The sequence below is a fragment of the Esox lucius genome, chromosome 17, assembly GCF_011004845.1.
Source record: "Esox lucius isolate fEsoLuc1 chromosome 17, fEsoLuc1.pri, whole genome shotgun sequence".
NCBI lineage: Eukaryota > Metazoa > Chordata > Actinopteri > Esociformes > Esocidae > Esox > Esox lucius.
This window is the reverse complement of record NC_047585.1, coordinates 26,992,305-27,063,320: the sequence shown is the minus strand read 5'-3', so window position 1 is coordinate 27,063,320 and position 71,016 is coordinate 26,992,305. Positions and strand designations below refer to the sequence as shown.

Genomic DNA, 71,016 nt, shown 5'->3' with positions numbered 1-71,016 from the left:
GAAGACAAGTAGATTAAGGACATGGATTACTGGAACCATGTCCTGTGGTCTGATGAGACCAAGATAATGAGTGCATGAATGCCGCCGGCACTGGGGAGCAACAGTTCATTGAGGAAACCATGAATGCCAACATGTACTGTGACATACTGAAGCAGAGCATGATCCCCTCCCTTCGGAGACTGGTCCGCAGGGCAGTATTCCAACATGATAACGACCCCAAAGACACCTCCAAGACGACCACAGCCTTGCTAAAGAAGCTGAGGGTAAAGATGATGGACTGAGGAGGAGTGCAAGGTCTCTAACATCCACCAGCTCCGTGATGTCATCATGGAGGAGTGGAAGAGGACATCAATGGCAACCTGTGAAACTCTGGTGAACTCCATGCCCAAGAAGGTTAAGGCAGTGCTGGAAAATGATGGTGGCAACACAAAATATTTACACTTTTTGCCCAATTTGGACATTTTCACATAGGAGTGTACTCACTTTTGTTGCCAGCGGTTTAGACATTAATGGCTGTATCTTGTGTTATTTTGAGGGGACAGCAAATTTACACTGTTATACAAGCTGTATACAATTATAAACGCAACACTTTCATTTTGACCCCCATTTATCATGAGCTGAACTCAAAGATCTAAGACTTTCTCTATGTACATAAAAGGCCTATTTCTCTCAAATATTGTTCACAAATCTGTCTAAATCTGTGTTAGTGAGCACTTTTCCTTTGCCGAGATAATCCATCCACCTCACAGGTGTGGCATATCAAGATGCTGATTAGACAGCATGATTATTGCACAGGTGTGCCTTAGGCAGACCACAATAAAAGGCCACTCTAAAATATGCAGTTCCATCACACAGCACAATGCCACAGATGTCGCAAGCCTAGAATCATATCCCAGCTGCATGTTTGGATATGAAAAAAACACATAATAATAATAAATTGGAGATGTACCTAACCTATCCCCCTCAATCACACAATAATCATCCAGAAATGTTGAAGGTTAATGCACCAGTTGATACCTTTCTTTAAGAAAAACTATGTAAAATGTAAAGTTAAACACTGAAATAATTTGTTTTATTACTAAAGACTTGGCTTTCTGAGATTTAACCCATGTTCAAATACAATATGTTGTCTTTTAATTTAAAAAACGTTTTTTCCAAACCCCTAAACCTGACCAGTAAACCTAACATGAACTTTTATTCCTAAACCAACCCTAACCCCTAAACCAATAAGCCTACAGTTACTTGTAACTGTTGACAACAAGTAACTTGGAACAGTTGACATGAAAATAAGACACACAACTGCGCGTATCTGACTTGCCTGTTAATACATTTACAGGCACTGCCGAAACTGAGCAATTTAATTTAAGTGAAGATCTGGCAATGGCGCCTCGTGCGGTGGAAACCTTTCCTACTGTACATTGGGAAAATAACCCTCGGCAGTTTCTGGGTGTGGCTGCATAAGGTAAAACGTAGATTAGATCAGTAGCATAAATATAAAACACACCTTTTAATTAGCCTATTAAAGGAGATATGTCTGCACTCTAAACTGCTTAATTAGGCTACTTATAAATGTATATTGAAAACAACATATTAGCATATGAGCCTAGACGGCAATTATACATGGTGATTTCACAGATCATACGGCCACAACATTCTGACATAAATACTGTGACGCTTTTGGTCACCTTGGTCACGAGAACGCTCCACCGAAAGTCTGGCTTATTCCCCCCCCCCCCCCCCCCCCCCACCAGCTGGAAAGGTGTGCCAGAACGAAACGTGTCACGTCACAGCTGTACCTGAGTTTCGGGAAGAGAGAGGACTCCGGGAGGCCTACACTGTTCGCAGTGTTGTGGACAACATTACCGGAATTGTTGTCCCATGATAAGAATTATCCGTATAGGTTACATTTACCGGACATACTTGTTTTGGAGAATACTATATACCTGAGGATTCGGATTCTACTTTCTCCGGGATAGAAATTAGGCTACTTCCTGGTCAGTAGTCACATTCATTTACAGGTAAGTTTCGCTGCGGTAAACTACATTAGATTAGGTTGGTTTGCAAAATTGACAAAGTCTAAAGTTCGTACATAGGTTTTTGTTTGTAAGAAATCCTCACTAAGGATTTGTTTCTAAGGATTTCTCTAACGAACATTTTAGTATTGTATGTTGCTTACATTTATTTATGTGAGCATGGGGTTTCCTTGGCAAAAAAACCCGAAAATGTTTCTTTGAATTAGTATGTAGCGTATACCATTGGATTTATTAATAGAAAGAAGAATACTTAAAATGTAGAACCATATTACGTTATTTATGTTAATGTTTAACATACCTGTAAGAACGTCCTGCATATGTTTCAGAGAAATTGCTTGTTATTCTGGGTTGATGATGTCTGTAATCTTTTGTGACAAATGCTAATGTTAAAAATTCAGACTGGAGACACACTACATTGCAAAATGTGCCTCTTAAAGTGGTCTAATGAAGTATTTAGACAATTATGTATTTGGAATCTTGATAGCTGTATAATGTTGGTCATAGTGTTCTGACCTCAGTCAAAATGTGTCAGATCTAGATCATGCCTATAGAGCACACTGTTTTCCTAGTAAACTAGTTTGATTATATTGGTGTTTGGTGATGTGTGGATCAGGACATACATTAAATGTGTGTTGTGGACGTCTAACCCTTCTGTGGTTTCCCGTCTTCCCAGACAGACATGGCAGTAACCCCACGGCGTGTCCGACTCAAGCCCTGGCTAGTGGCCCAGGTGGACAGTGGGCTCTACCCAGGCCTGGTGTGGATCGACCGGGAGAACAAGCGCTTCAGGATACCTTGGAAACACGCTACACGCCACACTCCCCAGCACGAGGAAGAGAACACCATTTTTAAGGTGAGCAAAAGCGCATATCTGTAACAATATACGCAGGCCTTTGTGTTGGCTGGTGAGCTCACTGTGACAGTATCAACAGTGGCAACGTTGAGTTAAACTAGGGGGAGGTTCACTTTTTTTCTTCTCTGAATGTATTGTTTATCTCCCCCTGTACCAGGCCTGGGCCGTGGAGACGGGGAAGTTCCAGGAAGGGATTGATGAGCCTGACCCTGCCAAGTGGAAAGCCCAGCTCCGCTGTGCTCTTAACAAGAGCCGGGAGTTCAACCTAATCTATGATGGCACCAAGGAAGTCCCCATGAACCCCTTGAAGATCTACGACGTCTGTGATATCCCACAGCCCCTCAGTAATCCTGGTAACTGGCAATTTACGGAAAGATATAGTAATTATCAGGAAAAAACGAAATTGTCTGTATATCGCCACTTGCGTTTAGTTTCAGCTTTACTCTCCGTTTGTCTTCCCTCTCTCAGGATCCTCAGACCCTGGGTCTTGGACACCAAATGATGGGGATGAAGATGAACCAGAAACCCCAGAGCCCCTCCCTCCCTATCCGCCATCCAATGGTAACTCGTTTCAAATAGCTGTTATTTATTTAAGTCCCTTTAATATGGTTCTCTGTAGATTTGATCACATATCGTAGTCCATGAAACTATTCAAATGTAGCCTCTAGACCAGCATTTCTCCAACTTTTTAGTGCCAGAGATTAGCAGACCATGTCCTTCTTAATTGGTGGACCACTTCAATCTTAGTTTTATTTTAATTTAAACATATTTTCCTATGCATTTTTTTCTGATGATATCCTCAAGCTAACACACAATTGTTGTAAGATAGTTGAAACTGAATTTAATTATTTGATTAAGGATGTTGTGAACCCTGATGATGATGCCTTCTATGTTGGCCAAAAGTCAATGAACACACCTAATGTCAATAAACACTCCTTAATTACAAGGCATCAGAATGGTGCAAGGAAATGTATAGAACGTCCCGGTCGAATCATCACGTAATAATAGTTACTCATGTAGATGTGATCTATGCACTGGATCTATGATCTAAGACCATTCCATTGCAATCGATAGGACTTTTTCATGACCGGCAGGTATTTTTTCCATAGAGCTGGGTTTAAGAGAGGCTGCTCTAGATCCCGATTGGCTTCCCCTTTGTTTTGATTCACATGTACCAGTTTGGTTTTTGGTAGGTCCGCTAACAGTGCTTTGTGTTTATGCAACCAATCAGGTACCAGCCCTGCTCTCATGTGGTCACCTCCAGGCTCAGTGTCGCCCCTCCACCCTCCCAGCTGCCCTCCATCAGTCGAAGTGTGGCCCAAAGACGAGGTTAAACTGTGGCCCAAAGACGAGGTTAAACTGTGGCCCAAAGACGAGGTTAAACTGTGGCCCAAAGAGGAGCCTTTGGATGTGGAGATGCAACCTTCCGCCCTGGAGATGGCACCCCCCCCTCCCCTGGACTTGCCTCCCTCTCACATGTCTGACATGATATTCGCCTCCCCGGAGATGTGGATTAGCTCCTTGCCCAGTGAGTACACTAAAAAGCAACCCCTTCAGAACGCCCGAGTGGCTCTCCATGTCTTCATGTGTCTCTCCCTCACACAGTGACCGACCTGGAGGTGCAGTTCCAGTACAGGGGTAAGGAGGTGTGTCCGGCCATGACGGTCAGTAACCCCCAGGGCTGCAGGCTGTTCTATGGCGACCTGGGGCCCATGGTCAACCAGGAGGAGCTGTTTGGCCCTGTCACCCTGGAGCAGCTGAGGTTCCCTTCCACCGAGCACATCGCCAATGACAAGCAGAGAGTCTTCACCAACCGCCTGCTGGATGTCATGGACCGAGGCCTCATCCTGGAGGTCAGCGGCCACGACATCTACGCCGTCCGCCTATGCCAATGCAAGGTGTACTGGTCAGGCCCCTGTGCCCCCAACCCCAACGCACCCAACCTCATAGAGAGGCAGAGAAAGATCAAGCTCTTCTGTCTGGAGTCCTTTCTCAGTGGTAAGTCATGATGGTGGCCATTCATCATTTTTCAGGTTACGTATTAATCCCGGAAGTGCCATGCATTGCCAGCTGAGCAACACGGGACCTCAAGTGAGACATTCTGGCCTTGAAACAGCTTTCTTGCTGATTTGTGATTGGCTTCTCGTATGTCGGCAGGTGTGATAGCCCATCAGCGGGGCCAGTCGGCCAGTCCTCCTCAGTTTGATATCAACCTGTGCTTCGGAGAAGAGTGGCCCGATGGTAGACCCAGGGAACGGAAGCTCATCATGGTCCAGGTACTAGACTGAATCAGTATGTTCCATACGGTGATAATAGAAAAGCCACAGTGTGGTGTGTCCTGCTGTAGAGTCTCAGCTGTGACCAGGCCATGTTCCTCCCTCTGCCCCCACCCAGATCATCCCCGTGGTGGCGCGGATGATCACCGAGATGTTCTCTGGCGACTGCATGCGCTCCTTCGACAGCGGCAGCGTGCGCCTGCAGATTTCCATCCCGGACATCAAGGACAACATCGTGACTCACCTGAAACAGCTGTACCGTCTCCTGCAGAACCACCAGGGCCAGGAGGGCTGGCCTCAGGCTGTGGCCCCGGGGTCCGGCATGCACCTGCCTCAGGCTCTACAAGCCCAGTGACGCAGCCCGGCCCTCCACAGCCCTGCCAGACTCCTCTACCGCTCTGTCTGGACACGGCCATTTGAGAGCTGCCTCTACTGCTGGGCCGTGAGTGCACCTGTAGGCAGCAAGTAGTTCTTATGTCTATAGAGTCATGTACCTCTGAATAGGAAACTGGGGAGGGATTACAGATGCTTAGCCCTTTTTCTATAGTGTTTGATGAGAGGGGCCGTTTGCCCACGGGTTTGTATTGTGGTAAATGCTGCTAGCAGGCATTGTACTGCTTTATTTTCTGCAGTGGTCCACAGTAAAGCATGAGGGGTTGGTGTCTGGCTGCAGCTGCACAGCACCAAGGCCTTGTGTTCTATATGGACAGAACTAGTGCTGAATGGGATGGCGTTATGGGTCAAAGTACTGTCAACGTAGTCAATGAGTTACAGACCGCTAGTTACACAGTAGAATCAGTGACTACTGAATGATCATTAAGCTTTGTCCTGGTCCTTGTGGTTCATAAAACACCATGTTGGCTACTGTTTTTAACCCATGAAGTATATCACAGAGATTTGATTGAGTGCTAAAGCATTTTAGTACCGTAGATAGTGGTTAACCTATTATGCAAACTTTTTTTATGATTTCTCAAGTGAGTCACACATGTTAACTAACTTTTCCTTTCTATTTATCTGATGACTGCTGAGGTCCATTTCTTGATGTGATTTGAACTGCTTCTGCTACATATGTACAGTACACTATACCCATTTGTTCTTATGGTGAACCTGCAGTAATCACTTGAGATTGTGATTCTGATAACTGCACGTTGCGTCAAAACTAATGCCACCTGTTGTAAAACAGTGGGTAGTACTGGTGTAGAAGATGGGTAAAAGAAGATTATTTGGTAAACCAACTGGATAGTTTTTCTTATTATTTTGAGAACCTTTCCCATGTACACTTTTTACACAATTTATTTTTGTCCATGAAATTAGTATAAAGGGTGTCACTGCACTTTTAAGAGAAAGTAGTCTCATAGTTAAGTATATAAAACACTTTTGATTTGTATTTTTTCCATTTTTGAAATAAAAACATCCAACATTAAGCAGGCGGTCAGTCATTTAAAATGTCAGTTTTACTGTCACGTTCTGTTGCAAATGTATCAAACTTATTACATGTTTTTATTATGAGAGGGCGAACATAAGCAGGAACATGAAGCATTAACCATAAATACATGGTGAGCATTAAACCGTAAGGCAAAAAGGGTGTGCTATATGGCTAATCTATCAGCTGAGAGCTGTTCTAAGGGAAGATGCATCACAACGCTTGGATAAAGCGCTTAGTCGTGCTATGTTGGCATTGTGTCCCGCAGCGTTGGGATTCCGTAGCGCTCTTCAAACACTGTAATCAATGCAAACAGTGGAAGTGTGCAATGTCAGACCTATTGTATACAGTCTCATACCACAGCTTTCAGCCAATCAGCATCTACGATTTTGGCCCCCAAACAAATTGACTCACAGGACTATTTTACTGTCCTTCACAATGTCAAAATATGATAAAAAAAAGAAATTTCCCCAAACCAGTTTGTCCAGTTCCCAGGTCTTGTCACATAGGCCTATAGCAATGCTGTGCTAATTTCATGTCATCAAGGTACTTCTCTGTTCTGTCCTGTAGTTCTTGGTAAAGGTCCCACAGCTGGTTCCTTGTGGGAATATTGGCCAGTAACAAGAACAAAATGGTCACCACCAAAATGACCAGGAACAGAGACAGGATGGGACAGGAACAACAGCGTCTCTTGGTGGAAAAAGAAACATTTAATCAGTATCAAGTTAATAGAGTAGAAAAACCAACCATCATATTGGAGACATATAAAGGATGAAGACAATGGGGACAGAAAAGTATTTCAGTTGTTTGTTGGTGCTCTGGGTTTGGAACATGATTAAGTTCCACTGCATAACGGCGATGTTAGCATTGACAGGAGGGCTATTTCCACTCTGTGGGACTTTTTTGGGCTTGTCCCTCAATGACAAGAAATGGACACAGAACTCTCCTGGGATGGAATGTTTTTGCAATGCATCCCATTTGCTTTTGAGCAGAGGGTAAGACTAAAAAGGGAAGAATTCTGACCTCTCTCTTACGGCTGTTGTTTTCTATTACGCTCTGTTCATGGCTGTTGTGTGACGCGGCTGGGTGTAGCTGCTCATTTAAGGTAGGTTCTAGTGAAGACAACACATTCACACTCAAATGAAACAGCATGGTCAACATAACCATTAAAATATGAATATGCCCCAGCGGAATGTCCAATTCTACTGTGTTATCTGCTGCTGGGTATGGAATGCTCTTCACCTATGAAGTCTTGTTCATCTCCTTTCATCGTCTCCTGCTCTTTTTTGGTGTCCTGCTGTCTCTGTGTCTCTAGTTGTGACCTGTAGATGCTGAGTTTGCCTTCTAGGATGTTGATCTTCATGTGGAGATCAGCCTTGGTCTGTTGGTGCTGTAATAGCTGCTTCTGCAGTGTTGCCTCCTGACCAGTCACACTCTGGAAAACCATGGAACATTTGGGAATGTGAGTGCATTCAACTAGAGTAAAAAAAGTAGGTTAATTTAGGATTTGAATTAGGAATATAGGTTCATTTTAGAAGTTAAGGTTAGATTTTGATTTTGGATTAGAATTTCTGGTTTTAAGGTTACGATAAATGTTAGTGCATGGGTTAGGTTTAGGGTTAGGGCAACTTTATTTTTTAATGGGAATCAACCCTTGTAGTAAGGTTAATGTGGGTCTGTGGGAATGCTATACCTCTAGCTGGCTTTGTAACAGGTTTATATGGTCAATGTTCTTCGCCCGAGAGGTCCTCAGATGAGTGCATTTTCTCCTCTCCTCCTCGTAGCGCTCTCTCCACTGTGAAGACTCTGCCTGGGTAGTCTGCAGTGCCATCTAGTGGAGAAACAGTACCCACATGATAAACTGTCATTTTTTCAATAAAAACACTTAAAGATGATTAATCTTTGACACTATATATATATATATATATATATGGACACACACATTTTATTTAATACATACATCAAACCATATCATACAAACAGGTAATGCAGTAAACAGTAAGATTACATGGTACACAAATAAATTGTCCCTCGCGGCATCCTGCGGAGAGTGCTTCGGGAATATGGGGTCCTGGGTCCTTTGCTAAGGGCTGTCGGGTCCCTGTACGACCGAAGCAGGAGCTTGGTCTGCATTGCCAGCAGTAAGTCAGACTTGTTCCCAGTGCATGTTGTACTCCGGCAGGGCTACCCTTTGTCGCCGGTTCTGTTCGAAATTTTTATGGACAGAATTTCTAGGCGCAGCCAGGTGCCGGAGGGTGTCAGGTTTGGGAACCACACAATCTCGTCTCTGCTCTTTGCAGATGATGTTGTCGTGTTGGCCCCTTCTAACCAGGACCTTCAGCATGCACTGGGACGGTTTGCAGCCGAGTGTGAAGCGGTGGGGATGAGAATCAGTACCTCCAAATCCGAGGCCATGGTCCTCAATCAGAAAAGGGTGGCTTGCCCACTTCAGGTTGGTGGAGAGTGCCTGCCTCAAATGGAGGAGTTTAAGTATCTAGGGGTCCTGTTCACGAGTGAGGGAAGGATGGAATGGGAGATTGACAGACGGATCGGTGCAGCTTCTGCAGTAATGCGGTCGATGTATCGGTCTGTCATGGTGAAGAAAGAGCTGAGCCGCAAGGCGAAGCTCTCGATTTACCAGTCAATCTACGTTCCTACTCTCACCTATGGTCATGAGAGATCCCGGATACAGGCAGCCAAATGAGCTTTCTCCGCAGGGTGGCTGGGTGATCCCTTAGAGATAGGGTGAGAAGCTCGGTCACCCGGGAGGAGCTCAGAGTAGAGCCGCTGCTCCTCCACATCGAGAGGGGTCAGCTGAGGTGGCTTGGGCATCTGTTTCGGATGCCTCTGGAACGCCTTCCTGGGAAGGTGTTCCGGGCCCGTCCCACCAGGAGGAGACCCCGGGGAAGACCTAGGACACGCTGGAGGGACTATGTCTCCCGGCTGGCCTGGGAACGCCTCGGTGTCCCCCCGGAAGAGCTGGAGGAAGTGTCTAAGGAGAGGGAAGTCTGGGCATCTCTGCTTAGACTGCTGCCCCCGCGACCCAGCCCCGGATAAGCGGAAGATGAAAAAATTTGGCCTTTTTTTGGTTCTTGAGAAGCACTTTCACAACTACTGACTGAAATAATAAAATAACTCTTGAGTGCATCTTTATTTATGAATGCAATATTCATTTAAATGTATAGGAGAACGGAAATCCATACTACTTGTATTTATTGGCTGATGCGGGGATGGAACCGGGAGACCGGCTGTTGGGGAAATACAGGTATGTATGTGGTTGAATAGATGACTAAAATAACTGCATTGCTGAGGAAGTCCCTGCTGAGGAAGAGCCCTGTCTAAACCCTTTACCTCCAGGCTGTGAGCCCTGTCTAAACCCTTTACCTCCAGGCTGTGAGCCCTGTCTAAACCCTTTACCTCCAGGCTGTGAGCCCTGTCTAAACCCTTTACCTCCAGGCTGTGAGCCCTGTCTGAACCCTTTACCTCCAGGCTGTGAGCCCTGTCTAAACCCTTTACCTCCAGGCTGTGAGCCCTGTCTAAACCCTTTACCTCCAGGCTGTGAGCCCTGTCTAAACCCTTTACCTCCAGGCTGTGAGCCCTGTCTAAACCCTTTACCTCCAGGCTGTGAGCCCTGTCTAAACCCTTTACCTCCAGGCTGTGAGCCCTGTCTGAACCCTTTACCTCCAGGCTGTGAGCCCTGTCTAAACCCTTTACCTCCAGGCTGTGAGCCCTGTCTAAACCCTTTACCTCCAGGCTGTGAGCCCTGTCTGAACCCTTTACCTCCAGGCTGTGAGCCCTGTCTGAACCCTTTACCTCCAGGCTGTGAGCCCTGTCTAAACCCTTTACCTCCAGGCTGTGAGCCCTGTCTAAACCCTTTACCTCCAGGCTGTGAGCCCTGTCTGAACCCTTTACCTCCAGGCTGTGAGCCCTGTCTAAACCCTTTACCTCCAGGCTGTGAGCCCTGTCCTGGGCCTTGGTCTTCTGGTCAGTGACCCTCTGTAGCGTGGCCACGGCCACCTCCTCCAACTCTTGCCTCTGCTGCTCTGACTGAAGCAGTAGCATCTTGGCTCCATCCCTGGACAGCTTCTAAGGAAGGGAGAATAATGATGGTTCTTTGGTGCCTCAACCTGTCTATATAGACAGACATGTGCAGTACACGCTACAGATTTTTTTGCCTGAACACACCTGGACACAGATCTTCAGCTGTGACTCCAGTGCTCCAATCTTCCCCTTCATCTTGTCCTCTTTGTAACAGTTCTGTGAGGGTAGAAACAAGACGAGACACAATGGGTTGGAGTAAATGGTTACTGTGCACCCTGCATTTCTCTCTATACATTTTCCTTGCGTTTATCTCTTATCTTTTCAACTACAGGATGTCGGTTGAAAGCTGTGAACTTGTCTCTAGAACAGCAGTCTCTTTTTAGCTAGATCACTAAAACAAACACACCATTACCTTATTACAGAAGTGTTGGACCAGACATCCCAAGAAAGGAGTCGTCACAACACAGCCCTCAACATAAACCCAATAAATCCTTGTGGCAGTCCCTTCATGACACAGAGGGTGACACAGAGTAGGTAACAGGTCCTAACCTTCCAGACATTGTCGTGTGAGAGCAGCAAGGTAGAGGTGGTGCGCTGCAGCGCGGCTAGTTTCTGTTTCAGAGAATCCTCTCGCCAAAGAGCTTCCTGTGGAAAGAGACACACTGTAATCCAAGTGAAGGTCTGACTGAGAGGCACGTCTCGATGTGGATGGTCATAATAGAGTTATGAGTTTGTAGGAACCGTTGGGCAGAGCTGGAATACCCACCTGCAGATACTCAGCCAGTTGAAGAAGGTCCTACATAGAGGAGAGAAACAGTTTCAACAACATGTTTGTTTAGGTGAAGAAAAGGAGACAATTATATTGTATTGTTATTATGAGTGGAGGAGTTATGTACACTGTCCCACCCACAACAGTTCAAGTATAATAACAGAACTACTCATTGCTATGCAACACTACTGATAGCAATGTTTTCTTTATAACTTAATGGGAATGCTGTAGTTACAGACACATGGTACTTTGGAGTTACTTACTGCCTCCTTCACTGTGATATAGCCATACCTGTTGGTGACAGGAAGGGATTGGGGTCAGGGGTCAAATTAATATGTACACTACATGACTAAAATAAAAAATAAATAATAATAATAGATCACTGTCTGTCTGAATGTGTAGGCCGTTCAACAAATGACTGTCTGTCTGCATGTTGAGGTCAGTTCAACACATCACTGTCTGTCTACATTTTGAGGTCAGTTCAACACGTCACTGTCTGTCTGCATGTTGAGGTCAGTTCAACACAACACTGTCTGTCTGCATGTTGAGGTCAGTTCAACATGTCACTGTCTGCATGTTGAGGTCAGTTCAACACAACACTGTCTGTCTGCATGTTGAGGTCAGTTCAACACAACACTGTCTGTCTGCATGTTGAGGTCAGTTCAACAAGTCACTGTGTGCATGGGTGGGCCATTCAACATGTCAGTGTCTGTCTGCATTTTGAGGTCAGTTCAACACGTCACTGTCTGTCTGTATGTTGAGGTTACTAGTTTACTGTACTTACTCTGTCTGACAGCAGGCATTCCTCTGTTCCAGTTGACTGGATAACTTCACTAGGCCACACTGTTTGTTTACTAGAATGGAGAGAGGAAGATAATGCAATTCATCAGCCAAGATTGTACAAAACAAATAAATGAAATTGGAATCAAAATACAGCAATGTGTCCTATATTTTACCTGTATCTTGAAAATCCATATCCATCAGCAGTGAAGTTTGCTTTGGTTTGTGAGCAACAGTCTGTGAATAGTGTGAGTGAAACTGACCTGTTTTGTTTTGTTCTTCTGTCCCATGCAATGTTGGTGATGTGATCCATGTTGCCTGATAAACAATTTTGCATCCGTGACCCACTCTTTTTGTGTTTGAATATTTAATTTCCTCTGAATAACAAACATATAATAGCAACACTTTGTATAGGTAGTGTATATCATGCTTACCTTCTCGATGGAGTGTACATTGGGCCAAGTGATCCCCAGCTCCTCTGCTGAGATGAGGGACTGTCTGTGTATCAGCGGCACTCTCTGCCGGTTGGTCCTCATGGTGACTTTGGTCTCCTTGTTTGACTCTCTTTCATCAACCTGAGGAGTTGCAGTCTGGGAAATGTTTCTTCTTCTCTGAAACTCCATCTGTCTTTTCTGTTGCATCTCACTCTTCCAGTCTGCCTCCAGTTTGTGTCCTGGGCTGCGACATGTTGTGGTGTTGTTACGATCCCTCAAGACTTCGTGCTTTGCTGCCCGTTGTTCCAGCTTTTGGTCGTAGCTCTCCCTCCGAGGTCGCCTCGTCCTAAGGGTTTTTTGGATCTCCATCTTCTTATGGCTGAACTTTAACCGCAGGATTCAGAATGAGACGTAAGGATAATTCAAGCAGACTCATAGAAAAGCATGTTTAGTTTAGGGTGTGTCAATACAGGATGCAGAGCATTCAGAGAATGGAGGGAAAAAAAGCTTCACTCTCTGTATGAAATCAAAGGATGAAAATGACGCTTAAATTCAAACACCTGTGGTACATAGTGATACTTCATATTCATGCGAAGCATGAAAATCTAAATCTAGCTGTTCTGTGTATTCTAAATGCAGTAGAAGTCTGCTCTCTCAAAAATGAGAGATGAATGACTTACAACACACCGTCGGTCAAAACAAGGAAACTGTAAAAAGCTGATGCGTCCCCTACATCACTGTGACTGGGATCAGAGGAGCAGCAAAACAAACCTGAATGGATTCAACCAACCCAGAGTCCCGTTGTCTAATTTATCCTCTTTTGTCTACTTTGAGTTCAGTAACTGTCACTTCTGACTCGCTCTCACAACAGGAAATGAGAGAAACCACACTGCTCATGTTCACGCTGCTGTTCCGCTATCATGAGCCCCACATTGCATTCTCACACTGTCATCACACAAGGCCAGACCATCAGCACAGTGAATGGTAGGAAGTGTACACGTTAACATGTAGGCTGCTGTGCTGGAGTGGTGCCAGAGAGCTGTAGGCCTGCAGAATGCCACACTGTCATGGTTCATGATAAGCCTAAGCAGTAGGTGTATGTACAAACTGGGAGCCACATGCAAATGTCTGTCACAGATTAACTCTGAATAGGGCCTGTTCACTCTCATTGTACTAACAACAGGTTGCCAACAGAGGTGAATTACAGGTGTTTCTACAGGCTAGCTCAGAATCCCTCCCTGAGAGAGACCTTTGCTCTGTGGGGATGCCGTCTTGAATATCAGGCACACCCACAACTCCTACACACAACCCCTGAGTATAAATGTCTAGATCTTTGGGATGTTCTCACATAGAGATTTAATCTCAACAGAGTCACAGTTCCACCCATATTGCATGCTGTTAATCCTGTGGAACAATGTGCTTTTAAATCTGGACTCTGACCCTGTCTTTTATGAGGAAGTCTTGGGAGGATTTAGTCAGTGTGCCTTGATAGAGACCCAAGCTTGAAATATGGGTTTAAAAGACAAATAGATTGATCCACAACAAATAAAACAGAAAATACATTGTCGGACACGACAGGTAAGGTACATAATACATTCAAAGGTGTTCATATCTTTTTAAAGTGTTTTTTATCTGCTGAGAAGTCAATAAGCTAATAGTCGGGATACACAGCATGAAAAAGGGAATACGTATTTTTTTGTGTCATGTAAAAACTAGTTTGAACATCAAGTTGTAAAGCTGAACCTAAAGTTATTTTACTGATATTGTAATTAGACTGTCTAGACTTTTGTTTTGTGTGGGAGACCTTTTATTCAATATTGCAAAAAGCTGAACATTGTAGAACAAATTCTATATGTTACTGATTTAAGCATTTTGTTTTTGTATAGCTAAACTGTAGGTTATGGGTATCTCAACGAGTATCTAAATACAACATTTTCCAACTTTTTCTTTTACCTGCTTTTGGCCTATGACAGAAAAATAGGGGTTTCTTGGTGTTAACCTTTAGCAAACCATGATCAACTATGATAGACCATTCTTTGTCATTTATTAATATATGACAGATCAATCTGTAACTTTGCTTCAAACAATATGACGTTTTAGCTGCTTCGTGTTGTTTTTTGTTAATAAATGGATAGAAAATATAATGTGTTACTAAATGAGAACACCTTTGTTGTAAAGGAAAACTAAAACTAAAACTAAAAATGTATTCTTCAGACTATAAATATATGCAGTCCTCTGTACATAATACATAATGAATGATTAACTAGTCAGCATAGTTTACCTCAGCAACTCTACATTGACGTTACTCATTCACATCACATCTCAATTCATGAGATCCGGTGAAGCACCAATTGCTATGGTAATAACAGTAATAATCACTTTATAATGCTCTTGCTGTTAAAGGAATAGCTCAACTGATTTACAATGACATATTATAAGCAGTCTATGAACAAGGTTTTACAGCAATCCATGCATTTGTTTAGTTTACATGGATTTGTTATAGCATTTGTGGCACAAATACCATCAATGTCTGGTACCAATATAAGCTTTATTTCATTTCATTCCATTCCAAAATAAAAGTACGGTGAATGACGGTTGTAAACCAGATTTACCAAATGCATTTATTTTGGAATGATGGTAGGTACTGTCATTTTAGATTAATTTGCCTCAGTACCTGAGCTTAGTGAAGAGGATTGTTCAGGTACAAAGATTCACCTAAATTTGGTATAACTGGGATTTAATTTCTGTGTTCTGAGGAAGAACATGATGCATTTCAGAGGACAACTCTTGGCGGAAACAGACGTCCAGTCAAGCTATTTTGTTGAGCTTCACATAATTTGAACAAAATACAGATGTAACCACCAGGATGGGATGGGATTTGTGCCACAAATATTAGCATCAGAAACAGTGCATGGGAAATAAGACCATGGATTGCTGTCATACGTTTTCCATAGACCACTTACAGAATATGGGCATCAGTGAGCAGTTTTGCGATTTAAGATTGTTCCAGGCTGTTATTTTGTGTGTTTGAAACAGGTGTCGGACCCAGGTATTTCAGGATGTATCGAAGTTCTAGTCCCTACGACTTTGACTCATGCAGTTACACTGGATCTGTCCAGTCCAATCAGTCCAAGTAATTGATTTTTCATGTTAACTGTTCCATAATTGGTCTCTAAAATGTAACTAAGCAAAAAAGGCACATATCGACAGTACATTAAAGGGCTGAATCCAGGTATGTAATGTACTGTCGATATGTGCCTTTTTTGCTTAGTTACATCTCATGGTATACAGTCTCATTTAAGACAATCAGCATTCAGGTGTTGGAACCAGACAGGTTTAAAATCTATGTTAATGCTATTCTGTTAATTGTATTCTGGCAGTACCTTTTCACTGGATGATCGATCATCACAGATATCTAATCTGAGCAGACCTAGTGCCAAGTCAATTTACAGTAAGTAAATATATTATACTTCATACTGTTCATACCTTAAACTTTGTTTAACATCGATTTCTGTTAATCGTGTGTTAATCCTACTATGTATTCCATCAGTGCAGAGGAAGGAGTATGCTGATTCTATCACCAAGATAATGAGCAAATTCCAATATAGAGTAGAGGTATTGTACTATTTATTTAGTGTATAACCAACTAATAATTTTTATGCCTGCCTATAATCTCCAAATATTTAACAGAGATTTCTATGCTTTCATATGCGTATATAAAACCCTGTGTCTGTTCTTCAGCACCTGTTCACATGTGACCTGGATGGTGAGGAGGTGCAGGACGTGAATGACTGTGTTAAGAGACTAAAGATGCTGGACGAGAGTGGCCGGGTCTGGGGACAGGATATGCTCCTGGAGGTCCGCAATGGATACCTTCTACTAACAGACATCGAGACCAAGGTTGGTGTGCACACCTCATACCTGTCACTAAAACATGATTGGGCATCGCTTTACTCCCAGCTCTCCTCCCATTCTCAAAATCCTCTCCCTCCTCTCCCTGCGTGGGGCTTAGGAGGAGCTGGAGTCCCTGTCTCTGAGCAGCATTGTGGAGGTGAAGGCTGTTATGGACAGCTGTGTGTACAACTCCCTACTGACCGTGAGTGCCAAGGACTTGAACAAGAAGACCACCAGCGTGTTCATGTTCCAGTGTGAGGACCGCAGGGTGAGCAGGTTATTATTCATCCCCACGCTGTTGTTCCTAGTTCCTACATGAAGCATAGCTGTGATAATTCTTTGGTCTAAAAGTCAGGGAACAGACTTTGCCTTGTCCTGGAAAGATTTATTGGTGTTTCAACCTGTTTAAGAGGGATGGAACCTCACAAATGTAATGTGATTATTATATACCAACAAATAATCACCTGGTTAAACAGGTGGGATCTAGACACATCAAATTAATGAATTAGATTCAGTAAACAGTGAAAAATGTCAGTCTGTATGGCACTAAATTAGTGTGATCTGTATGTGATCAGATCCTTTAAGGGGAAAACAGTCAAGATCAGAAAAAGGTCAGGACAAAAGATATATCTTAGGACTGTTATGTTGATCTCATTTCAGGCAGATTTAATGAAACCGGACCTAGAGAGAACACTCCCTAAGCAGAGAGATGATGCAAGCAATCACACCAACAACAGGTAACTGTTAAACAGAATGGTCCAAAACAACATCAGCACATTACAAATGGTGCTGTTCTGTAGCTTGTCTCAGTCTGTGCCCATTTACCTTGGGTAAAGCTATTGTCATCTGTAGTAGGGGCAATCCAGAGGTTTTGGCGGGACAAACTTGGAATCTTCATAACGATGGCCCACCTATCAAGAGTAGTGGTTGGACTCCTCCAGAGGACCCCACCGCTCAGTGGAGTGCTCCGGACTATGGTTAGCATAGCATGCTCAAACCCAAAGAAGCTCTGTAGTTAAAGGAACCACCACTATAACCCTCCAATGTGTTTTACTTATGTATTCCATAGACGATTCTTCATCTGTTCCTACAATGTCGAGAGAAGGGCCCCCTCTCCTGAGGAACAAAACCCTGGTTCAGCCCATTTTTGTGGAGGATGAACCCCTTCCAGAACCTGTCTCTCAACCACAAGCATACACAGAGACTGATAGAAATGTGGTCAGTGGCCTACCTCTATCATTGTATGATCAACGTTAGCAATACTGTAGATGATTGCTAATGCTAAAATTTGTGGATGGCGTATATACTGCATACTGTATTACATTTCCTATGTTTATTGACAGGACATCTTGAATCATATTTTCAATGACATTGAGATCTTTATGGGCAAAGTTGCTGCTAAAGCAGCCAAAGCTGGGAAGAAAAAGAAGAAAAAGAATAAAGGTAAAGGTAATTTAGAAATATATTTGTTTGTACTAGCAATAAAGTGTAACCACATGCCATGAAGTATTTATAAAGATGATGTATTATTAATTCATCATGTATTAATTATTACTCAAAATGTGTTTCGTAATTATTCAATGGTGACAGACCACACTGGTTTCAACATAGTTGTTTTAAACATTTTATCAAAAGAGAAGGTGAGATGCTTGTGTAAGTGGTTGTTGGTAAGCTGCTGAAGGGCTAGTTCTCTGGGTGGAGGGTTAAGGTTGTCCATGGTACGCTGAAGAGCAGGTACTCTAGGTGGAAGGTTGAGGTTGTCCTTGGTACACTGAAGAGCAGGTGCTCTAGGTGGAGGATTGAGGTTGTCCATGGTACGCTGAAGAGCAGGTGCTCTAGGTGGAGGGTTGAGGTTGTCCATGGTACGCTAAAGAGCAGGTGCTCTAGGTGGAGGGTTGAGGTTGTCCATGGTACGCTGAAGAGCAGGTGCTCTAGGTGGAGGGTTGAGGTTGTCCATGGTACGCTAAAGAGCAGGTGCTCTAGGTGGAGGGTTGAGGTTGTCCATGGTACGCTGAAGAGCAGGTGCTCTAGGTGGAGGGTTGAGGTTGTCCATGGTACGCTGAACAGTAGGTGTGAAGGATGACATTATGTGGGATTGAAAGTAAGCTTAATGATTCAGGGGTTGCTTAGTTGTACTAGGTTTGGGAAGGGGATATGAAGGCTGTGAGTATTGGTGTGGGAGTCCTGGTGGTCTTTGCTTCTCAGTGCAGAGTTATTCCCACTATGGATGCTGGGAAAAAAACAACAACTGAACAACAAAAGAACCCGGGGGAGTCAGGGTGGGGGAGAGATAAGCAATAAGACAAAATGTGAAATTAGGAAATGGATTGCATAAGTGTAATAAATGTAAGGTGATATAGTTGGTTTGTAAATTACTTGATTAGTAGGACATACATATGTGATGTCCCATATTGCGATGCAAAATGGGATTAGGCAAATTATGGTCTGAAACTGTTATTTGAAGCCTTTTATATTTTTTTGTCTCATTTCCAAGGCTTTGAATGCATGCCACCAGAAGAGGAATTTAAAATTTGTCTCCAGAAAATAAAATGCGGGTTCAATCTCCTGGTGTGTATTAGAAAATCTCTTTTTGTTCTTTATTTTGTATAATAATTCATATTTATTTATCTGAGATACACTTTAAGATTTTGGCAACAGGGCATTTACCTACAGTCAGAAGTTGCTACCCAGCGCTAGCACTATTGCTAATTAGCATTAGCATAATGACTGAATCTTGCTAGCAGATGCCATAAACGTCCTGTCACTGTGCTTAAACTCATTGGCATTGCCTTGCAATGCTACGTATGTAAATTAGAAGATGCTCTTATCCAGAGCGCATTACAATACGCTACTGTAGACATGTATTCATATTTCTGTCTTCCTGGCCCCCCTGTGGAAATCTAGCAAACAACCTGAGCGAGCACAATTGCTCGAACAACTGAGCTACACGGAACCCTTTAATTTCCTTCATACTGGATATAAACAAAATATTTTATCGTCTGATTCTGGGGATAAAGGGCCTCATTGCCAAAATCAGTAATTGCCAAAATATCTCATTAATCCAGTGTCTTTGGTCTGTTCACTGTGACAGGGCGAGCTCAATGGAAAGATTAGCAATCCCAGCGCTCCTGAATTTGTCCACTGCCTCTTCTCTACACTGGCATTTGTAAGTTACCAATATTTTCAGCTGAGCTTTTGAGTCATCCATCCTTTTCAATCTAATGTTTTGAACCAGCTACCCCCCCCCCCCCCCCCCCCAAGGTGGTCTCCCACTGCCCCGAGGATCTGCCACCCACCATTGTTGCGCCGCTACTGGAGCCGGAGTGTATCCGTTTGCTGAGTGAGGAGGCCAGCCCCGAGGAGGACAAGCTGTGGCAGTCACTGGGAGACGCCTGGAACATCCCAAGGTGAGGAACCGCCTAGGGTTTGCTGCGTCACTGTCAGTCAGTTGCGAATTGGCTTCCATACATTTCGACATCGGCTTTCTGTCTTACCAGCACAAAATGGCCGGAAGATGACGAAGACATCCCTACCTACACTCCCGTGTTCTACGACGGTTGGCAGCCTGCAGAGGTAACCCCATCTCCCACAGAGAGACAGCCTGAGAGAAGGCAGCAGAGTCCCAATCAAAGTCCGTATTTAACTCCTGAAAAGGTAAATCCCGACTGATTGTCATAATGTGCAATACTGGCTGGTAGGTTTTAATATGACTTCCTTCAATAAGTTATTTCAATCTTTTTCCCCGTAGAAAGATGCCCCAGGGACGCATGCACCATCACGGTATGAATTAGCAAGAAACTACTATTAGTAAGAAACATTGTGGTTATAAATGCATTTGGGATACATGTTGTTCTGTCTTTGTCTTTGTCTCTATGTATGACTCTGACTTTCAGTCCCGACGAGCCTAACCCCAGTTACATGCGTGTGATGTATGACTTCATTGCGAGGAACAACAAAGAGCTGAGCATCTCAAAGGGAGCGGTGGTTCAGGTGAGTCTCATCAACACAATTCAACAACACTGCCTGTCTTTCTGCCTCCTCCCGACAGGTTTGAGAAAGGTGTGTGTGTGTTGTCCACAGCTACTGGACATGTCCAAGAAATGGTGGAAAGTTCGAAACAATCTAGGGGAAGAGGGTTATGTACCCAACAACATTCTGGAGTCTCTGGACAAGGAGGCTGAAAAGCAGGCAAGATATTACAACACTCAGCAACACATCACACTGGAGAGACTATTGTGTTATCATGTGTTAAATATCCTGTGTATGGTGCCCTTTACTGCACATTATTACTGTGTTATCACCACAATGTTCTCCCTCCTGTTAGGAGACCAGCGGCCTTCCATCCTTATCCAAGAGTTCCAAACCCGCCCAGGTGATGGCTTGGCTGGAATACAAGGGCTTCAGTAAAATGTAAGAGCACTCAAACGCCCAAATCCCATCTGCTGTAGTTTATTGATCTCTGTGATTTACAACAGTCATTGTAACATAAAAGACAAGAGATCAGGAGAATATTACAGGATAGGTATATCTCTTTCCCCCTGACAGCATCCATGGGTTCTAACATCTACCACATAAAAAATACAATAGAAATACACTCATAAAACATGTTCTAGAGTGTATAGATCTTGGTGAACATGTTCCCAGTAACAGTACAACAGCATGTGTGCAAGGTGGTGCTGTAAAGTCCTGTTTTTATATCTCCTAAACCATTTGAAATAGAGCCGGGGAAACTCGTGCATTTTCAGGGATTTAGGCCAATATACAACGTTTTTGTGCACTAGCTTAAAAATACCGAAAACCTAGTACATTATCTTTTTGTTGTTTTTGTGATGTTTTGGCAAGCAGGCTAAGGAAGTTGAGAAGTGCCTAATTTCTCTTAATGTTGCCACATTGGGCACTGTGGAAACCCGGAAACGCTGCTTGCAGCTTTAATTCTCTTTTCTTTCAGAACGGTGCGCTGTTTGGGCGTTCTGAGTGGCTCTATGCTCCTAGGAATGACGAGAGAAGAGTTGAAGATTGTGTGTCCTGAGGAGGGGGGTCGGGTCTTTTTCCAGCTCCAGAACATCAAGTCGGCCTTAGCTGTAAGACACATGTCATTCTGACTAGCAGTAGTATTACAGATTTAGATTCTTAATCATGACAGTTGTTTCATCCCTCCTATGGCTCATTAGTAGAGAGGAACTGCTCACACATAAACACACTGGTGCAGGAAAACATGGTGAGGAACTGCCCACACATAAACACACTGGGGTATAAAATGGTGGAGATACTTTAGCACTAACTGACAACAAATTACACCTCAGACAAAGTAACACCTGCACCTGCAGCATAACGGCCCTCTCTCTTGACATCCAAAAGAAGTGGTTATATCGGAGGGGTTGATTGGGTGACCGGTGGACCACACCCACCTCATCAGCACGAGTGAATCACACCTGAGGGGGACACAGAGGGAGGTAGACACACAAGAGAGAACAGCACAGAAGGAGGTAGACACACGAGAACAGCACAGAGGGAGGTAGACACACGAGAACAGCACAGAGGGAGGTAGACACACGAGAACAGCACAGAGGGAGGTAGACATACGAGAACAGCACAGAGGGAGGTAGACACACGAGAACAGCACAGAAGGAGGTAGACACACGAGAACAGCACAGAGGGAGGTAGACACACGAGAACAGCACAGAGGGAGGTAGACATACGAGAACAGCACAGAGGGAGCTAGACACACAAGAACAGCACAGAAGGAGGTAGACACACGAGAACAGCACAGAAGGAGGTAGACACACGAGAACAGCACAAATGGAGGTAGACACACGAGAACAGCACAGAGGGAGGTAGACACACCAGAACAGCACAGAGGGAGGTAGACACATGAGAACAGCACAGAAGGAAGTAGACACACGAGAACAGCACAGAGGGAGGTAGACATACGAGAACAGCACAGAGGGAGGTAGACACACGAGAACAGCACAGAGGGAGGTAGACACACGAGAACAGCACAGAGGGAGGTAGACACACGAGAACAGCACAGAAGGAGGTAGACACACGAGAACAGCACAAAGGGAGGTAGACACACGAGAACAGCACAGAGGGAGGTAGACACACGAGAACAGCGCAGAGGGAGGGAGACACATGAGAACAGCGCAGAAGGAGGTAGACACGAGAACAGCGCAGAGGGAGGTAGACCCACAAGAACAGCGCAGAGGGAGGTAGACCCACAAGAACAGCACAGAGGGAGGTAGACACACGAGAACAGCGCAGAGGGAGGTTGACACACGATAACAGAGGGAGGTAGACACACAAACAGCCCCCTTGAGTGCTACAAAGGAAAGAGTATGTAAAAACAATTACTTTGACAAATGATTCCAATTGGTCAGGCTCTTCTTGAACATTTTTCCCATTCCACTGCAGCTCGCCAGCGAGATAAGGCCGATAGAGCCTTAGAAGAGGAGGAGCTGAACACAGGCGACTCAGGAGGTGAAGTTTCAAACCTGAAGCTTAAACCTAAGTGACAATAGTGACTGTAACTATTGAGTTTATTTAGACACATAAAGGGTTAATTATCAAAGCTCTATATTGTTATTGACATTAAATAAAAGAGATCTGTTTTTTGCATTAGTTGATGTCCAATATTTTAATATTCAATAGGTATCCTGTATAAACTGTTTTGACTAATAAATATATGTTGAACAAAATATTTTTGCCAATTATCAATCTTAATTGGTCAATTAAAATCACAGTTTCTACATTTTAGGTATTTTGTTTTGGATATAATGGATATAATCAATTGATATACCGTTGTGGTCAAATCTATAGACACCAATGCAAAAACAAATTGGTCCCTATGTAATTGATGTGAAATAACTAGCCAGTTAGTGGTGCAGGCTCTTAGCATTTCCATCAGCAATCATCAGAAATCTTGAAGTTGTTGTTTCCTTTCCTTTGCAAGGATGTGTCTTTTGTGTGGAACTGTTACATCCACACACTGTTATAGATTTGGAATATTACAGAACCAGTTTTTTCTTTGTAAGCTTAAGGTTCAACATTTACTTTAGAAATGAAAACATATGGCTTATGTTACACACTTGAAATTCGTCTTTTATTTATGTTAGAGTGAATGTCTCTTACTTACTGACTGATTGACTGACTGACTGATTGACTGACTGACTAACTGGGTGTCTCTTGTTGTTGCGTAGTGGTTAGAGATGCAGACTACGGCACAACAGGATGCTGTGTAAATGTAAATAAAAACACAATGCAATAATGTGCAAATCATTTATCCCTGTATTTAATTGAAAATAGTACAGTCCCAACTGAGATATTACATTTCTTCTTGAAAAATATCTGCCCACTTTGAATTTGATGCCAGCAACATGGCAACAAAAGACTGCAAAGGTTGTGTAATGCTGAAAAACGAAACCTGGTGGAATATCACACAACAAATTAGATCGTTTAGCAACAGGCAACTAACAAGATTGGGTATTAAAAGGTCCTTCCAGAGAGGATGAGTCTTTCAGAAGGAAAGATGGGGAGGGGTTCACCATTCTGTGAAAGACTGCACAGGCAAATAGTGCAACAATTTAAGAATAACGTTTTTCAACATAAAATTGCAAAGGGTTTGGGGATCTCATCATCTACGGTACATAATATCATTGAAGGATTCAGAGAATCCAGAGAAATCTCTGTACGCAAGGCCAACAACCAACATTGGATGGCTGTGATCTTTGGGCCCTCAGGCGGCACTAGATTAAAAACAAACTTGATTCTATAAGGGAAATCACTGCATGGGCTCAGGAACACTTCTGAAATCTGTTGTCTGTGAACATAGTACATTGCAGCATCCACATATGCAAGTTTAAACTCTACTCTACCAACTGCCGCCACCTTCTCTGGGCCTGAGCTCATTTAAGATGGACTGAGGCGAAGTGGAGAACTGTCCTGTGGTGTGACAAATCAACATTTTAAATTGTTTTGGGATTCATGGATATCTGTCCTCCGGATTAAAGAGGAGAGCGCACAGGTCAAAAGCCAGCATCAGGTATGGGGGTGCATCAGTGCACATGGCATGGGCGACTTACACATTTGTGAAGGCACCATTAAGGCTGAACAATATATACAGGTTTTGGATCAACATATGCTGCCATCCAGACAATATCTTTTTTATAGCAAATTGAACTGCATTACTTTTACCAAGACTTTCACCAAGACTCCAGATAAAAAATATTCTATTTCTATTTAACTTGTTCTTGAATTCTTATCTTGCCAATGCAAGACAATGCTTGTTCAACTGCTACACAACACATTGTTGTTTACTGGTTTGACTGAAGGTTCCATTTCTTGAAGATGCAATATTACCGGAGGTCAGGAGACTTTTGCCTGAGATTTGAGGCTTCTCTCGGCTTGGAATCCACAGGGTATATTCTTCCTTGCTTGAAAATCTGGAGACTTCACGGTGAATACGAGTTTTTTCAGGTGCAGCACAGACATCCTCCACTGCAACAAGTAGGATGTTGTCATGGAGATTCTGGGCACGTATTCCACCCATTGCAACAACATCAGGCTGACCTTTGCACTCCATGATTTCTCCTGTCTTTGTTGCCTACATGTCTGTTGGCAGGAACCATGTCAATATTTCAGTGTGAATCAATAATCTCCCATCCAATAGTGTTTCACTTCAGTGACTTCATCACATACATAAAAGGGTATTGTTGCTTTGGACAGTGAAATGTGGGGTATGTAGTAGGTATTGCTGTGATCTTTAAACTTTAAATCTGTGAATTATGTTTCTTTCAAATGCAAAGGGTTCTTTGTACCAGAGGTTAACATCCGAAATATGCGTTGATGAAACCTAAGATCCCTCTCAGTCCTATGTTCAGTACAACCCCAAAACCTTCAGATGCATTTGTGTGTAACATAAACAGCTTCTCAGTTTCTGGATATTCCATTATCGGCGGCCTTATGAGTGTCCTAACAAAGAACCTCTTGATATTTCTCTGTTCATTCCAAAACTAGAAATGGTTTCATACATTATGTTGCATAATGTATGAAATGTCACAATATGACCTGTAATATCTTTCCTCTTTCCCACTCATGCCTTTTTTTTCTCCCCCATCCTACCTTTTTGAAGAGTCTCTTGACTTAATTTTGCCACCAACCCTCTCACATGCTATACCGGTCTTTGCTGATCAAATGGTCGAGGGAAATTTTACTTCATACAATTGTGGTATGTTGTCATTTCCCCCAGCTATATTAAGACCAATACACATGTTCTAAGTAACTGTATAAGTGTCTGTACATTGTAAATATAGTAGCACAAGATATTAGATGAATAAACATGCTTTATTTCATTCATGAAACTAACACACTTATCACAAGCATTTGAGATTGTGAAACATTGTCATTAATTTAAAGTCATGATAATGACTACAGTACATTTAAACAAATACAAAAACAATGATAATGATAATGTTGACAATGACAATAATAGAATACATAAAATGAGCACAAAATAAACATGAGTGAACATAAAACTGTATTAAACATTACGTGATTGTGAAAAGAATTCTGGTTGATTCCTCAATTAGAAAATATATTGACCAGACAACTACCTGTAAACATGCTGGGTGATCAGGCTATTTTCTCAACAGAATGTGGTGGACCCAAATGGCTTCTACCTTTATGTGTGGTCTTTTGATTGGGACAGAAACAAAATTTGACTACTGTAATATAATGTTTTAAGTGGGGTTTTAGGATCCAACAAATGTTTTTTGAAATATGGTATGCTAAACCAACAGGTTCCATAGCGTTTTAGTATATAAAGAGACAAAGTAACTAAGCTTATTATACACATTGGGATCAAAAACGGAAGTTAGTGTCATGTACACTCTAAGATGGATGGATGGAAATTAGCGGTAAGGTCAATGTAACTAGAAACAATCTTTGTGTCCCTTACTGAGCCATACCCGCACCTGAACATGGATGTCTAATTGTTATGAGTGTATACACAGTACGAACTTCCAATTCCTGCAGAAAATGATTTGAAATGGTTCAAACAAATGGTTACAACCACTACTGAAGACAGCTCCAAGTTAACTGCCTGGTTAACTTGGTCGTCTTCACGTAATACTCCTAACAATCAATACAAAAAACCCTACAAGGAAAACAAAATGTAATTGAAAATAACAAACAAATATACATTGGAAGTATTTAACTCAATTGTAAAACTCTGGTGAAGGACAAGGCCAGTAATGCGTAATCATTATAGTAAAATAAATCTTTCTGCTTTAATAACGACAGTTTACAAAGATTTACAGGAACTCAACTGAAGTTTGCGATTTAGATATATTGTTTATACAAACTATTTATCTCTATAGCCTTTAGAAAAATACACTTTATATTAAATCCAACTTACAACTCTGTGTTCAGTACACACCACTCCTTCACAGTGAAAAACCTCACTGCTACAGAGCAATAGAACAACCTCCCAGGAGTGAGAATCAGGCACACAACTTGCCCTAAGGGTTGTTCCATTTGGCTTCAATCATCTTTAACCACAACCCCTTTGAGTTGAAAACCTTCCATACATGTTGGCCAATAGTAGAAATGGTCAGCAGGTAACTTTTAAGAACATTTTAGAATGACAAATATTGTTGGCTCATTTTGCCAAACAGGTATTTGTAGTGGCCTTGGGAGTAGTTTAATCTGACATTTAGGTAAAATGAGAAAAACATAGCAAAATAGTACAGAAATATTGGACAAAAATAACTAAATACATTTTTTGTGAACCATTGCTTAAAAAAAATACTGAACATGAAAATTATATATTAGGTTGTGATAAGAGAGAAAGGTATTATCTTCATTTAATCATGACATTATCAATAAATATTTCTACCCTAATTGTAATATTCTGTCCCAACAGAAATTTGGAACATGCTGATATTTCAGGACCATAAAGATGTCTGTGATTGTATCCCTAAACAAATTGACTGTAAGGTCTGCACTTTAGTTAAGGTCTGCACTTTTGGATTATGAAAGAATTCACTAGAAAACTGTTTTGCTATCTGGTAAATGTTTGTTGTTCAATATCTCATCACTATGCTTTGCGAAGATAGAACCATACAGTTCCAACTGTAAGTCTCAACACCGATACCTGTATTCAAGAGTATAGCTACAGTATATCTCAACCAACTGTTACAACACAAAAACCTCAAGTCAGTGGTTCCCTACCAGTTGTCCAATGCTGTAAAAGGTATTCCCAGTTGGAATTGTTAATGGAATGGTATTATAAGGAATTTACATTACTTTTCACAATGCCAAATGGGAAGCCCTGGTCTAAGCTACAACATGAATAAAGTGTATGCCTTATTTAATCAACGTTAACAAAAATATAGAAAAAGAAATCCTAGAAATCCCTGTTTGTAAGCCTTACAAGCTGTTCATCATGGTTGTGTACGGAATGAAAAGGAGTAAACTTTGAGCTGTTTTAGCATTTAGTTTAATTAAGCTACTTTCTGACCACTCCTACTATGGGTAGAACTTTATATAAAAAATTGTTAAAATCAGAAGGGGTGCAGATCAAAATCAAATGTAATGACCCCTAAATGATCTTGTTTCTCAAACATTTACTGTATATCAGGCTTCTGTCCTGTTGAAGGTTTTGTTTTGAAAATGGTCTGGTTGCAGTGATATGCAACGCATGGAGAACATTGTCGAACATTGTTTTGTCATCGACAGGTCTGTACAATTAGAAGAGTAATATCAAGATCCTCTATGGATTCCAACCATTTGAATGGAAGATGTCCGATGAGGAGAAGGCCCTTTGGAGACAGGACATGGGGATGAGCGTTTACATCACCTCATCTGTTTTGGTGAGCACAGCCATGGTGGGGTGAGCTCACTGACTGTGATGAAGACCATAAAATTGTTTCAACATTGGCTTAGGATTGAGGATTCATTTGAGTTTGTTTTAAAGAACTCAAATTAACAGCAGTTATTGACAGCACACATACTTCATATGATTATACACATTACAGCTTTCTTTTAAGAGCTTCTCAGTGACTCCTGGGACCTCATAGGGCTCCATGCAGGCATGCACAATATAAGATGGTGGTGGAAATGTACTCAAAACAGAGCATTGGTTAATGGCTTTTTCACTTCATTTGAAGGCCTGGCTAAGTAAAGAATAAGGTACTTTATGCATAGCATGCAGCCTAGTTTAATACGATATAGTTTAATATTAGAAGAGCAAAAATGCTGAAGCATGAAGAGAACAGATTTGTTGATTAGGACTGTGGCCTCATAGCTAAGCAACATAATGGACAATGAAAGGCTAGCAGTGCCTAATGGACAAAAGGCACCAGTAAGTAATGGCTCTGTGCAGACAGAGCACTGCATGCAATGAAATAACAACCAACACAGGCTAACCAACACAGGCTAACCAACATAGGCTAACCAACAAATCCTGGCTGTTCCCCCAAGGTCTGTCGGTCTCTATTGAGTGGTGGACGACAGCTACACAAACGGGTCAATTTCCAAGGACATGGTATGCTGTACCTATACTTCTGAACTTGTGCTTACAAGCTGTGGTTGGACAGCTCCATCATAGACACTTCTCAGAATCCAACCTCTATATACTGTGGCTACTGTATATTCAGTATTCACCCCTTTGAAATTAGTTACAAAACGGACAGCTTTGCTGTGACTCATTTACGCAAAATATTTAATAATGCTGAAATGTAATGCAATTGAATAAATCCTGAATAACTATAAAGTAGTTTAAGTAATCCTCTGTCCCGTACCTACACCACCTAAAGTTAACTCCAATTTAACTCCAGACCTAACAACCTGCACTGATTGGTAGATGGATCCCAAAAACAAATCCCACATTGAATATTAAAAGCTAGGTCAAAGCTAGGTCAACGTAATAATAATGCAGCATGAAAACTTTCAGTCTGTACTTCATCAGACACTGGGGGAGCAATTTGCATTTCGGCAGCACAATAGCTAATCACATATGACCAAATATGGATAGCAATGGCTTACCAAGAAGACAGTAAAACCTTCCCCAGTAGTTTTTGCATAAATCTCCTTGAACATCCATGGCAAGTCCTGAAAATGCCTTGATCTCCAAAACCTGAGATATTGCAAAATCTAGGCATGCAAAGCTTGGAGATTTACCTAAGATGATAAACTCACAGATGTAATCGCACCCAAGGGTGTTTCTCACATGTATTGACTCAGGTGAGTGAGTATGTATCTAATCTAGGGATATTAGTGTTTTACTTTCCATTCACACTGATTTGAGTATTATGGGGAGATCAATGACAAAGAAAAATATAAATCAATTTCTATCCAATAAAATAAAAAATAAATCCAATTCGGGTGAATACTTCTAGTTATATCCGATTTACACTGTACATAATGTGTCTATACCGAAATAATAAATCAATTATTTTGCCTGCATATTCTATAAAGAATGTGATTCATTCATGTGATTTTTAAATATAAAAGCTGTGTATCTTTCTACATTGATGTTCATTTATTGGAATGTCTACAGTAGCCGACTGGGATCCATGTCCTGTCCTTGTGTGTCTGCTGGACTATCATCCTGCTGCTGAATTCAGACAGCTCATCAGGGACACCAAACGATGGGACACCTTTAGCTAAACGAGTCACTAGAAACTGCCTGAAACAGAGCCATGACAGCTGCCAGATTCCCCACAGCGTGCAGACTCCCACTCCAAACAACTTTGATTTGGTCCTTTCTCTGCAGTGTGTGCATGTATGTGTGTAAAACAATGATCATGGGCACAAACATGCCATCAAACCACAAGCTGAACTGTGGGACCTTTGTTTCACAACAAAGGGTGTTTGGGTTAAAAGGTATGGAGGGTCAGAAAATTAAAGTATTAAAATATTCCAGGCTACAGTCTCTCTCCTCCCATGGGAGGTTGTCCCTGACACCCCTGGCCAGACTCAATAACATAAGCCCTATCCAAGCAAGCACAAAACAAGAAAGAAAAGAGAGAAAAGAACAGAGTGGAACAAACCCAGGGAGCGCAAACCAGAACCGGAGACCAGGAGTCCATCTCTTTCCCAGGGAGATGGGACCCTCTGGGACCATTGTATCTCTGTCTTTAGGTGTCGTGTAAAGACCAGCTCCCTAGCGGAAGGGCGATGTGAGAGGTAGGAGGTAGGGGGTGAACAACGAGCTGGAGTCCTCTCACCACCCCGAGTGTCCTGCTGGACAGGCCGAGCAGAGGGGGTGTCATTTAGTGTCCTTCAGCCCCGACAGGGGCCATGGAGAGGGAGTCCTCCTCGTCGATGTTGTCCAAGTCCTTGGCGCGGACAGCGTGGGTGATGAGGTGGAGCTCCTCCAGCAGGGTCTCGCTGCGGTACGCCACGCGGATGTCTGGGACATTGGTGCGACGGATGTCGTTGCTTTCAGGGCCCTCTTTGCTGTATTTTGGCCCCAGCCAGTAGCTCTTTGCCTACAGACAAAAGACAATGTGAGGTGAGTCTTTCGCTGGGCCCAAGATGTCTGCCGTGCACTCCGTTCAGATTGATCTATTACTAGTCCATTATTAGGGACACATAAAAAGAGGTTCAGGGAACAGAAAGGCCGCGAAGCGATGAGCAGAGTGGAAGCACAGACCTTGTGGGAGAAGCCGCTCATCAGGACACTGTTCCGGGCCAACTCACACATGTCACAGGAGCTCAGCTTCCACACCTGAGTGGCGATGCTGTACTCTTCCATCAGGGGCTCCTGACAGCAAACACACAATTAACTTTACTGACTGACGGTAACGAAGGTGTGGTTTTATGTCTGGGGTTCTGTGAGGGCGTGGTTTTGTGTCTGTGATTTTGTGTGTGTGTGTGTTTCATATCTTGGTTTTATTTCTGTGTCCGCTGTGCAAAGACCTTGGTGAAGTGGAACTGCAGGGGGTCGTCAGTGGACAAGGAGATCATGAGGCCTCTGGACAGGTACTCCGGCAGGGGGTTGCGGTGGTAGCTGAGGAACAGGCTGTTGTTGCTCAGCGGGGACATGGCTATTCCAATCTGCGCCAGGTAGTACAGGTACTGCAGAACTGGGGCCTGGGGAAAGACAGACACCATATAACAATATTGAAGTGTATCTCATTGGATGAACACCACGGCAATTCCTGGGTTGTTTTCTTCAATTAGAAGTTTCCGTTTTAAAAGCCATCTTGTAATGACAATAGATTATCCACTTCTTCGACAGTTAAATGATGGCATTGCGAATGTAAGGTGATTAGGTGGGCATTGCTGCACTGTTCAATAAATCAATGAAATGCCTTTGAATCCTTCAGAGGTCACCTCTGAACTCAACCCGTCTGTTGTGTTGTTGCCGTGGTTGTGTGATTTTACTCTGGGAGTGTGCTGACTGACCTTTCTGAGGAGCAGCCCGTGGGAGATGTTCTCTGACAGCATATACCCCGAAACCAGGTGATGGACAGGCCCCGCCTCCCCGCAGTGAGGACGCAGCACAAACGTGTGAAAACCACACCTCCTGCATAGCACACACAAACACATTCAGCTTAAAAAAACATTTTCATGTGATACATAACTTTGTTGTTTGTAAAGTGTATGGAGATGGGGAGGTGTGTGAGTGGTGGAGGTGGAGGTGTCTGCATGGTGGAGGTAGAGGTGTCTAAATGGTGGAGGTAGAGGTGTCTAAATGGTGGAGGTGTGTGAGTGGTGGTGGAGGTGTGTGAGTGGTGGTGGAGGTGTGTGAGTGGTGGTGGAGGTGTGTGAGTGGTGGAGGTATGTGAGTGGTGGAGGTGGAGATGTCTAAATGGTGGAGGTGGAGATGTCTAAATGGTGGAGGTAGAGGTGTCTAAATGGTGGAGGTGGAGATGTCTAAATGGTGGAGGTGGAGATGTCTAAATGGTGGAGGTAGAGGTGTCTAAATGGTGGAGGCAGAGGTGTCTAAATGGTGGAGGTAGAGGTGTCTAAATGGTGGAGGTAGAGGTGTCTAAATGGTGGAGGTGTGTGAGTGGTGGTGGAGGTGTGTGAGTGGTGGTGGAGGTGTGTGAGTGGTGGAGGTATGTGAGTGGTGGAGGTGGAGATGTCTAAATGGTGGAGGTGGAGATGTCTAAATGGTGGAGGTAGAGGTGTCTAAATGGTGGAGGCAGAGGTGTCTAAATGGTGGAGGTAGAGGTGTCTAAATGGTGGAGGTAGAGGTGTCTAAATGGTGGAGGTGGAGGTGTGTGAGTGGTGGTGGAGGTGTGTGAGTGGTGGTGGAGGTGTGTGAGTGGTGGAGGTAGAGATGTCTGGGTGGTGGTGGTGGTGTCTGGGTGGTGGTGGAGGTAGAGGTGTCTGAGTGGTGGTGGAGGTAGAGATGTCTGGGTGGTGGTGGAGGTAGAGATGTCTGGGTGGTGGTGGAGGTAGAGATGTCTGGGTGGTGGTGGAGGTAGAGGTGTCTGAGTGGTGGTGGAGGTAGAGGTGTCTGAGTGGTGGTGGAGGTAGAGATGTCTGGGTGGTGGTGGAGGTAGAGGTGTCTGAGTGGTGGTGGAGGTAGAGGTGTCTGAGTGGTGGTGGAGGTAGAGGTGTCTGAGTGGTGGTGGAGGTAGAGATGACTGGGTGGTGGAGGTGGTGTCTGGGTGGTGGAGGTGTCTGCGTGCTGAGGACTGTTAAACCGCCTGGACCTGCGCAGATGGTTGAGTACGGTCATGTTGGCATAGGTGTAGTAGAGGTAGTAAGAGTAGGGAGGGTTGTCCTCCTCCGTCCAGCAATCTGGCAGGGGACTGTCCATGTTGAAGATGTGGTGCTCTGGCTTGGACTCGTCATCCACACTGTCAAAGCCCACCACCTGACAACACACACAAAGCCACAGCTAGACTGTTGGGCTAGTTCCTAGTGCTGAGTGACTGCTGGGCTAGTTCCTAGTGCTGAGTGACTGCTGGGCTAGTTCCTAGTGCTGAGTGACTGCTGGGCTAGTTCCTAGTGCTGAGTGACTGCTGGGCTAGTTCCTAGTGCTGAGTGACTGTTGGGCTAGTTCCTAGTGCTGAGTGACTGTTGGGCTAGTTCCTAGTGCTGAGTGACTGTTGGGGTAGTTCCTAGTGCTGAGTGACTGCTGGGCTAGTTCCTAGTGCTGAGTGACTGCTGGGCTAGTTCCTAGTGCTGAGTGACTGCTGGGCTAGTTCCTAGTGCTGAGTGACTGCTGGGCTAGTTCCTAGTGCTGAGTGACTGTTGGGCTAGTTCCTAGTGCTGAGTGACTGTTGGGCTAGTTCCTAGTGCTGAGTGACTGTTGGGCTAGTTCCTAGTGCTGAGTGACTGCTGGGCTAGTTCCTAGTGCTGAGTGACTGCTGGGCTAGTTCCTAGTGCTGAGTGACTGCTGGGCTAGTTCCTAGTGCTGAGTGACTGCTGGGCTAGTTCCTAGTGCTGAGTGACTGCTGGACTAGTTCCTAGTGCTGAGTGACTGCTGGGCTAGTTCCTAGTGCTGAGTGACTGCTGGGCTAGTTCCTAGTGCTGAGTGACTGCTGGGCTAGTTCCTAGTGCTGAGAGACTCACATGCTGCAGGAAGAGGTGCAGCTCAGGGTGGCTGCGGGGGTTGATGGTGGCTTCAAACAGGGGCATGAAGATGTTCTCCAGCATCTCCTGGAAGTTAGCCAACTGCTTCTTGGTTCGGTACACATCACTGCAGACATCATACACAATGTAAAATACATTCATCCATAACCTTCACTCAGCGCGATGGGTTGCTGTGTGAGTAACTGCTGTGTGATTCTGTAGTAGGTAGATACTCACAAGAGACGAGGCACTTGGATGAGCCAGCGAACGTTGTCCGAGTAGACCTGGTGTTTGACGGCCCAGTGGGCCAGCTTGTCCCACTCATCCCGGGAGCGGCCATAGATGGACAGACGCAGCTCCACGTTCTGGTACTTACTCTCCTCCAGGTCAAACATCACCTCCTGACGCAACAAGAAAAACAACAGACATCTGTATCGATGTGTGGAGATGCGTGTTTAAAATCATAAAACAAAGTGGCCCTTTCCCTGAACAGTACTATGCGGTACGACCCAACACCCAAACACTGTCTATAGTTTCATGAGATCATTACACACCTTGATAATGTGGCCAAAGTATTTGCCCTCAATATGGTTGTCTGTCTTGATGAAGATCTCTCTCAAGATGGACTCTCCGATGGGGTTATATTTTGCGTTGAACTTGTCAAAGCGATGGAAGGTGTTGCGGTCCTGAGGACAGACAGGAGAAAGTTTCCAATTATCTGTCTCCTTTTCCACCAAATCTTTCCGGCAAAGCAGACTTTGCTGTGGAGGACAGGCTCAGTTGGAGGACAGGCTCAGTTGGGGGGGCGGGCTCAGTTGGGGGGGCGGGCTCAGTTGGGGTGGCGGGCTCAGTTGGGGGGGCGGGCTCAGTTGGGGGGGCGGGCTCAGTTGGGGGGGCGGGCTCAGTTGGGGGGGCGGGCACAGTTGGGGAGGGGGCTCAGTTGGGGGGGCGGGCTCAATTTAAAGTCTTCTCCAACAACTTGTCCTTCCCTGATCTCCCTTCCCGTTATTACTCACCGCATGCATGTCCAGTGTGTCCACGCTCAGGTCAAAAGCGGTCAGGTTCATGCTCTCAAACACCTCCATTAGTGTCTGTCCCTGGCCTCGCTCCATGTGGACAATCTCCCCAGGGTACTTCTTCATGGCCCGCTTGATGAAGCGCAGCAGGTGCTTCTGGTTCATACAAGACGATGCATGGATGTGAGTATCCACCTGGGGAAGGAAGATGGGCCAAGGGTCAACAACAGAGAGATATTGAGGATGGGGGGCCTGGGATGGCCTGGGATACTGTAGGTTGGCCTGGGACCAGCTGGGATGGCCTGGGATAAGTCAGCAGTTGCATATTCTTATTGGGAACTCAGACACTCTCGGAAAGGGAGGTCACAGCCATTACTGATGGCAACCCATGAAGCAACTAGGATTAACTTCATTGCTCAAGGGCAGAATGACAGACCTTTCAATTTGTTTCCTTTGATCCAGTGACCAATGCAAAGCCTAGTGTCTGGTTTAGTACCTGATGGTTCCTGTTCAACTTTTACATATTAAATGATTCTTCAGAATTTAGTATAGCCATTTGTAATTCTGCCTTCAATTGTCCTTTCCTTGCGTATACTCTGTGTGTCTGGTCTGGTTCTTTTATCAGAATGTTTATGTTACAAATGTTTTTCTCTGGTCTGACTACAGAACCTAAGGTCAGGCCTTAATCACCATAATGCTTAACCCATGAGTAGATCGCTCTGTTTTACAATATGGTATCAGGAGGCATAGATTGGAATGTGTCCCTAGATGACAAGGGGGTCTATTCTTCAGGACTCATTCCTATGATAGCCAAACTACCCCCACTCTTAAGTTCAGGGATCTAAACCAGACCTGGGTTTGGAGAAGCTCTCTTGCATTTACATTCCTTCTGCCTGTATCTTTGCTCTTGCAAACATCTTCAATCTCCGGAGAACTTTTATCTTTGAGACTTGTACTGTAATTTTAATACTCTAAATATATTAAATTATTTGTTACATTAATTCATTGACTATTTGGAATTAATCTAAAACGGGTCAAAATAATGCTCCTTCAACCACACCATGAAAAATATATTAAGTGAACTATACAACAACAGTACCAATGATATGATGACAATAGCATCAAGACTGTGAGTATGGATGTCTGTTTCTTTAGCTGAGTGAGTGCTTGTGCTCATGTGTTGGGCATATTTGGCACAGAAACTGTCTCTAAGCCCTGGTAGACTCCCGTATGTTTAACAGAATACCAGGGCTGAACTACGTTTGATATCAATGAGGACACCTTGCCTGCATCTGTCAGTGAAGTTGACAATTGCTGCTATCTGAAATACCTGTCCGAACCTTCATACACAGGAACGCATTATTAATCAAAAAAACCTATCAATATCAAGCTAATAAACCAAGGGGATGAGCAGGACAGCTTTCCAACAAGTCTGTTTAACAGCTACTTCCATAGGGACATCGCCGACATCACACTAATCAACCTGCTACAGACAGGACAACAAACGACTAGTCTATATTGCACATGAGTTCCCAAACCTCTCCTGGGGCCCCCCCCAGCCATCCCATCCACCAGAGCTAGCGCACCTGATTCAACAGGTAAGGGTTTGTTAATTAGTTAATAAGTTGATTCAGGTGTGCTAGCTCTGGGATACATCTAATAGATGGAATGGCTGGGGGGCCCCAGGAGAGGTTTGGGAACCACTGCACAAGAGGCTTGAAAATATGATGACATTGCTGAAGCAGACTGATACAACTTTTCCGTTATCATCATGTTGACATATTTTCTTTACATGGCAGAAACTGAATTGGCTTGGTAGGGCCTCGATGGGGGGCAGATGGCAGAAACTGAATTGGCTTGGTAGGGCCTCGATGGGGGGCAGATGGCAGAAACTGAATTGGCTTGGTAGGGCCTCAGTGGAGGGGAGATGGCAGAAACTGAATTGGCTTGGTAGGGCCTCGATGGGGGGCAGAAGGCGGTCGATGACCCTTTTCTAAGGACCGTCTAATGCGTTCTAGTTTACCTCAATGGGTTGTCGGAAAACTAAACCGGAAGGTAATGGAAGAGGTGAGTATGGATGTAACGAGTGGGCATGCCTCCCCCAAGGGTCTTCACTTTGGTGGAGGGGCCTGCAACACAACCCCCTCCTAGGGCCATGAAGACACTACAGCTGGCCCTGTTAGCAGGCCTTATGGAGACGCTTTAGAGTGAGACGTCCTGGTGAACAGTGGTCGGGTCACCTTGCGGATGTTGTAGAAGTCCCGGTGAGGAACCTTCTTCTGGGCTGCCAGCTCCTTCATCTCATTTAGCAGAATGTGCATCTGGAACTTGGAGCTCAGGTACTGAAGCCGGCGGTAGCAGAATGACTTCCTGTAGACACACACACACACTTAAATATTTATGTGCGAACCGCCGAAGAAAATATGACTGCTGTACGATCACAGCACCTGCAACTGTCTGTTTATTTGCATCAGCTCATACATTAAGCACCCATGTACCCTTTCAATGGAGGGTTTGACAAAGGAAAGGAACATGAGGGAACTGCACGACACAATTACGCAATTAACATCCCATCATGCTCTGTGGCGCGTAAAATAAACGCTGGGCCTTAGTAACACCTAACAAAGACACTTCATGTTGCACACACTGTAAGGCACACACACCCTTCAGACACTCACACTGGTCCGTTGATGATGAGGGCCATCATGACGTTCATGTCTGCTATATACTCCTTCAGGTCTGGGTATGGGAGGTCCAACTCTGTACTCCTGGAGATAAGATGCAGCCCCCAGTTACAAACTCTGTCTTACACAAAGAAGCAGACTAACCTTTCACAAAAATGACTCATTTGGCAGATGACATTTAGTGCATTCATGCACTGAGTGAGCTCCGAAATGGCAAGGCAAACAAAGGAAGATCACTTTAGTAGATAACTAAATAATACTTTCAATGGTGAAGAAAGTGAAGGATATGCAACCAAGTACTAAACATCAATAATGTATTATATATAATGTTAACATGTCCAAATACTTTTGACTTTTGATGTTAACATGTCCAAATACCCCTAAAATGGGGGACTATGACTACATGTTTCACCCACTATGAAGGAAAACACCCTCATATTATATACAGACAGTTTTCAAATCCAAAGTGTTTTTTTCAAATAATCCAATCACGGTGGGTGGGTAAGACAACCACACATCACAGCGGCAGAACAGACTGGGTAAGACAACCACATATCACAACGGCAGAACAGACTGGGTAAGACAATCACATATCACAGCGGCAGAACATACTGGGTAAGACAACCACATATCACAGCAGTAGAACAGACTGGGTAAGACAACCACATATTGCAGCGGCAGAACAGACTGGGTAAGACAACCACATATCGCAGCGGCAGAACAGACTGGGTAAGACAACCACATATCGCAGCGGCAGAACAGACTGGGTAAGACAACCACATATCGCAGCGGCAGAACAGACTGGGTAAGACAACCACATATCGCAGCGGCAGAACAGACTGGGTAAGATAACCACATATCGCAGCGGCAGAACAGACTGGGTATGACAACCACATATCGCAGCGGCAGAACAGACTGGGTAAGACAACCACATATCGCAGCGGCAGAACAGACTGGGTAAGACAACCACATATCGCAGCGGCAGAACAGACTGCTCCCAAGTACAAAACCTACAACTACAAAAAAACAAGCAACTCACTTGTCCATTGGGCTCTTCTTTGTGTAAACATGCATGACCCCGCCCACCATCTTACAGGTGTATCCTATATCCGCAGGCATTTTCTTGGGGTCCTGGTTTTCATAGGGGTGAGTCTCCGACACGGGAGGGTGCACTGGAGCGTCTGTGGAAGACCGTGACGAAGGGGGAACAGTTTACCGTATCTTAACCATACCTTCGTATTTGCAACGCTTCCCTTCACAGTTTCGACAGCAGCTGAATGGCGTAGCGTAGGCGGAACCGCCACAGATTAGCCCCTCCTACCTGCGTCGACGGGCGTCTCGGGGATGTCCTCATACACGCGCAGGTCCAGAGGTTTCTCCCCCAGCTCACTGAGCTCACGCGCCGTGGTCTTACAGAAGTTCTGCATTGACAGGGCGATGTACTTCTCCCTGATGAACAGGGCCTTCACCACACACTTAGCAGCATCCACCAGGTCAGTGAAGGGCACCTGGGCAGGGCGGAACCGGTCAGACAAAGGAAATCAACGCCCACCACTAAGACCGCTCCTCTGTTATTTCAGCGGGTTGACTGAATTGGTTTATGCCCTACAGGCACGGCGAAAGAGCCGCCAGTTAGTTGTCAGATGGAAACCCGGTGAATGCAAAACACAGGGCAGGATAGACAGTGAGTGGATTGGTCAGCGGCTCTCACCCCGCACTTCTCCTCCCCTGATATTGAAACACGCTGGTACTCTTTCTCCATTGGTACTACTCTCTTCTTCATCCAGCCATCGTCTGTCCTGTCCACACCACCCTGCTCATGCATAAACCTACAGAAAGAGAATGAGCAAGAGAGAGGGAAGGACAAAACACAGTGGAGGGCAGGAGAGTTCATGGGGTTAAGGGAGGATTTGGTCGTGGGGTTAAAGTAGAAAGCTAAGAGGAGGTCGAGAAAAACCTCATAGAAATACTTCCTAAAAGCAGTTATGCAAATGTATGAGTCAGTCATGTAAGAGCACCAATGAAGAGCATGTTGAAAAACAGTCTGTGTCTGTCTTTTTGTGAACTGCACCTCACCTGAAGAATCTGTATTAAAATGGAAACTTCAGGTCATGAACACCAAGGCATGCCTGCTCAGTTCAGTTTTAACAGATTTAAGATCAAAGCATTTTGCTGATGCTGTGGAAACCTTGCTGACTAGAGCTGTGGAGATAGGACCCAATTAGACCAGTGAAAGGCTGCAGCTGTGCCTGACTCTGGTGGATTTATTAACAGCATGGCACCTCAGAGGCATGTAAGTCTACAGATCAACAACACGTCACCTCTGGTGGTTATACTTCAATTCAACAACACATTCCCCCTGGTGGCTATACTGTACCTCACATCAACAAAACAGTACCTCTGGAGGGTTTACCTAAAATCAACACATTCCCCCTGGTGGCTATACAGTACCTCACATCAACAAAACAGTACCTCTGGAGGCTTTACCTAAAATCAACACATGACCTCTGGTGGCTTTACCTCACAAGAAAACATTACTCCTGGTGGCTATACCTCACTTAAAACACATGACCTCTGTTGGCTATACCTCACTTAAAACACATTACCTCTGTTGGCTATACTTCACTTAAAAATACATTACCTCTGTTGGCTATACTTCAACTCAACAACACACTACCTCTGATGGCTATATATCACAACTACAACCCATTACATCTTGTAGCTATACCTCACATCACCAGCAGGGGGTAACACAGGGAACTCAGCTAAGAGCTGGACTGGAACGACATCAAAACTGACAAGATTACACATTTAAAAGTAAACTCGTCACCAAGTGAGAACATTCTGTGAAGATGATGTTCACACAGTTCAGTAGCAATATTATTGGAAAAGGCAAAGATAGAGACCGAAAGGACAGCTCACTCACTCCAGGTCGCCAGCGCTGTCGATTTTCATAAACTCTTGCTTGGCACGGAGCAGGATCTCTGGCTCAAGCCTGGCGTGGCGTGGCGTTGTGCGGAGCGCAGGGCGGCGAGGTCAGGGGGGCACCATGGGTGAGGGCAAGGCAAAGCAAAATGAAATGAAGGGGCCACGAACACAGGATAGAAAGACAGACAGAAACCCGTATGACACACACAAAGGACCAGGGCGTGAAGAGTGACGCAGTGGGATGAAGAGAGGATTAATCAGTTAACAGAGTTAAAGACAGTAGAGCTGGAACCATGCCATCCACTTATCACAGGGCCTTTGCTGATGTTGTTCAGCACCAAAAGTAGCATATGTAAGTGGAATGTGCGTTTGAAGTAAAACACATTGGGTAAATGCAGATGACTGTTACTAAAAGAATTGATGGCTACAACAACCCTTACTAGTAGTGGTAGCTTAAAGGGTTATTTTGGAGAAAGGAAATGGTGCATGTAAGTGTATTGTTTTTTGAATCAAGTAACCCAGTATGTCAGGCAATTAAACCTGCAATTAATAAAGTACTGTATTATTGTCCAGACCGCCCAACTCTACCGCCCAACTCTACAACAGACATTGCGCTTTGATTGGTCACACGACTCTGTGAGCAGAGCAGGGACTGAGTGACAGACCCCGCTAAGATGGCGGAACAGGCCATCACCCCAGCAACCCAGAAAGAAGCCCCACCCACTCCTTTCCTTCTAGGTGGAACGTCTGGAACACCAGAATGTCCAGTGACCGACTGGACTAATTAGTAGTTTGCTGATATTAGTTAGCTAGCCTGCTTGCAACCGACTCTCCAGAAGCTGCTGAGCAAGCCTGTGTGTTGCTGGGCACAGTACCAGTCAAAGGTTTGGACACCTACTCATTCAAGGGTGTTTCTTAGGTTTCACTTTTTCCCACGTTTAGCGAAGACATCAGAACTATGAAATAACAGATATGAAATCATGCAGTAACCAAAGTGTTAAACGGATCGAAACACATTTCATATTGCAATTTATTTTCCATAGTTTCCATATTAGGGCAAGAACAGCTCAAATAAGCAAAGCCAAACAATCGTCCATCATTACTTCAGATGGCGGTCAGTGAATCCGGAACATTCCCAGAACATTCATGTAACAAACTCAACACCAACTTTTCACAGGACTCAGTGTGAATCCTACCTACATGGACGAAACGCTGTAGGAAAGAACACCACTAAAGGACAACAATAATAAGAAGTGACTTGCTTGGGCCAAGATGCACAAGACATGGACATTACACCAGTGGAAATACGTTTTTGGGCCGATGAGATTTTTGGTCCCAGCCGCGTGTCTTTTGCGAGACGCAGAGTGGTGATCAGTTGATGATTATTCCAATGCGTCATTTCATAGTTCTGATGTCTTCATTATTATTCTACAACGCGGAAGGTGCAGGTGGGTGTGACTTATGACTGGTAATGATGTCAGCGACCACTGCACGTTGCTTACTTGATGTCCTGGCTGATCTGCCTTTCCAGACGGTGGCGTCTTTCCTCCAGCTGCTCTATCGGGCTGTCCTCAGGGAACTCATAAGGAGCTGTGCGCATCTCACTCTCAGTCAGGCTGCGAGTGAACAGCTCCTGAGAAACGCGCGCACACACGCACGCGCACACACACACACACACACACACACACACACAAACATTGAAACACCCGCAATTCGTAAAAAGCCTAGGACAAACAATATGCAATACACAAATAAATTCAAACAATGTATGCATTCAGCACGCGAAACAGAAAGGACGTGTGCAGCACACACGTTAGGTATCTCTATCCTAACGTGGACTCAAAAAGGGTATGACAATTCTCCTAAACTGAACCAACCCTAACTCCAACACAAACCCCAACCGTGACGTTTAACCCAAACCTAACACCGGAATAGCGCTTTTCAATCACGGGGACTGGAAAAGGATCTTGGCCCGAGGGCACGCCATCACACCCACGCCATCTTACCTCAGCGATCTCCTTGTACTTCCCGTCCATTGAGGTTCGCAGGTCGATGGGGAAGGTTTTAAGAGCTTGAGTGACGGGGGTCCCAGGGAGGGAGCGCTGAGGCTTCAGAGGCGTGGCATGCCCAGCCACACCCCGCAGGTCTGGGGAGACCAGGGGACAGACAGAGAGGGGTGTTACTGGAGGGGCCTGCAACATTCAGAGCAAAACACTCAAACGCCGTTTGACCTTTCCACAACCAGAGCTCTCGCATCATCACCTCAGAAATAGGCCTTGTCCGGCACAGGCCACACTGACCTGTCCTCTTGTGTTGTGACTCTACACTAGATTTCCTACTGGGCCACAGCTTCAGGGATGTGTTGTTGGACATTCGTAGCACTGTTGACTTTGTACTGTGTCTTTGCTTGCTTCCCACTGCAGTGTGTCAGGCTACAGCAGGAGTGGTGGTGTGTGTGTGTGTGTGTGTGGCAGTTTGTGGTATATAGTCCACACTAAGGGCCATTTAGGCAGAGTGCTCATTAACAGAGATAAATGTAGTCTGACGCCAATCACCCGTTGCCATGGACACCTGCTGGTTAAAGAATGAAATGGGGAGGAGGGAGCACCTTCCCCTGAGACAGACCCAGCAGGGTGACAGCATACACATTACAAAGACAGGGATGGAGGGAGGAAGACAGACAGACAGACTGGGAGGGAGAAAGACAAACAGACAGACTGGGAGGGAGACAGACAGACTGGGAGACAGACAGACAGACAGACTGGGAGGGAGGGAGACAGACAGACAGACTGGGAGGGAGGGAGGGCTGTCCCATAGAAAACACCCACACAGACAGAGGAGCTCATTAACCAAAGGATAAGATATGAGCTCAAGAGCTACGTGTCAAAACTATGTGGTGGGTTGCTAAACCGTGTGTGTTTCATGTAGCTGTGGCAGACCATTTTGTGTTTACACTGGAGGATATGAAGACGGTTCTATTTTAAGACAGATTAGCCCTGTATAGTAGTATGTTCGTGTGTGTGCATGCGTGCATATGTGTGTGTGAGTGTGTGCACGTGTGTGCGCACTAATGTGACCACAAACACAGACAGACAGACTCGGGGCTCCATTAAAATTACTGTCCATTCACGTCAGAATTCCCTCCAGCCAAGTCCTATGAGATCTGGAACACACATCATTGAATAAAAGGCAGTTCCAATGGTCATCCTGTACCCATGGAACTGTCCCAGAGCTAAACACAACAGCCCTTCACTGTATGTAGCATGAACTGTGGTCCACTGGCTTCAGTCTCCAGTGCCAAGCAGTGTGACACACCCTCTCTGCACAACATTTATTCAGTGATAATAACTGATAACATGAGGATGACACTAGTGCTGTAATAGGTTATCTCCAGGGAATTCCCAGAGTGACAAAACAGTCCAAGTAGCAGGTCTACATGGGCTACAAGAGGGTCACAAAGACTACATCATGAGTACAGTTAATTTAAGGAGCCTTTGGGTTGACATGCAGTCTTCTAACCACCTCAGGATGGTAAATACTACAAGACGCTGGCACAGACTTCTGACTTCACATCACACATTACAAGCTGAAAGTCACCGCCCCTGTATCAATAGAAACCCCCCAGAGAGCGTTCGATGAGAGGTCGCTCAGTAATGAAAACGCGATCCATCAATGTCCTTTTATTATGGATTGATCTCTTATCTGCATCATCAGCTAGAAATAGGTCTACCTCTTTTCCTCTTATTCATAATGGATGTGGCTGCCTTCTGCTTTGTGCCTGCAGTCTGATCTACTTGCAAAGTCCCATTTTGAGTCTAGAAATACTCTGAAAATAAATATTAATGTTTACATAATACAAAGATCAAGCCTCAGCCTGCAGTAACTTGCCTGTATGGTCTGTGTCAATTTGTATGGAGATTTGGTAGATCTGACCTTGAAAAACCATGTTACCTTAAAAGCACAAAACATCAACACAATTCTCTGTTGAGAACAGTCCATAGCTGATAATATCATAATTCAGCTGTGTTATAGATGTGAACACTGCAAAATAGCTGGTCTAAGAAATGTATTTCTGGTCTCTAACAAGCTAATGAAGAAACCAGTTATGTTAAAAATCCCACCTAATTCTCATTTAAATCATCTGACAATTAGGCTAGTCTTTGTAATCTGCTGCACACACACACCCACTTCATCTTGAACACTTTTCTCAGATGAGAAGTGACACTACGCTTCACAGATTCCAGCATATGCCAAGACAGGCAAGCTGTCAGAGCTGGGCCTCCTGAAGGTGAGAGCAAAGCAAACTGAAAGCCTCTAACTGTACTGTCACAATTCAGTGGTATGCAACATGTCCATAAATCAACCAAAGTACTTGCCATGGAAAATTACCAGAAAGGCCTAGTTCAAATAGAAGTCGGAGCACTCGACGAAACAGGCAGGAATCAATCTCTTTGACGATCTTTTAATCCATGATAGTATATATATCTGTGCAAACCTGGTGGCCAACTACAAGAAACATCTGACCTCTGTGATTGCCAACAAGGGTTTTGCCACCAAGTACTAAGTCATGTTTTGCAGAGGGGTTGAATACATATTTCACTCATTAAAATGCGAATCAATTTATAACATTTTGAACATGCGTTTCTCACGATTCTTTTGTTGTTATTCTCTCTCACTAACCATGTCATCTGACTACCCTTAACCCCATATAGCAACATTCTACAACGGAGCAGAATTCTCTCATCTAAAAGGGTACAGCACCATCAGATGCCCCACTTTTTAACATTTATTTCTGAAACGTTCTCAGTTGCCGCAAACGATACATTACTGCAGCGATACGATATGTTTGAAAAATGTATATTTTGGCAGGATTTTAATGGTTGGTGGTTGATAATACTAGAATATTTTTTTGGCACTTTATTTGGTATTTCTTTAGTCCTACCAGCATAGGCCTACCTTAACTGATGTTGCATTGAGCATCAGAGTTGAAAAGGACACAGAACTTGATACACACAGTCCAATATCCCCTGCTTAGTCTCACTTTCATCCCCCACAACCTCCACCCCAGACACTTCATAAACCAGGAACCCCAAAACCCATTCAGCTAAGTGAAATCAGATCACAACACCTCACAATAACACAGACAGGTCCTCAGCAAACCCTGACAGGGGTCCTCCTCGTATGATACCAGAGCAGATACGTGTATGGGTTTTGGCGTTCCTGGATTACAAAGCATCTATGTTGGAGGTTGTGAGGGATGAAAGCGAGACTAAGCAGGGGATATTGGACTGTGTATCAAGTTCTGTGAGACAGGAATGATGACAGAAGTGGATGAAACCAGAAGGTTATCAACCCATGAGAGGGGAAAAAAACAGGAAAAATAGACTCATGTGTTTCGTTAATATTATAGTCGAGAGAACAATGACATAAGCCCTGAAAACAACGACATATGGTGTTGGTTTTGCAGACAGATTGTGCATAGTCCCGGATCAAACTCAGTGGAGACTGGGTGGGGTTCTTACTACTGTGACTTCATGTTTTGTTGGTGAACCTGGCTCAATGGAAACCTGTCTAGTGACACGCAGGCCTGAGATCATGTGCAGAAAAAGAACACTGAGCTAAATGCCTACATGCCACTGCTTCTCGCAAATTAGACAATTCCTTCACAACACAAGATTATACAGTAGCTTTTGTTGAAACCACACTCATGGTGACTAGCGCCATGACAACTAATTGATATCTGATAGTAACCGTTAGTAACAGTCGGGAAAAAGCAGGAGAAAATCAAACCATTTACAACCATTTGTAACCATTTCCTGTGAGCAGGAAACTGAGCCAGTATGCTGCCATAGGTCCTAACCACTAATCTTTATTGTGATGAAAGCCCAGCATCGCAGCAAGACAGTGCAGTCAGTGCCTCACCAGTTCCCTATCATCATCATCACCACCACCACCACCTTGGCCATGAGACCTGAGCACCTCTGTCCACTCTATAGCACTACACTGGACCTTGTCCCCTTGTGTTCCATGCTGCTGTCTTGCATGATGCATTTATGTCCATGGGGGACAAGTTAGAAACAGATGATCTCCTGGTAGTGAGTGAAAGACAAAGATGACCTACAGAGATGACCTACATACAACAAAAGCATCACTGGACACAATGATATGTTTGCAAGGGAGAATTGTGTTTGGTGTGTGTGTGTTTAAGGGAAATACAGTCAACTTAAAAAAAATCTCCACGGACAGAGACAACTATTTTTTCTGACTTTACAATGCAGACTGTCCGCTGTAAAATGAGGATATTTCCATCAGTATCAGATGTAACATTTACAAATCACAGGTTGAGTTGTACTTAGAGATCCCATTTTAGTGTGCCAAAAGTATTTGTCTTTTTCATATTACACAGGTGTCTTTGTGCACCATTAGTAAGACATTTCTAGTCTCGATTCTAGTCTTTTCGTTTTCTGTTACTGCTGTGGGACAGCATAAGGGACAAAGGGACCCATCCGTGATGAGGCAGAAATAAACATTTCTGTTTACTGTTCATTGGTCATCCACTGTAGAGGCAATCCTGGGTCTACCAGGTTGAGTCCAGGAGTAAGATTTGGCTTAAAAACATCAAGCAATGACGACCCCTTAGTACAGATTCAAATGTAAAGACCAGGGGAAGTCTCTTTGACCACTCTAAGACCCCAGTGAGATTTTCTCTGGACAGTTAGTAAATGAGTGCCTTAGAATGGTATACGGGTATGGATGTGTGTACAAGGGTGGCATTCTGGTATAAATGATTGTTCTAGCGTGGTATAATATCAATATATATCATATACTGTCTATATATATATATATATATATATATAATTTTTTTAATCAATTGTTTTGTTTTCACCCACTCAAAACATGTTGGGGAATTACTCGAAACACACCTCTGAGTCACGAAGCAAAAGACACCTCAATGTTGGCTGACAATGCAAAAAAAGTTTGGAAACGTCAGTTTTAGAGCATCCGTGTGGAAGAGGCAGTTGTTGCTTCAAAGCTCATTAAGCTGTCCTTGCTCGACTCTCTGAGAGACGAGGACGACACACTCAAAGATGCCTTGGCAACCACGGATTAGAATAAACCTGTACTTCAAAACCTCTTTTGGCCTGGAAAACAAAATGTCTGGTTACATGTGCTGCAGTCTGAACTAGCCCCTCAAGACTGTTCAGGTGAATAAGAACAAAGAGTGACAGTGAATGGCCGAGTGAGAGCCATTACGGTTCCCCTCACGTCTCTGTAAAGCCACCAACACATTGTCATGACACACAAATGACAAACAAAACTGACAGAAGCACACAAACACAAGGAGGAATGGGCTGGGTTCAGGTCAGTCCTATGGGTTCAGTCCTATGGGTTCAGTCCTATGGGTTCAGTCCTATGGGTTCAGTCCTATGGGTTCAGTCCTATGGGTTCAGACATATGCTAGCAGTTGTAGACTACATATTGAGGCAGCAGCAGATGCCCTGATGAATGACCACCACACCAAAACAGGGTGACAATAGTTTATATATATAACTAACAAGACTGTGGTAAACAAATTAAAAATGCTCTATAATAAAAATGTTGTGTCGTTCAAGTTTTACAATCGCAAGCAATAGGCTTTGACATCAAGCATAGTGACATTTTAATTGAAGTTTTAAACCGTGCTGAATGGAGGATTTTAAACAAGGTCCCTTCAAGGGTGGGGACAGAAGAAATTGCCGTAAATGTCAGTACTCCATTATATATTAGAAAAATAAACCAATGAAGAGACAAACGGACTAGTAATAATCTAGTTAAAAGAAACCACTAAAACAAGCACGGGACTCTTTAACTCAACATGGATATCGGATGTCATCACACACAGGCACCGGCGCCCTCTTACATCTGCAGTGAGCCCAGCCAAGTGCAGGGAGGGAGGCACACCGAGGTAGACTACAGACCGGCCAGGCGACAGATCCCTGTTTCACTGCCTTTAACCGACGGCGTCTCTATGTAGGTCAGAGTGTGCAACGACTGTGTGTGTGTGTGTGTGTGTGTGTGTGTGTACGTTCTCCTCCGGTCACCAATACGAACACAGACCAGAACAATGCTGGTGCCCAAACCACACGGTCCGTTTAATTACGGAAGATAAGACAGCCGGCTACATCATCCCTCCTACGGGTGACGGAGGTCCCTCTCTAGGTGTGGCTGCGGTTGGAACAGTACCTCACCGTGGCAGAGGGTTTGCCTGGGCTCCAGCCACCAGGCCCGGGACAGCTGCTGCTCCTTCCCCCCCGCCCACACAGCGGTGGAGAGGAGGAGGCCGAGGGCACGGTCACCCGCGCGCACACACAGCAGCACCAGTCTTCTCTCCTCCTAATCCCATGGTATCAGCGTTTCCCCCCCGCTCGGTCCGGTTTTGAGCCGGCTGTTTTTCCTCGGCTGGGTCCCTCCTCTTTGCTTCTGTGCCGGTGCGGCTTCCCGGATCAGGCTGGTTCTCTGTACACAAACAGAGCAAGCTGCTGGCTCCCGGATTTAAATACCCCTGACACTGGTCTGGAGCGAACCACGTGGTGGTACGGGGGGTGGGGGGAGGCTGCACCACTTCATGCTCTATTGTGCTGTAGAATGAAGAAGGCTGGCTTTCATCAACCCCCCACACCCCCACTGCTCCTTAATTCTGTGCGTTTTATTTGAATATGTTAACAGTTTGTGTCGGTGCTACTTACAATATATATTCATGATGAAGCATGCAGGTTTTTGTGCATTTGTTTCTGTGAATGCTGAACACCGAGCATGTTTGCCAGTACTGTATTTAAAGACTACCGTGTTCATTCAGTCTGTGAGAAGCAACACTACATGAGCATGTGTGTTCTCCCCGACTCAACAAACAGCCCTCAGGCAGGAGGCAGAAGGTGGTATTTCCTGCTTTATTTATCACATGACTAGTGTCAAAGGGAAGCCTGTTTCTTCTAGAGAAATGCTGGGTCATCACTCCCTGAGACTGATGGTATTTTCTGCCTCCTCAGTGGTGCAGTACCAAGTAGAGATGGCCCACAGTACCAAGAGTATGTTCCATGTAGGTATGGCCCACAGTACCAAGAGTATGTTCCATGTAGGTATGGCCCACAGTACCAAGAGTATGTTCCATGTAGGTATGGCCCACAGTACCAAGAGTATGTTCCATGTAGGTATCGCCCACAGTACCAAGAGTATGTGTGCTTAGCAGGTACGGTACACATTGGCCCAGCACTGCTTGAGACGTGGTTTAGTTGTCTCATGGGGAAGTAGCAAGTCCTGTGGCAGGCTAAGGTTTGCCGGAGAGTGGGGGCTTCCTGTGGGGCGTTAGCTTACCTGGTTGAGCGAGCAGAGTGGTAAGAAGCAGCACGGATTGGCAATTTTCAGAGGATAAAAGTCATAATCTTTGACTCTGCTGAGTCCATCTGAGTAAATATGGATTGGACATAACAGAATTGGGGGGGAAAAGACATGACCCAGGTCTTCCTTAGCAGGTATTGATTGCTGTCACCCGAAAGAAATTCCCGTTTACAGAGCAGACACAGGAACAAACGACACACACCTCCGCTAGACTGGGGACTAGGATTCCGGATGGTTTCTGGGTTTTCTAATTGCAAAACAAGCACATGAAAATAGAAATAATTACAGTCAAGCAAACCTACAATGACGGGCTTGTTCGTCTAGTCTGAAAGTTTACAGTCATGTTCCTGCCAGATACCAAACATTTATTGTATCTTCCAACTCAACTTCATGTAGACGCCTACTTCCTCTTGAAACCTAAATAATAAAAATCTGAATTAGATAAAAAGGGAACATAAAAAGACCATAATGTTCTGGATTGTCTCAAAACGTAATCCATAGAATGATCCGAACAACTAGGTACAGTCAAGAACTGGCAGTCATGACAAAGATGTGCAAAAAAGGCAGTACAAAATAAGCAACACGTATAAAATATGGGAAACTATATTATTGTTTATTCATACAATTACACCAAAACTGCAGTCCATAAGCGCAGACCGAAGGATCTTAAGGATGTGGAAAGGTTCTGTAAGGAGGAAGGTCGAAGATCTCTTTCAATGTATTCTCCAACAACATAAAACTACAGGAAAAGGCTAAGTGCTGTTATCCCTGCAACTGAACGGTGCAAAAAACACTTAAAAAGAGGGACAATGTATGTCCCCAGAAATATATTTTTGGGAAATACATTTATCATCTGGGCCCGTAGAGACACTGACATTAGGGCCCGCAGTGACACTGACATTAAGGCCCGTAGTGACACTGACATTAGGGCCCGTAGAGACACTGACATTAGGGCCCGTAGAGACACTGACATTAGGGCCCGTAGAGACACTGACATTAGGGCCCGTAGTGACACTGACATTAGGGCCCGTAGTGACACTGACATTAGGGCCCGTAGTGACACTGACATTAGGGCCCGTAGAGACACTGACATTAGGGCCCGTAGAGACACTGACATTAGGGCCCGTAGAGACACTGACATTAGGGCCCGCAGTGACACTGACATTAGGGCCCGTAGAGACACTGACATTAGGGCCCGCAGTGACACTGACATTAGGGCCCGTAGAGACACTGACATTAGGGCCCGTAGAGACACTGACATTAGGGCCCGTAGAGACACTGACATTAGGGCCCGTAGAGACACTGACATTAGGGCCCGTAGAGACACTGACATTAGGGCCCGCAGTGACACTGACATTAGGGCCCGTAGAGACACTGACATTAGGGCCCGCAGTGACACTGACATTAGGGCCCGTAGAGACACTGACATTAGGGCCCGTAGAGACACTGACATTAGGGCCCGTAGAGACACTGACATTAGGGCCCGTAGTGACACTGACATTAGGGCCCGTAGAGACACTGACATTAGGGCCCCCATAGAGACACTGACATTAGGGCCCGTAGTGACACTGACATTAGGGCCCGTAGTGACACTGACATTAGGGCCCGTAGAGACACTGACATTAGGGCCCGAAGTGACACTGACATTAGGGCCCGTAGTGACACTGATATGGGATTCTAATTGTTAAACATTCCTTGAAGTTAAACGCATGTCTCTCACATTGGGCTAAGTCTCATCTGTCATAATACCATTCCTTCATCCAGTGTTTCCTGAACCGCTTAGCTGCAGCAGGGGCACGCAGAACCCAATCACATGACTGTAGCCAGCGCCAGCTAACAGCAGCGGACGTTTTCCGATATTACAGAGAAGTTTGCGGCTATATTCATCCTAGCTGAATGTTTGACAATTCTGAGTAAATGTAGGCTACACTAGCACTAGCTCGAGACAACTGCAATCGTTAAACATCTGATTTGAAAGAATATAGCAGAAAACTCAGCTGTATGTCAGGTAACATCAGTTCATGAAAACATGTACCTGGCCTGTCAAGCTATTAGTCAATAAATCAAAAGTATTTAGAAAGCAGATTTCAATTCAAGCCGGTGTCCTACAGTAGTCTAGGCTGATTGAATAAGATGAACTTTGGGTAGTAGAGGGTGGGTATGTAGGGATTAAAAACCTTCTTACTTGAAGTTCTCATGAGAAACAAATGGTTTGGTGAAAACAAAAACAGCAAAATAGGATTATTCATATTGATTCAGATATCTCTACATTCCGCACACTATGATGGTCCATATCTCCCTGAGAACCCATCCCGGAGAAGGTTCTCAAAACACCCTGTAACCCATCCTGGAGAAGATTCCCAAAATACCCAGTAACCCATCCAGTAAAACCCAACTCTGAGTCCCTGGCTACCAAGGTCAGTCAGAAAATATCTTCGTTATCTTGGATTGTTCTTGCAATTCTCACATGTGCGTGTTTGTGTGAGAAAGGGAGTAGGTTGGAGTTATATGAAAACTAACAGATGTTTTTTGTTTTCCATTTACTGTCACCATTACATGCAGATCAACATGGTTTTATGTTTGCATATCACAGGCAGAGCTTTAGAAAAGAGCAAATAAGAATATGTTAGCAGTACGTTACTCTGTATAAAATTCTGTAAAATAAGTAACCCTGTCTGAACCCAAACAGAGCTGGGCCAACAAAAACTCCATTATAATAAGTAGAGGAGTATCTGGTGCAGGTTTTTGTCCAGTTTTTGTCCATCTAACATGGGTGTCTATGGGAACAGAGGGGTGTGGGGGGGAACATGGCACATGGTACACCATAATGATAATTGATGGGTTCTCATTAGTACATTTTGTTTTGTTTATCATGACGAAAACACCCTGACATTAAGCACAAAATACCCTGAAATGAAGCGTGCTCATACATTTTCTGTAATCCATGACCTAATTTGTATGGTCTTTTGGGGGGTAATATAATCCAAGTGCCACATTGCCGGCGGCCAAATAAGGTAATAGCATCCTGTCTTCCGTCGTTTGAACGCAGCCTGACCTAGGGTTACTTCATCCATAATGTACGCGGCTCTTCACAGGGCCCCCTTCAGCTCAGACTGCCACTGGGAGGATGAGGTCCCGGCCCCCTGAGGTGAGGCAGCCAGCAGACCATTCCTGTCAGGAGAGGCTGTGTGTCAAACCAGAGACAGGGACTGTAAACATCTTCTCATCACCACAGGGCGCTATGTGATGGGGCGTCCCTTGACCTCCATCTCGCCCACAACCCAAACATCCCTCTCCGGTCTCTCAGGGCCCCCTTCCATGATAGATGGCATTTATGGGGCAGCTCAGTCTATTTGACACAGGCTGGGCAATGAGTTAGGGGATATACAGTAACCATCAAGTGAATGGTCAACAACTTATGTAACCTGTTCATATGATTTTCTTTTTTTTTTTTAAGTCAATGTCCATGTTTTTAACTTACACCATGTCAAAATATACATTAAAAACACACAAAAAAAGTGTTGACAATAAATCAGGACATTTTGGCCAAAAGGAGCACCACTATAACGTTTGGTCGCAGCCCATACCATTTTCCACAACAACCACCTGGTCAGCATGGTCTAAGTCTATTGTGTACCTATATGGTGGTCAGGGGGACATAAAAAGACCAGAGCCCAAACACCATCTGACGGATTTATCAGCACTGAAATAAAAAGGATTAATGGATCTAGAACCTCATTAGGAGCTGTGGCCACAGTCCAGATGGGGGGAGCAACATGCTTAACTGTACCAGAACCATGAAACACAACCCATCATAAACAAAAGCCAGTCATGACTGCAGACTGTCAGCCAGCTAATCATCCCGTTAGGTCACAAGGCTCCAAAGGCCATTCCTGTTTGTGGTGAGGGTGGTGGGGTGTAGCGGAGTCCTTATGAAAGGTTGGAGCTTTGACCGGCTATCTGTCCAGCCCCAGCAACAATCCCACCCGGAGCATTTGGGGCTTGCTTACAGATATTTCCAAACCTCCTGGCCAGTTTTAACAGTGCAAACTCTTACCTCTAAACTATTCTTAGAAGTAGAGAGTTCAGGAATTTTCCATTTCAACACAGAGAAAGCCATAACTCAGCTTAGTTGATATTGATGGTCAAAGGTACAGTACTTTTGTCTTGTGACAGGCTCCCTCTAGTGGTTAGAACAGAATACCTGCCAATGTTAACAGTTTAGTGCAAACCACTCTGAGAATAATACATAACATGACAGCCAACACGCAATGTTTTCAAGCCAGGGCCAACTATACTCCAAAATTAGGATTCAGTCAACATAAGCTTCACAGATAGGATTCATTTGTTTGCAAAAATATAAAGATATTTGTCTTGCCTTGCAAAAGACCTTGGTTCCGACAGCACGGCTCCAACAGTGAAAGACTGGATGTTTTTGACAGCTGAGACAAGAAACTACACAAAGTGAACTGTAAAACGCCACAGCAACGACTGTGTTACTGACCCTCTCTGTGGGATTTAGATACTGTCACTATGACACAGGAGGGGACAACCACACACATACTGGCACATAAAGCAGTGGGGTTACACGTGGTAGTCAAGACAGCCCAGGTTTCACCACTGACATTACTATCCTAGCCATCCAGACGGAGATAGGGGAAAGGGACCCAACCCTGTTGCTGGTCAAAGTACATGGGGGGACACACAACCTGTTAGACTGAACAGTAGACTTCAGTATGTAGACTAATGCAACACTGTCAAAAACCATTCAGCAGAATGCATCAGCAGTTTGATCCTTTTTTCAGTTATTTTCTCTCAGATCAAAGCAACTACCAATGGGCTTGTTAGATCACACGAAAAAGGCCCCACCAGGTCTTGCTGGTTCTTATCTGGATTCCGTTTAAAGGAAATTAGCAAAAACGACAAGTCGGAGAACGCTACTTAGACACTAAACCTCAGTCAGCTTGCCAGCGGCCAACTAGCCACAATAAGTCACCATTAGACAAAGAACGCAATTCTGTAAACCACTGGATGATGCAAAGCCAAAATGCACCATCTACTGGAAGCTCCAGGTTACGAACCGCTGTGACAAACCTAGTGATTAAAAACAGGATGTATTAGCGCTACAGGGAAATGTTTTAGACCACTGGCATTTGTTTTGAAAACAATTCACATGTGCGCAACAAATGCAACTAATCAAACCAAAGTGCACTTAATGTTACAGGGAAAAGACAAAAGAAAAAGCTTTGGATAGAGACACTAACAACTAATTTCTCAAGCAACAGCTCTAGTGGACATTCCTGCAGTCAGCATGAGTTACCTGTGGCATTAGGTTGTGACAAAACAACCCATCGGAGTAGGCTTGTATAGTCCCCCGCACAAGGCTCAACTGTATAATGATCATGCTGTTTAATCAGCTTCTTGACATGCCACATCTGTCAGGTGGATGGATTTTATAGGCCAAGGAGAAAAACTCAATAACAGGAATGTAAGCACATTTCTGTACACATATTTTAAAGGAATAAGTTCCTTGTGCTTGGATCTTTTAATTCAGCTTATTAACCATGGGACCAACAGTTTACAAGTTTCTTTTTATAAGTTTGTTTTTTGTACATAAAAATATATGTTTCTATTTTTCTTCAGTGTACAAAAGAAAGGCATACAGACATATTTCTCCCCTAAACTCATGAAATACCAGGAACAAATATTAGAAAAAACTGATGAGTGCATGGAATGTGAGTGGTCGGGCAGCCTGGCGGCTTCGGGCAGCCTTGGTCGGATGAGTACCGGGGGGAGCACAATTCAGTCTATTGAAGTCAGTCCGTGGGCTCAGCCTGCTGTTTGACTTAGCATGCAGAGTCCCTGCAATCCAGACAGAAACACATTATTGTCTCTAAACTGCTAGGATCGTATGACCCATCCTGAGAACCAGATGCACTGCACTCCATAAACCACATAATACATTTGGCTGGATGCAGAGATCAGGTGGCATCATGTGCTGTATTGGTCTGATAATGCCCCAGAGAGAGGCAGCTGCCTTGAGCCAGATGGTCTTAAATAGGAAAATACCAGCATAAAATATCAGTGATATTACTATGATATTTTTAACCCTAATCAGGGGGGCTAGAACATACATACTGTAGTAAAACTGGATCATATTTTCTACTAAATTAGTGGCACCAAAAACCGTTTAAAGGTCTGTGTGAATGCCTTCTGTATAGGGAGTTCAGATGTATATTGGTTTCAGACGTGTGTGCGTGCACCTCCTTCCTTCCCCAAAATACTCCAGCGTGGGGAGCTCTGAAAGAGTGAATGCGCCTCCTCCCATGGCAGTGGGTGTTAGCTCTGCGTGCCCAGAGAGTTCAGCCAAGCAGCTAATCGAGGAGACTTAAAGGACTGCGCTGGAGGAGAGTGCTCTAAGTTATTTATTACTGCAGCAGAGACAAGCTGCCTCAGCAAGGCGTACACATACACAGCCGTCCATGCAAGTTAGGACCTTCATGGTGGACCGGCCAGGCTGCATCCTCCCAGCCAGGCAACATTCGTGTTGACTGATCAGATGGTAGGCCTTGGCTCACAGGCTGAGGAAAATGGACACTCCAGTCACAGCAGCAAACGTAGCCACAGGAGCTGGTTGTTCTTTTTAAATGGTCGGGGTTCTTGAGGGTTCTAGAGTTTCTGTGTATGTTACTTGAAGTACGCTAATGTTAGAAGGCTGCCGTCATCTTTACACAACTTCACTGCATGAGAGTTCCTACGAAGTGCTGCCCAGTGAAAAACATAAAATATTGAATTCTACTCAATAACCTGAATAATTTAAGATCACTTTGGCCCAGTTACACAGACACAGTCTAGGACAAAAACAATCAATTAATAAAGCTCAGTAGAGGTAATTTAAGCTTCATTTTTTGCCCCTAGAAAAGGCATAATCTGTGTCCATGAAACCGGCCCATTCAGTTTAACTTCAATAAATTACGAACTGTGTAAATTAAACATGAATAAGTTTCCACACACCACCTTAAGCTTAACAACACTGAACTGCTCTTCCTTTGCAGAAAGATGTCTGCTCCGGGACAGGCCCATCATGGTTGACCACAGCACAGTGTCCTCCTCCCAGAGTGCTAAAAACCTCGCTGAGACCCTAGATGAGCCGCTGTCATTTTCTGCTAACATCAAGGCAGTGACTCTCTCCTGCAGGTTCATGCTCTACAACATCCTTACGTCACACAGGAAGCAGCACAGGTACATGTCCAGGAACAGTGCAACCAAACGCCTGTAATTCATGTTTACAAAGCAAGAACAGGAGCTTCTTCTCCAATTAGGCAATGTTCAAACCCTACATCCCTACCTAAGCTCTTCGTTCAGCCACCTCTTGGCCATCCCGCCCCTTCGGGGGGAAGAAAGGGCAAAGAAAAAGCATCTGACAACGCACTAAAGAGTGGGGCTAGGTCACTTATAGATGCAGTGGTTAAGAGCCTCATTGCTAATAAAGCTACTGAGAAATGACTTGGCATCTAAAGACACATTGTAAGATGGTTCTTCTTATAACGACTTCAACATTACTTATATTATTTACTTAAGTGCAGTTCAATAAAATGTGAACTGTACAGTGGAGAATTGTTCCTCAAACCTCTCATGAAAAAGAGCCACTAACTGCATTTACTTCATAGAACTGGTCACACAGGTAACCGCAGATTATAAACTGCTTTCTATTTCACTTCAACTTGAATCAACAGGCTATGTATAACTGGTATTATGCATACAGTAGCGTCAGACACATGTATGTCACCTAGACTAAAGTATGTCTGACTGAGTGTTGTATTCAGTGTTTCGGACCAAACGTTGCAGAAAAACTTTTCCACAGGGCCTATGGATGACAAGGGGTTTTACAAATGGGCCCCTTGGCCTCCAGCTACAAAAACAAGGTGTAATGTATTCCATGAAAAAGATACCCCTCAATGGCATTTCCTTCTCCTAACGTGACTGGACATATTAGTCTTTTGCATAAACACATGGCATAATGACAGACTGACCCCGTGAGTGAGCCATAGAGTGGTTTAATTGGCTAAATAGGCCAGTCATTGCGAGATAAAGGGCCCCTATCAGTGTGGTAAGGCCCTCTGAGGCAGATATGTAGAGACTAGAAGACCCACTCCCAGCCAGGCTGCCCACTGATAAACCCAACTGGCAACACAGAGGTGGAAGGAGATGTCATGACTAATTGTTTTACAGCTTAATGTCCCATAGACCGATGCTAGTGACAGTCCATCAGAGTACATATTGGGACCAAATGTCCATTACAATATACATTATTAATTGTACAAAGGCTTTTAGATTAAAACCCTGCTTTAATCTTTTCTCTTTCAAAAGGGAACTTGCTAACTAAGGTTAAACTTCATCAGCATAAACCTAATCAACTCTTTCAATGAGGTGCTACAGTGGGTATTAGCGAGAAAATCATTACACTATTGCTACAGCAATTATAAAAACATAATTTATTTCAATCTGCAGATGATTCTCAACCTTGATTATGCGGATAGATGCATATTCCATGATTCACCATGCAATGTATTTCTTTTCTAATCATTGAGTGTAAGAAAGAGAGGGCAAATCTCTTTTTACAGTAGTACTACATTATCTTAAAGGTGCTATATGTCTCCCTTGTGGATGATAGGTGTATACCAAAAGCATTATGCTTCATTCCAAACAAATTCCCTAATATTCCCTTCATTCCAAATTCCCTTCATTCCAAACAAATGCACTAATATGGCACACTTGCTGACTTTATACTTTTGATTTCAGTTTCAAAATAGCTCTAAAATGTTTGTTAGAGAACAGATATTTTCCAGTGGATTAGATGGTAACATGGTACCTACTAATTTCCTATTAGGACATATTAGGACAATGGCAAGAAAATCCCTAACCTCAAAAAACAATGTTACAAAGAAACTACCATTAACAGGTCCAAATTCTCAATAAAAAACAATTCCAATGCAGCAATGCTGTTCTGTTAGTAGTAGGAAATGAATACTGTACTAACAGCCATACTACTATTCTCTAATTGCATCACAGGAGAGTTTGAGTGAAAGGTATTTTATGCAAGACAGGCTGCTTGCTGATCCATGCAGCAGATTCATGACGAGCCAGAGAGATGTGGAACGTGATTGCCTATAGCATGGCTTCACCATCAAATATCGACAATACCTCCACCCCTGCAACTTTTAGACAACAGATTTGATAGAGGGCCAGCCAACGGACACTAAATCAGTGTTTCCCAATCCTGGTCCTCGGGATCCAAATGTTTTAGTTTTTGCCCCAGCACTCACACACCTGATTCAAATTAAAGACTTGATGATAGGTTGATTACATCAATTAAGTGTGTAAGTGGTAGGGCAACATTTAAAACAGGTGTGTGAGTGCTTGGGCAAAAACAAAATGGCACTCCCCTTTGGGTCCCGAGGACCAGGATTGGGAAACACTGACCTAAAAGACAGGGACCACAAGACCCCCAGGGAACAGACAAAAGGTTAGCAACTATAACAGCAGTCCAAAAGATGATATACAGCCGACATCACAACATAAAACCATTTTAAACATGGCTGCATATTTGAAGTGTTAAATTCCAAACTGATAAATTATTGATTTCGGGAATGTTGAATTTGTGTAGACTAAATAGGCTCTGTGCACAAGCGTAAAGACGAACTTCCGCTTTAGCCAGAAGTCGGCATATCAGTTTCCGGTTTACTTAAGGCGATCACCCGCGTCGCCCAAAATTTCAGTTTTTAGTAGATGTCTCAAAGACCTGCCTAAAATAAGCATTAGTGATGTCCATCGAATTGTTGATGCCTGGTCCTCTGCTCCAACAAGCAAGGGGAACAAGGGATTCAAAATCTACGTATCGAGTTATCTGCACAACTATGAGGGTAGGTAGTTTACTGTGGTGTGCCGGCCGGCTATCGGCTAAGCTAGTTAATGAAGTGTTCCTTTTTAGTGTAGTATTAGGCAGGACAATAGAATGCATAAAAATTCACCCTAGCCTCAAAAACGGCAAAAGAACGCTGGCTGAGTGCGGATGAGTATTAGTAAGTAAACCGGAAACTGCAATGCCGACTTCTAGACAAAAGCGAAAGTTCGTCACTACGCTGGTGCACGGAGTCTATTGAATTGGGACAACACTGGGAAACAGAAGACTCACTAGATAAGAACAAAACTAGCTAACGTTACACAGGCCTGTTATTGTGATCGACAACTTCAACAGCATTTTAGGATTGACTGAACACCTTTTGGGAAGTAAGACAGCAAAAATGTTTGTTTTCAAACTGTCCTAAAGCAAAATTCCAACCAAAACGAAGCTGAATGCGGCTCGCTTAATGTGGTTTTCTACTTAAAGTACAATAAGGTCCTAACCTGCAGTACAATACGCTGCAGGGGAGAACACAATATGCCTAATGGAAAAAAGTGGCCCACGACAAGTACCAATCATACCCGGAAAGATCGGAGACCCTTGACACATTTTCTATTGTATGATTTGAACTCTCTGTTGTCTATAATTGTTTTGGTTAATTGTCTGCGCTAGAAACAAAACCGATTTGTGCACCTGAATAAAAAGAATTACATCTTGTACTAGATGTATTCGGCTGCATCATTCAACTATTACTGCAGTTAACAAAAGATTTCATCAATTACAATACAAAAATACAAATCCTGTGTGCAGCACCTTTAACACTACAGTAAAACTGTACCGCCCTTAGTCAACACAAAGGCAAAATAAAGTACTGCTTGCAAACCTCCAATGTCCACATTACAGCTTCAACCCATTCCCCCAAAAACCCATGGGAGAACATTTTCAGTAACATCTCCACTTTAGAAAATGTTATCCTTTTGCGTTAATACACTTCGTGCACGTTCCTGCACTAACTCCTTGCAGGGGGCGTTCGACTCCAGAACGGCACATCCCTTCCTGTTTCTGCCCCCGTTCTCCTCCCGGAGACACGCCTGCACCCACACCCATTCACTCACCAGGGCTGGTGGTGCTCTGCAGGCTCCCTCTCTTGCGCTGTGGGGATTTGGGCTTGGGCAACCCTTGGCCCTCGCCGGAGGTGGATGATGGCATCTTACTACCTGGCTCTTTTGACAGCGAGGAGCGAGGAAAGGGAAGAGCAGCGGAACAGCCGGCCGAGGCTGAAGGGAGTGGCTGTAATGCTAGCTCCAGCTCTGAGACAACAGGGACTTTTATAGCAGCTGGATGGAAAGACACATGTGGTAGGGCATGTGGAAGCCCCTCCGCAGGGTTGGCTCCACCCATCTCCTAGCCCCAGCGGCAGGTCAGCAGTCAGGCAGCACGGGGGGTGGGGGGTGGGAAATCGCAGTACAAGGTGGTTGCCCCAGCAACTGTGGAACGAGCCAATGCAGAGAAAGAAAAAACGGCGGAGGAGGACATCGCGACTCAGTCTCCAGCACAGGGAGTTTCACAGGCGGCTTGAGTAAAACACTACACCAAAGCAGGCATGGTCCAACACAGCAGCACCAACAACAGCACAATGGGTAGCATTTTCCAAGCCAAATGAGAGAATTCAAGGTGGCATGAAAGCGCCCATCACAGGACACATGAAAGCAGAGCAGCTGCATTCCAGGAAAACGTATCCGGGGAAAGGCGCGTAGCCCAGGCAAGCCAGAGAGCTGGATGAAATCCTACATGTCTGAAATGACGGATTATAAAGACCCCGTAGCCATGTAACCTAACTGAAAAATCTATTTTAATTAAATTACATTTTCACAGCTCTCCTCAACGAAACCTTATTTGCCCATCAAAGAATTACTAAGAATGTCAAGAGAAATAGCTGGGATAAAATAATTTCCAAAGTATCTATATGCACACTACCTATTCATGGTAGTGTACATTTAGAAAAAAAACTGCTTTTCTTTCAAAAGCAGGGAGATTTCTAAGTTACCCTATACTTTTGAACGGTAGTGGATACACAGTGAGGGAAAAACATTTTTGATCCCCTGCTGATTGTGTAGGTTTGCCCACTGGCAAAGAAATGATCAGTCTATAATTTTAATGGTAGGTTTATTTGGAAAGTGAAAGACAGAATAACAACAAGAAAATCCAGAAAGACATATTTTAAATGTAATTGCATTTTAATGAGTGAAATAAGTATTTCATCCCCTCTCAATCAGAAAGATTTCTGGCTCCCAGGTGTATTTTATACAGGTAACGAGCTAAGATTAGGAGCACACTCTTAAAGGGAGTTCTCCTAATCTCAGCTTGTTACCTGTATTAAAGACACCTGTCCACAGAAGAAATCAATCAATCAATCAGATTCCAAACTCTCCACCATGGCCAAGACCAAAAAGCTGTCCAAAGATGTCAGGGTCAAGAATGTAGACATACACAAGGCTGGAATTGACTACAAGACCATCGCCAAGCAGCCTGGTGAGAAGGTAACAATAGTTGGAAGAAACACAAAAGAACTGTCAATCTCCCTCGGTCTGGGGTTCAATTCAAGATCTCACCTCGTGGAGTTGCAATGATCATGAGAACGGTGAGGAATAAGCCCAGAACTACACGGGAGGATCTTGTCAATGTTCTCAAGACAGCTGGGACCACAGTCACCAAGAAAACAATTGGTAACGCACTATGCCGTGAAGGACTGAAATCCTGCATCGGCCGCAAGTTCCCCTGCTCAAGAAAGCACATGTACAGGCCCGTCTGAAGTTTGCCAATGAAGATCTGAATGATTCAGAGGAGAAATGGGTGAAAGTGTTGTGGTCAGGTGAGACCAAAATCAGGCTCTTTGGCATCAACTCAACTCACTGTGTTTGGAGGAAGATGAATGCTGCCTATGACCCAAGAACACCATCCCCACCGTCAAACATGGAGGTGGAAACATTATGCTTTGGGGGTGTTTTTCTCCTAAGGGGGCATGACAACTTCACCGCATCAAAGGGACGATGGACGGGGCCATGTACGGTCAAATCGTGGGTGAGAACCTCCTTCCCTCAGCCACGGCATTGAAAATGAGTCGTGGATGGGTATTCCAGCATGATAATGACCCAAAACACACAGCCAAGGCAACAAAGGAGTGGTCCCAAGAAGAAGCACATTAAGGTCCTGGAGTGGCCTAGCCAGTCTCCAGACCTTAATCCCATAGAAAATCTGTGGAGGGAGCTGAAAGTTCGAGTTCCCAAACATCAGCTTCGAAACCTTAATGACTTGGAGAAGATCTGCAAAGAGTAGTGGGACAAAATCCCTCAAAAGATGTGTGCCAACCTGGTGGCGTCTGACCTGACACATCTGACCTCTGTGATTCCCAACAAGGGTTTTGCCACCAAGTACTAAGTCATGGTTTGCAGAGGGGTCGAATACTAATTCACTCATTAAAATGCAAATCATTTTATTAAATTGTGGTACATGTAATAAATTGTAGTACATGTGTTTTTTCTGGATTTTTTTGTACGATCTGAGATTTCAAAGCACATTCGGTTTGTCCATAGAGTGGCACTATAATGGATGAATGATGATATCTTTTGATCACTGTCACTCCATATGATTACATTTGGCACACATGCTGAAACTTACGAATCTGGCTAATTCAAACTATGTAACAATTTGGCCAAATTGGGGCTCCATTGAACAGGAGAAATCATTCATGCCGCATGTGTCTCCCTGCGCTAAAATGGTACATTTAGGCCAATGGTAGCTGAACGCTGAAACCCCATGAACGCTGTTGGCAGCCTTAATTCCCTTTGTAGTTTATTCATCACATGCATGAATAATCTGACCAGAAAATTCCTTGTCAGGCAAGGGGAGAGCTTGGTTTCTGTAACAGCTGGTTGGTCAGTATGTGATTCTTGAGCATGTACTGGCATGCTTTACATAATAATAAACAAACAGAAAAGGCCCGTTGTCACAGTGTTCTAAAATGAATTTCTCAGACAGGTTGGCAGCCCGTCCCTGTCATATAGTACAGACAATCTTGAAAACATCTCATTACAAAGAATTTCAATATCAAGCAATACCGTAGCAAAATAACCATCAACAATGAGATACAATATACTACTACGGAATTCCCCGTTTTTATATCAGACCAAACTATACAATCATTTTCAAATAAGGGAATGTAATTAAGATTAACTGTGACTCAAGAGAAATACTAAGGAATGTCTTTAGGTGCTGGGACAATGTGCTGAAATGGCTAATCAATGACAAACAAAATATGACACTAAAGAATTCAAAGTGAAGTGCTCCATCTAGTGGTACAAAGAGATAACTACATGAAAGGACAAAACATTGGACAAATGTAAACAGACAGTACAGCTCATGCCAGTCAGGCTTACCAGTTTAGATTAAACTGTTATCTATGATAGACATTTTACACTACATATGCAACTACACAAATTTGAGCAGATTTATATTCCTGTACACCACAGTTCAAATGTTTGAGGTCCCTTAGAAATGCCCTTGTTTTCCAAGAAAATATACATGAAATTAGTTTGAATAGGAAATATAGCAAAATGAATAGGAAATATAGTAATTAACAAGGTTAGAAATACAACCCTGTTTCCAGAAAAGTTGGGACGCTGCATAAAATGCTAATAAAGACAGAATGCAATGATGTGCAAATCATGTATCCCTACATATCATTGAAAATAGTACAAAGACAATTTTGAAACTGAGAAATGTTATACACATTTCAAAAAAGTTGGGACAGGGGCATGTTTACCACAGAGTTGCATCACCTGTTCTATTAACAACATTCATGCTTGATACAGGATTTCAGCTGCTCAACAGTTCGGGGTCTCCTTTGTCATATTATTTTTTGTTTAAATAATGCACAACATGTTCAGTGGGTGACAGGTCTGGACTGCAGGCAGGCCAGTTTATCACCCAGACTTTTTTACTACATAGACATGTTGTTGTAGTACGTGCAGAACAGAATGAGGTTTGGCATTGTCTTGCTGAAATAAGGAAGGCCATCCCTGAAAAAAACGTTGTCTGGATGGCAGCATATGTTGCTCCAAAACCTGTGTATATTGTTCAGCATTAATGGTGCCTTCACAGATGCCATGTCACCCATGCCATGTTCACTAATGCACCCCCATACCATCACGGATGCTGGCTTTTGACCTGTGCGCTGAAAACAATATGGATGGTCTCTCTCCTCTTAAGTCCGGAGGACCCAGTAGAGGTTTAACTTGCATTTGTGGATGCAGCAAGTACTGTGTTCACAAACAATGGTTTTCAGAATTGTTCCTAAGCCCATGCAGTGATTTTCTCTACAGAATCATGTCTGTTTAATGCAGTGAGGGCCCGAAGATCACAGCCATCTAAAATGTTTTTTGGCCTTGTCTCTTGCATACAGTGATTTCTCCAGATTCTCAATATCTTTTAATGATATTATGTACAATTGAAGACAAGATCCCAAACTGTGCAATTTTATGTTGAGAAACTTTATTCTTAAATTGTTGCACTATTTGCCTTCCTCCCCATCCTCACTTCTGACAGACCCATCCTCTCTGGAATTAAATTTTAATACCCAATCATGTTACTGACCTGTTGCCAATTGATCTAATAAATTGTGTGATATTCCACCAGGTTTAGTTTTTTAGCATTACACAACTTTTCCAGTCTTTTGTTGCCTCTGTCCCAACTTTTTTTAAACGTGTTGCTGACATCAAATTAACAGTGGGCATATCTTTTCAAGAAACAAGAACATTTCTCAGTTTCAACATTTGGTATGTTGTCTTTGTACTATTTTCTATTGATTAAAGGGTTTAAATGACTGTTTTTATTTACATTTTACGCAGCGTCCCAACGTATTTGGAAACGGGGTTGTAAGATAAAAAAATCCTCCATTTGCAGTAATTACAGCCTTGTAGACCTTTGTCATTCTAGTTGTCAATATGTTGAGGTAATCTGAAGAGATTTCACCCCACACTTGGATTGGTTTCATGGGCACAGTCAAGCTGCTCCCACAACAACTCAATTCTGTTGAGATCTGGTGACTGTGCTTGTCACTCCATTATAGACAGAATACCAGCTGACTGCTTCTTCGCTAAATAGCTATTGCATAGTTTGCTGTGCTTTGACTCAACATCCTGTTTGTAGGAGGAAATTGGCTCTAATCATACGCGGTCCACAGGCTATGGCATGGCATTGCAAAATGGAGTGATAGCCTTCAAGATCCCTTTTCCCCATTACACATCTCCCACTTTACTATCACCAAAGCACCCCCAGACCATCACATTGCCTCCACCATACTTGACAGATGGCATCAATCACTCCTCCAGCATCTGTTAATTTGGTCTGTGTCTGACAAATGTTCTTCTTTGTGATCCAAACACCTGAAACTTAGATACGTCTGTCCATAATACTTTTCTCCAATCTTCCTCTGTCCAATATCTGTGTTCTTTTGCTCATCTTAATCTTTTTTTTTTTTGTTGGCCAGTCTGAGATGTGTTTTTTTCCTTGCAACACTGCCTAGAAGGCCATCATCCCGGAGTCATCTCTTCACTGTTGACGTTGAGACTGGTGTATTGCGGGTACTATTTAAAGAAGCTGCCAGTTGAGGACCTGTGATCCGTTTCTTAAACTAGGCACTCTAATGTATTTGTCATCTTTCTCAGTTGTGTACCGGGGCCTTCCACTCCTCTTTCTATTCTGGTTAGAGACAGTTTGTGCTGTTCTGTGAAGGAAGTAGTACAAAGCGTTGTATGAGATCTTCAGTTACTTGCCAATTTCTTGCATGGAATGGCCTTCATTTCTCAGAACAAGAATAGACTGACAAGTTTCAGAAGAAAGTTGTTTGTCTCTGGATATTTTGAGCCTGTAACCAAACCCAGAATAGCTGATGCTCCAATTACTCACCTAGTCAACAGAAGGCCAGTTTTATTGCCTCTTTAAATCAGCACAGTTTTCAGCTGTGCAAAAATTATTGCAAAAGAGTTTTCTAATGATCACAGCCTTTTAACATGATAAACTTGGATTAGCAAACACAACGTGCCATTGAAACACAGGACTGATGGTTGCTTATAATGGGCCTCTGTACACCTCTGTATTCTATAAAAATCTGCCATTTTCAGCTACATTAGACAATTAACAATGTCTACACTCTATTTCTGATCAATTGTATGAAAAAAAAAAAAGCTTTTCTTTAAAAAAAAAAAAAAAAAAGATTTCTAAGTGACCCCAAACTTTAGAATGGTAGTGTATTTAACAGTCAACTGGCAATATTGTCACTTGTCAATACAACAGAACAATTATTAATATTGCTAAATATTGTGTGGCTACTACTAACACAGAAAAAGGACTTTAGTTTAAAAGGCAAGCTGTCAGCCTAATTCCCCAAAAATCTGAACCAGTTTTTAGAAACAAACTGACTTCACATGGCTAAAAAGGCACCAGCAAAAACCCTGTCAATGACAGGCAAACCAAGACAAATGATGCCAAATCGATGTAACAACCCTTACCCCAACAATGAAAGTACTGTTGTTGGGAAATTCCTCAGGATCTTATTCCTTCCTCTGTGTTTTCAGGCTCTGCTGGTTAGACGTTCTGCCTGCATAGCCTATCAGTACAAATTAGACTGGACTGCTGCTGGCTCTTTTGTTTTTTTTTCTACAAAGAACAGGGTACTGCAAAATGTTTTGCAAGAGATGAACACGCTCTCCCTCCCTCCTTTTTTCCTTCTATCACTCCTCCCCTAAAATGTTCCTCACCCTGAATCTGTTATGTAAAATGAGCTTTACCCCAAACGCACCTCCCGCTTTTCCTGAAAAGAAGTTAATCGAATTCCTACTCTCTTGTCCTGAGTTAGGTCACTGGGGCCTGGAGATGATACCCTGAGCGCATAACTCTTCTTCCACTGTCAGGTTAATGTTAGCTTAGTCCATCAGGCATTTGTTTTTACATTACAAGCTAAATAAAAAATTATTTAAAAAAACACCCTTTCATTCCTGATCTGTGTACACTGTGGGTCATAGTTTTTACTGACAAACAAATTCAAATGTGATATTATTTGACTCCAGCGGTACCTTTTTACATCACGGTTACAAATCAGGCCCACAGCTATACCACAGACTCATTTCTACATAGATACATGTAGTCAGGCCACCAGCTATACCACAGACTCATTTCTACATAGATACATGTAGTCAGGCCACCAGCTATACCACAGACTAATTTCTACACAGATACATGTAGTCAGGCCAACAGCTATACCACAGACTCATTTCTACATAGATACATGTAGTCAGGCCAACAGCTATACCACAGACTCCTTTCTACATAGATACATGTAGTCAGGCCAACAGCTATACCACAGACTCATTTCTACATAGATACATGTAGTCAGGCCAACAGCTATACCACAGACTCCTTTCTACATAGATACATGTAGTCAGGCCAACTGCTATACCACAGACTCATTTCTACATAGATACATGTAGTCAGGCCAACAGCTATATCACAGACTCATTTCTACATAGATACATCTAGTTTAAGTCTGCTGATATTTTATTTTACTCCAATACCGGAAACCCATGGAGCCTACCAACAAGTGGATACCCTTTCGATTTTCTTGTCCTGTGACTAGGCCCTCACATAGAAGATTCAGCAATGCCATTTTAGGTATTAAAAACCATAATGTTCATCTGACAAAGCTGAATATGAACAATAGTAAAATCAGACTGCAGTTCTTTAAAGGATTTTTCTTTTGCAGTGGTACAATGCATTTTGAAATGTTTATGTATGTTGTTTATGTATATAGTAACTGTCTAGATTGATATATCTCAGCCTTTGACCAGGCTGTCTGGGCAACGGACATTCTGTGATTTTCTGTCTCCTGGAGCCATTTGTGCAACCTTGCATTTTTAGACTACATTGGCTATACGCCTTGTATGTAAATTCTGCAAATGCTAATTCCGTCATTTGTACTGTTGGAGGAGGATATAAGCTTGATACCTGAAATGCATAATCAGAACAATCTGTCAATCTGATGCTACTTGCTAGTCACTGGACTGTTTCTCTGTCAGTATTGTGACAGTTGTTCCCGTGGTGCCACGTAATAAACTTGAAATAATCAACTGTTATACCAGACTCAGAGAAGTTCTTATTTGTATGAATCTTCCACAAAATATTGCTGAAATAAATAAGAGTCTTTCTTTTTGACTTGTGGTAACTGTAGTCCAGAATTAGTAGTCGTTAGGTACTCTGAAAAGTCCTGAAATATTAGGTTCCTTGGCCATGCTATTGGCCATGTAACTGCTACATACAGTATGGTTTTTGGACTTTACAGCACAAACAAACATTACTTTCCTTGGCCTAACACTAACAAGCAACTTTTGAGGGGATCATAACTTCGTATCCCTACGAACAAAGCAAATTACCAACATTTTCGTCAGCAACAAAGTATAACTGTATTAGTTTGTATACACACACACATAAATAAATATGTAATGAGATACATAAATAATCAGCGCTTCTTAACGAGTTAAGAGCACATAAATTAATCCACTGACACTTATGCTGTTTGTGGTAATTTCCCACTTATCAATAAAACGTTTAGAACACTTGGGTTAGGATATAGTTATACTGTAGTTACTCACCAGCCATTGTTGATGTCCTTGTTTCAACTTGAAGTGGTGATGCAGTTCAAACAACAAAACATCTGGCAAACGAGCTGTAGCAGAAAGTTTATATTTCTCTTTCAATGCTAGCTAACTAGCTACCCAACTAGAAAATAGTTCCTATAAGCTCCAAAAGATCGGTCAAAACAGCGAATATGTACAGAAATGAACGTTCTTAGTGTAGATACTCAAAAACACTACTTCTGTAAATGCTTCAGTAAATATGTCTTCCACACAGAATGTAACTTCTATATTTATTCAGATAAATTAACTAATCCTTTAGAACCGATGTTTTCGTTTCTTGTGTGATAGGACTTTGAACACCTTTCATTAACACGCTGTGAACTCAGATTGCCTGATGAATCAAACGGAAATCATCTTTGCTTAACGTTTTCCCCGCATAGTGCCGCGGAAGATAAAGGCTTTGAAAGTTTTTAGCGTTCAGCTGGAGCAAGGAGTTTGGATAGCCAGGCTAGAACAACAGAAAACTGATCTTAACCTTATCTGAACTGTTTCTACGTCATGTAATAAAAAACTTCACCACAGAAGACAGTGGATTGTTAAAGGGGCAGTACTATTAGCTGTCCACAAGTCTGAAGTCCTGCAAAACAATTTCTTTGGCAAAATAGCGTTTGAGAAATGTATAAAAATAAAAAGGCTGTATTCTAAAGTAAGAATGAATTCATTGATGTGTGAGAACCAAGGATGACTATATACCAAAGATGGCCATATACTGTACAGTACAGACAGATAACAAATAAAAGGAAAAACCAATAGAGTTTCACAGTAAGGTATTAGGCCAGCACGAGGAACCAGGACAACTTCAGCGTGCCTTGGCATAGATTGTATGAGTCTCTGGAACCAAAACCATACCATGAAAATGCCCCCCACAGCAAAACAGCGCATCCAGACCCCCTCACCATATGGGTCAAACAATCCGGCTTGTACAGTACCATTCACTTGGTGTGTGCCAAATATGCATTTGCTGAAAATAAGGATGAAGGATAATTAATCTGACCATATCACTTTTTCCCACATCGCTGTAGACCACTGTCTATGGTTTTGCACCACTAAACTCTAAAACGTCCATTTGTCTTTGTAAAGAGAAGTTTATGTACTACAACCCTGCTATAATAACCCTCTCTGTGCAGTACTCCACGGACTGTTCTTGCTGACACGTCCTGCATTAACGTTCTGCATTAACCTGTGAAATAATTGCTCTTTTGTTTTTCCTTACTAATTGCGGTAACGCATGGGCATCACTGTCATCGAATGTGTACTTTCAACAAAACTTTCTAACCTAATTTACAGAGGTATTTCCCATAAATCTAAATGCAGATGCAACTTTA

General features: G+C 43.6%; 4 protein-coding genes across 12 annotated transcripts; 2 read left to right on the top strand and 2 right to left on the bottom strand.

Annotated features, from left to right (window-relative positions):
* Positions 1–1,784: 1,784 nt before the first annotated feature.
* Positions 1,785–6,580, top strand: irf6 (interferon regulatory factor 6). Its single transcript, XM_010881526.4, has 8 exons — positions 1,785–2,018; positions 2,707–2,886; positions 3,044–3,239; positions 3,355–3,447; positions 4,118–4,414; positions 4,492–4,884; positions 5,044–5,162; positions 5,281–6,580. The coding sequence occupies exons 2-8, from the start codon at positions 2,713–2,715 to the stop codon at positions 5,515–5,517; spliced, it is 1,509 nt and encodes a 502-aa protein (XP_010879828.3). The 5' UTR covers positions 1,785–2,018; positions 2,707–2,712; the 3' UTR covers positions 5,518–6,580.
* Positions 6,581–6,645: 65 nt separating this feature from the next.
* LOC105017146 (TRAF3-interacting JNK-activating modulator) lies at positions 6,646–13,492 on the bottom strand. The gene is made up of 13 exons (XM_010881524.3): positions 13,381–13,492; positions 12,610–12,993; positions 12,439–12,493; positions 12,180–12,249; positions 11,659–11,686; positions 11,393–11,422; positions 11,176–11,271; positions 10,771–10,842; positions 10,531–10,671; positions 8,279–8,416; positions 7,828–8,020; positions 7,609–7,697; positions 6,646–7,275 (listed from the first exon to the last, which is right to left on the bottom strand). Exons 2-13 carry the CDS (start codon positions 12,976–12,978, stop codon positions 7,087–7,089), a joined length of 1,470 nt encoding a protein of 489 aa, XP_010879826.1. The 5' UTR covers positions 12,979–12,993; positions 13,381–13,492; the 3' UTR covers positions 6,646–7,086.
* Positions 13,493–13,950: 458 nt separating this feature from the next.
* On the top strand, positions 13,951–23,121 carry eps8l3a (EPS8-like 3a). Of its 3 annotated transcripts, none has more exons than XM_010881523.2 (20): positions 13,951–14,187; positions 15,646–15,742; positions 15,990–16,060; positions 16,160–16,224; positions 16,351–16,509; positions 16,622–16,771; positions 17,164–17,240; positions 17,356–17,480; positions 17,573–17,721; positions 17,847–17,946; positions 18,998–19,071; positions 19,595–19,669; positions 19,765–19,910; positions 20,001–20,157; positions 20,252–20,283; positions 20,397–20,493; positions 20,584–20,691; positions 20,828–20,913; positions 21,452–21,584; positions 22,915–23,121. In XM_010881523.2, exons 2-20 carry the CDS (start codon positions 15,669–15,671, stop codon positions 22,945–22,947), a joined length of 1,911 nt encoding a protein of 636 aa, XP_010879825.1. In that variant the 5' UTR covers positions 13,951–14,187; positions 15,646–15,668; the 3' UTR covers positions 22,948–23,121. The 3 variants fall into 3 exon arrangements, with proteins under 3 accessions (XP_010879825.1, XP_010879824.1, XP_019910813.1); XM_010881522.2 differs by having other exon boundaries at positions 17,847–17,952; XM_020055254.2 differs by lacking the exon at positions 15,646–15,742 and having other exon boundaries at positions 17,847–17,952.
* A 3,592-nt stretch (positions 23,122–26,713) lies between these two features.
* On the bottom strand, positions 26,714–70,136 carry LOC105017143 (AMP deaminase 2). 7 transcript variants are annotated; one of them, XM_029113856.2, is made up of 18 exons: positions 69,647–70,136; positions 42,670–42,809; positions 42,166–42,296; positions 40,662–40,730; positions 39,447–39,564; positions 39,057–39,243; positions 38,775–38,916; positions 37,730–37,819; positions 37,292–37,421; positions 35,052–35,246; positions 34,590–34,721; positions 34,273–34,436; positions 34,036–34,162; positions 33,171–33,334; positions 31,912–32,032; positions 31,423–31,596; positions 31,157–31,267; positions 26,714–30,992 (listed from the first exon to the last, which is right to left on the bottom strand). In XM_029113856.2, exons 1-18 carry the CDS (start codon positions 69,651–69,653, stop codon positions 30,774–30,776), a joined length of 2,421 nt encoding a protein of 806 aa, XP_028969689.1. In that variant the 5' UTR covers positions 69,654–70,136; the 3' UTR covers positions 26,714–30,773. The 7 variants fall into 7 exon arrangements, with proteins under 7 accessions (XP_028969689.1, XP_028969691.1, XP_028969687.1 ...); XM_029113858.2 differs by lacking the exon at positions 69,647–70,136 and adding an exon at positions 67,511–67,648; XM_029113854.2 differs by lacking the exon at positions 69,647–70,136 and adding an exon at positions 61,058–61,231.
* Between the last annotated feature and the right edge of the window lie 880 nt (positions 70,137–71,016).

Excerpts from the sequence above, each read along its gene's own strand:
- irf6 (XM_010881526.4), top strand. The coding sequence starts at position 2,713 with ATGGCAGTAACCCCACGGCGTGTCCGACTCAAGCCCTGGCTAGTGGCC. Across the intron at positions 2,887-3,043 it reads AAGAGAACACCATTTTTAAG|GCCTGGGCCGTGGAGACGGG; the intron begins GTGAGCAAAAGC and ends CCCCTGTACCAG. Across the intron at positions 4,885-5,043 it reads TCTGGAGTCCTTTCTCAGTG|GTGTGATAGCCCATCAGCGG; the intron begins GTAAGTCATGAT and ends GTATGTCGGCAG.
- LOC105017146 (XM_010881524.3), bottom strand. The coding sequence starts at position 12,978 with ATGGAGATCCAAAAAACCCTTAGGACGAGGCGACCTCGGAGGGAGAGC. Across the intron at positions 8,021-8,278 it reads TGTTACAAAGCCAGCTAGAG|AGTGTGACTGGTCAGGAGGC; the intron begins GTATAGCATTCC and ends ATGGTTTTCCAG. Across the intron at positions 7,698-7,827 it reads AGATGAACAAGACTTCATAG|AACCTACCTTAAATGAGCAG; the intron begins GTGAAGAGCATT and ends TGTCTTCACTAG.
- eps8l3a (XM_010881522.2), top strand. The coding sequence starts at position 15,669 with ATGTATCGAAGTTCTAGTCCCTACGACTTTGACTCATGCAGTTACACT. Across the intron at positions 16,510-16,621 it reads TAACAGACATCGAGACCAAG|GAGGAGCTGGAGTCCCTGTC; the intron begins GTTGGTGTGCAC and ends CGTGGGGCTTAG. Across the intron at positions 20,284-20,396 it reads GGGACGCATGCACCATCACG|TCCCGACGAGCCTAACCCCA; the intron begins GTATGAATTAGC and ends TCTGACTTTCAG.
- LOC105017143 (XM_029113854.2), bottom strand. The coding sequence starts at position 61,151 with ATGCCATCATCCACCTCCGGCGAGGGCCAAGGGTTGCCCAAGCCCAAA. Across the intron at positions 39,565-40,661 it reads GACAGCGCTGGCGACCTGGA|GTTTATGCATGAGCAGGGTG; the intron begins GTGAGTGAGCTG and ends CTCTTTCTGTAG. Across the intron at positions 34,163-34,272 it reads ATCCAAGTGCCTCGTCTCTT|TGATGTGTACCGAACCAAGA; the intron begins GTGAGTATCTAC and ends TGATGTCTGCAG.